General features: G+C 35.5%; 1 protein-coding gene and 1 long non-coding RNA gene across 2 annotated transcripts; one reads left to right on the top strand and one right to left on the bottom strand.

The window, feature by feature from the left end:
- Positions 1–4,361: 4,361 nt before the first annotated feature.
- On the bottom strand, positions 4,362–10,839 carry LOC145674568 (uncharacterized). The gene is made up of 2 exons (XR_014128981.1): positions 10,343–10,839; positions 4,362–4,869 (listed from the first exon to the last, which is right to left on the bottom strand). It is a non-coding gene; the product is annotated as an uncharacterized LOC145674568 (long non-coding RNA).
- Positions 10,840–14,894: 4,055 nt separating this feature from the next.
- On the top strand, positions 14,895–27,595 carry LOC145674569 (uncharacterized). The gene is made up of 2 exons (XM_081744756.1): positions 14,895–15,489; positions 25,330–27,595. The coding sequence occupies exons 1-2, from the start codon at positions 15,125–15,127 to the stop codon at positions 26,240–26,242; spliced, it is 1,278 nt and encodes a 425-aa protein (XP_081600882.1). The 5' UTR covers positions 14,895–15,124; the 3' UTR covers positions 26,243–27,595.
- The last annotated feature ends 44,494 nt before the right edge of the window (positions 27,596–72,089 follow it).

Genomic DNA, 72,089 nt, shown 5'->3' on the forward strand with positions numbered 1-72,089 from the left:
TACTAAAATTCTCAATAGTGGGGGGAGACTCGTAATTCAGAGGTAGAGCTTGTACTGGAAATCGAAACCCAGGTAACATATGAAGACTGTGAGCTGAATCTAGATAGGGAGGGATAGCTTGACTAAATTAAAGAGACCATTCTATTGAACGGTTTATTTATAAAAATAAAAAAAAATAAAAATGAGAATACAGATGAAACTCACAAATCGGTTACTTGGAATTACAACTTGAACTCATCATTACATCACATTTATGGGCACAACCCCTTCATTACTAAATGGGTGCTAGAAGGTTTTATGCTAAGCCGCGATTTATTGAAAATAGTGAATTTGATAATCCGTACTCGCAACTTGCATTGGCCCAAACGGAAAAAAAGTGATAATTCTTGAAGAGGGGATTTTGTCTCGTGTTGGAAATAAACTTCATATTTATCACTAAACAATCTCAAGGTGCTCATCCCGAATTGAGGGGGGACTTAGAAAAAATAATCACATACCTGATTTTACGATGAGCGTCCGTGTCAAAGGAGCGAAACACACTGGATGACTGCTGGGAAGAGAATCACCCGAGCCGGGCGACAGGCCTCGCTTATAAAGGCGGATTCGTCCCACGCATTTCTGCCAGTTCTGATGTCGCTCGAAAGCTACGTCACGAGCCTCGACGAGCTTGGAGAAGCTTCTTCACGCGCATGCTCAATAGTGGCTAAGACTTCTAGTTTTTCTATGATTTTCCCCCATCACGCCGGGGTTGAAATATCTATTTTACATTTACATTTACATTTTTATTTCACGCATAGCTCCAAATACATAATGTTTTTCATGTACTTATTGCTTGCGTGGTATTAACTAAATTTACATCCGCGACCCGGCACTGTGATTTGAGTAAATCAAAGCCAGGGTCACACCACTATTACATGCGTGTGGGTTGGTGTCAATGAGGCATCAGATTGCTAGTACAATCAAAGCCTCACCTGACTCCGTTCTCCCTTTCTCTCTTTTCCTTGCAACACACACAATTTGAAAAGCGCGGGCGTCTCGCCCCATAATTTGAGTCCGGCCTAGGACTTCGAGGCATAACTGTGTAACAAAACTTTAAAACGTCGTTTTTGATCATATCTTTAATATTAAAGAATAGGCGTTTTGCCTAACATCAGGTCTCCCGTGATAAGATTAATTTAGCTATATTAAAGGAAATACAAACCACATTTGTTCTATTCATTTTCTTTTTGCATCTCTTTTTTTTTACTTCTTTCGTCACTATTTTATACCAAAAAAACACAAATACACCCAGTCAACAATGTGTGCTAATTATGCTACTTTAAACAAGCACACACACATACACAAACTATTGCTATTATGTTGGTTCATTTCCAAAGAAGAAAGAAAAATTGAAGCATTTATGTTGGTCAATCAGCGAACGCGAGAGTTTCCCTGGATTTTCACGTTTTATCGCAAAAATTCCCTTTTTCCCTTCTTTCTAAATTTACTTATGAAATTTCCCTAGATTAATTTCCCTCAAACTACGAACACTGCTCCAAATCCTTCTCTCTACAAATAGCATCGATCATTGTCAAGGATCTTGTCATTTTCCACATGAGTCAGCCTCATACCTATCACACAGCTTGGACTTACTTCACGATGTTAATTCCAATACAAATACGAGGTGATGAACTTTGGCTAGTTTCGGTACTCGATAGTTTAATAACAACACCGCCATTTACACCTAGACCTTGACTTTAACAGTTTTTGGTGCTACTGAACGCATACACAACAATGTACCTTTACAATATGAGGTAACTCAAACTAGCGGTCTCTCAAAAATTAAAATACTCAAGAGCTAGTTTTAACAACTGTCCAAGTTCTTTTAACCAAAATTACAAACTTTATTTTTTTAATTACATGAACTAAAATCAAGGGAGTTAAGATATTTTAAAATTTTCAAACGGCTTCCGTTTTGAAACAGTATGACGGATTGGATTCGGTATTTGTAATATGAATCAATAGAATTCTGAGATCTCTGAAGCTTCAAACGGGGACATCTTTAATGCCAATATTTCATCAGAAATCCTCAACGTAACAAGACACATGCACAATGAAAATTCATAATGCACGTTTTCAAAATTTCTAATATAAGATTCTTGAACTCTTCGTGGATAAGCGATTAGCGTACGGACCTCTGGCGTGGGAGACCCGAGTTCGATTACCGGCGGGAGCTCATATGATTCTGATTCCACTTAATCAGTAGCTCCCGTCTCATATAGCCTCGTTCTTGAACGGGACCTTAAACTTAAAATAAACTCAACTCATATCCCACACAGCAATGAAATATTTTCAAAACGTTTCTAAAACGTGCCATCATTTTCCTTCAGAAAATGTATCCTACTTCCCTTAAGGAAATATATTCCATATGTTGTTGAAAACATTTTCCACATAATACTGAAAATATTCTCTAAATACACTCAAAAACGTTGTAGAAATATTTTATACGCCGTTAGAAAAGTTTTCCTAAAAATGTTTTCTGTACGATTTCCAAACATTACTGAAAAAGTATTTGAAACGTTTTATACAATGTTAACGGAATGGTTTTTAAAATGTTTCTCATGGAATATTTTAAAATTATTTACCAATAACGCAGACAATATTTTCCTACATATGCCAAAATATTTTCTTTACATGACAAAATATATTTAGTGAATATTTTTTGTACATCACAGAAAATATTTAAAGAATAGTTTCTGTGCATGACAAAATATTTAGGGAATATTTTCTGTACATGACAAAATATTTACAGAATATTTTCTGTACATGATAGAACCCAAAGCCCATAGGCCAATTCGGTTACTACTGCAGATACGAAAACAAGATAAGATACAGAAGGAAATTTTTAAAATGCAGCAAGTTTTGTTTTTATATTAGTATACCGCCCAATAGTAACGAAAAGTACAACGCTGCCACTGTTGGACAACAACGAATGAAAGAAAGAAAGTTTGAAATTATTTGGACCAAAGGGAACGGAAAGACACAATGAAAAATATAGTGCAAGACCCAATTTCGCGTCCTTCGTATCTGCTCCCCCCCCCCTCAACACCGTGGTTGCTACGCCTCTGGCGTGGATGTTGCATTTGCATGTTTATCCTTCACTGTGTCTCCTTTCAATTCTTCTCGGTGTAGCTAATTTCAAACCACACATTCTTTCATTCGTGTAGCCCGACATGATGTATGGTAACGCATTTTCTTTATTGAGCGGTACACTAGTACAAAAACAAAAGTGTTGCTGGAATTTAAAAGAGTCCTTACATATCTTACCGTGTTTCCATACCTGCAATAGTAACCGTGTTGGCCTATGGGCTCCGGACTTTTGCGTCACTCTGCATATACGGTATAACGGCTTCTTGCTGGGAACAAATAGTAGGTTGAAAACAAGGCGGCCAGGCTGTGACATAGCAGCTGGAAGAAAACATAAGATTCTTCTGTACAATTTTACCTGCTTAGACGTCTTTGCCTCACTCTGTCTTCATGACGAGGAACCATTGCGGCCCACAGACTCAAATCAAAAAAATAAATAAATAGATAAATAACTAAAAACAAAATAAAAATAAAATACCACTACTACTACTACTACTACTACTACTACTACTACTAATAATAATAATAATAATAATAATAATAATAATAATAATAATAAACAGTGTAAATTATAACTACGTAATGTTAACTTGCTCTCATAATTTTAAGCATTTTTTTTTAAACTCAAACTCTTATTTACACACAAAATGTTTCTGGGTGTTTCACTGGTACTACTGGTATGTGGACACGCCGTGCATATATGTTGGGGTGTCTTATGTGACTTACGACATTCAAACTGCACATCAGTGTGTTCACAATCGTCGCCTGCCAGTTTTGAAAGCGGTTGTATTGGATTTTTTTTTTTTTTTTTTTTTAATACGAAAAGGATTGAAGTTTAGACATCCATTTCAAGAAACAATTGTTGGCAATCCTTTTCCTATCTTAAAAATAATAAATCCAATATAGCCGCTTTGTAAATTGGCACGCGATGATTGTGAAGGCTCTAATTTGCAGTCCGAACCTCGCAACATCACATAAGACACCCCAACGTACATAGACGGCGTGGCCACATACCAGTAGTAGCAGTGGAACACCCTGAAGCATTCTGTGTGTAAATAAGATTTTGAGTTAATAATAATAATAATAATAATAATAATAATAATAATAATAATAAAAGCAGCTTAAAATTATGAGAGCAAGCTAACATTATGTAGTTATAATTTACACTGTACACTATAATAAATATACATCTATATAAGTTTATATCGGTTAGTAGTTAAATAAAAATATAAATGTACACTATTCTGGCATTATTTATTTAAATACTCTTCAGCAGCATCTTCATGCTGCTCGTATTATTTGTTTCTATACATTAAGAACAATCTTCTCAAATATCACATTAAGAACAATCTTCAACACTTGTTCTAGAAAATTATGTCACTGACACTAATTAAAAAAAAATCAACAACAATATTTATGTAAAATATGTTGCTGAAAATATGTTCTACAAATCTACGGCGCATGGGGAATAGATCTTTTCACGAAATGTCACTTTTTGCAACTTTCAAGAAATATCACATTGTTGAATAACCAGAAAACGTATTTGCTTCTTTATAATGTCACTTTTGATTACCACAACTAACTATAAATTCGACGCTGCGAATTGTCAGTTAAAGTTCTGTGGAACTGCAGCTGAATTCTTAACTGATCTTCTTGTTCGTCTCTGTATGACATGTTGAAGCCAAATCCCAATAATCTACGCGATCTCATCGTTAGTTACGTTTCTCTTGTGTTACACAGTTTCTGAAAATAAAAATAATAGGCAGCGTTTAATAACATAATAACAGCAGGGAATGATTAAAGATCAATTATTACATCTTAAACTTACAAAAATATTTAAAATGTTTGTGTAGGACCTACAGCAGCTTGTGAAGACAATATTGTGTTACAAAAGTAACATCCTGAAGAAAATGTAAACGGCAAGGAAGACAACAGCTTCAGCTGAAAGTGACATACCTCAGACTGTAGCTTACTTACGGACGTTGTAACATGTTGAAGCGGTCACACATTTTTTTTTAAAAAGTATAGCATCTTATAAATATTAAACCTATTAAAAAAAAAATGAAAACATGTGGCAGCATTTGAGTTGATGAAGAACTAGCGTCTCATTCCGAATGCTCTGATCTCAAATCTGGACCCGATCATCCTTTTTCCCTCAGTCGTACCAGGTGAATGCCGAGGTGGTTACTAAGGCCTTGATGACCGCTACCTTGCTTGATTTCTTTCCCCACGGAGCAGGCCATACATATTATTTTGCCTTATACAAATGAATAATTTTGATACGTTGCATTGCAAAGAATACAAAAAATCGCGAATATAGGAATGAATCATGAAATGCTCAAGAAAACTACCAACATGACAGAACAATTCAGTAAAAGGATGAAATGAAAGGTAAGGGGAAAAAACAAGGAATGTCCATGTGTGTGCTTTATTGGGTACTTTGTCCTATGAGATGGTGACTTTTGGTACTATTTGCCTGTATATATATATATATGCATCCGTAGATGTAAAAATATCTATGTAAAAACAGGCAAAAGATTTGATTAAGCCTATGCCTTTTTACGAGGTTTTCAATATTAAAACACCGTTTTCTCAAAAATACAATTTTGTGACATTCCTTCTATTTTCCCCTTACCCTTCAAATATACTCTATACATGTTCAACTCTCTCTTCCACGGACACTTAAATGGAACGTGTCACTTGAAGATGGGAAAATTGCGCATTTTGCTAAAATAAGGATTTTCAAAGTGTTTTGAATGTTATAACAGCGCTTGTAGTACATGCTTTTGGGAAATAAAGTTTACAGGAAGATGATTCTGAGAAGTATTCATGGCACAATAGTATGTATTTAAAGCGAAGAAAAAATAAAAAGGGCGCCAGAAAGGTTTTTTTTTTTTTAACAAGAATTTAAACATAGTGTATCCCTCTTCAAATGACAACTTCTTTGATTCTTTCCACTCTGAATCTAAGGTACGGCTTTTTTAATCCATTCAGTGCATTCACAACTTTATAAAGGTCTTACGTTGAAAAAAATGGAATCTTTAAGTTTAACGTCCCACGGTTATGCGGTTAGGCTAAAGGAGATGGTGATAATGAGAAATGAGTGAAATGGTGGAATGAAGAAAGTGGGAGGAAACGGGAGAACCCCGAGAAAACCCACGAGCACGGTATTTGCCACCACAAAGTCCACACGGCGCGAGCTGGGATCGAACCAGGGACCCCAAGCACTGGAGGTGAACGCTCTACAACTGAGCCACCGCGCCCTCGGGTCTTACGTTGAATGTTGTATATCTTAGCGCGAAAGCAACTAATTCGCCCAAGGAAAGTCCAAAATCTAATAAGAACCACTTCCAATCACTTGATCACCTTAATTGCACCAATAATATACCAACGAAAAGCTCAAAAACCTAGGTGGGTTTTTCCGGGCTGGGCCCAATTGGGCAAACCCTGAACACAATACAATACACACACACACACATATATATATATACGCAAATCGCAAAAGAATAATTGTAATCTTTCGGCAAATCTAGTCTGATGGCCCCCTTTAATTTTATATATGCCAGGTGAAATATTTACATGTCGCCTGCCGCAAACCATTTAAGAGAAAATAAGAAAATTAGCGAAAGAATTATAATTTTTCAACAATTATTTCGAGCGGCACGCCAATAGTAAACCTGCAGGCAGAATTAGGTAATACTCAAGCAGACTGTTTTACCAAATTTTGACGCATTTCTTGCATCTTCCGGTTTCTTTTTGCAGAACATGCACTAAACGAAAAGAAATCCTTAAGTTTAATATCCCACGATCATGTTGGTTAGGCTAAAGGAGACGGTGATAATGAAAAATGAAGAAAGTGGGAGGAAACGGGAGAACCCCGAGAAAACCCACGAGAAAGTCCACACGGCACGAGCTGGGATCGAACCAGGGACCCCAATCACCGGAGGTGAACGCTCTATCACTGAGCAACCGCGCCCCCCTATGTACTAAATGAAGAGCTCTAAAAGAAAAAGCGAAACAACTTCTGTTAGGTGGCCAGTAAAAAAGCACGCATGCTATCTGAGTCAGGGCAGAAGCACAGCAGGGGGGCACGCATAAACGAGGATGGTGCAAAAACATTTACAATATTTGTAAGTATTCTTATCTTCAAAAACACTTAATTTCGATCCTAAAAAAAAAAAAAAAAAAAATACCTTTCACAGCTAATACACGAGTGTTACACCGCCTTTCTTTCTTACCTTTACGACAGAAAATAGTGTATGTAGGGCTATTCCCTCTGTTCTGAATTTTTCTTCTTGAATAAATCTTTTCCACACTTTGCGCAGTTGATTTTACGCGCTTCACCATACCATGACTGTAGAAACTTTATAATCCTTCTCTCTTTATTACACAATTCTTTTTTTTTTAAAAAAAAAAAAGTTTACATTACGGCCATCGCAGATGTTCACAACTGACGTATGAACCGGAAATTCCCGCCGCTTACTTCTACCCTATTTGCATTCAAAATCCATTTCAATAAGCTGTGCAATGATAGAAATAACTTACATTAACACTCTCATTCCTTCACGAAAAATATTTCACATCATATTTTATCTATAAATTTTGTTCTCGGCGTAAACGTCTGCTCGAGAGAACCCAAGAATTATTATAACCCACTGGTGTATTTAAGGGGGGCTTCCGGGCTTAAGCCCCTTGAAATTGTACTTACTATATTAAAGTAAATGAATTATCTTGGAGAACAAAGTTAGCCAAGCCCTTCTCCCGTGAAAAAAAAAGTCGTAAATACGTCATTAAAATGGTAATATACGCGCAATTATCCCGTCACCAAAATAGAAATGTACGTGCCTACTCCCTTCGGAAGCATCCCCTCGCCCCCCCCCCCGCCTTCACCCTCCCTGACTCGGTTAGATGGCATTCGTGCTTTTTAGTAGCCCCGTAACACAGATTGGTTTGTATTTTTTGGGCTTCTTATCCACACATCAGGAATCAGTATAAATACGCAAATCGTAAAAGAATTGTAATTTTTCGACAATTATTTCTGACGGTCGCCTTGAATTTATAAGTGAAAAATTTATACGTCGCTTGGCGAAAATCATTAAATAGACAACAAGAAGGAAAGTAGCGAAAGAATTATATTTCACTAAGTATTTCGAGCAGTGCTTCTTCCAGACTTGTCTTTGGGAGGGCAGTGGCTCCCCGGAGCAGACCAAAATAATACGTTTATAATAATAACTAGAATAGCACGAGCAATGCCCCCGGAACATTACTTTTGAATGAAACACTGCTTTCGAGTGGCACACCAGAAGTAAAACTGCACGCAGAATCATTATAACCTGTCATAAAAATGGTAATGTACGCATCTTTTTAAACTCTTTACTTTGAACAAGGCAGTGATATTATGTCAGTACATAGTATTGCCGAATGAGCATTAGCGAAAAATGAAATGAAATGAAATCTTTTAGTTTTACGTCCCACGATTATGCCGGTTAGGCTAAAGGAGACGATGATTATGAGAAATGAATGTAATGGTGAAATGAAGAAAGTGGGAGGAAACGGGAGAACCCCGAGAAAACCCACGCACACGGTGTTTGTTCACCACAAAGTTCACTTGGCGGGGGCTGGGATCGAGCCCGGGACCCCAAGCACCAGAGGTGAGCATTAGCGAGTGAAGGCGGGTTAGAGTCCCGCAGGGCACGTTGTTTTCTCTTTCCTTCTTGGGAACTGTAACTGCAGAAACCGGTTCAGATCAATTGGTCATTGTCACTGCCTTGACTAAAGTAAAGACTTGCCCGCATATTTTCCCTTTGGAAGCATCCCCTCGCTCCTGCTGACCTCCAACTTCGCAATGCTCTGACTCAGACAGTATTGGTGCGGGAAGCTTCTAGAACACAGGTCCCCCATATAGGTTAATAGATGTTTCTTTTCTGTATCAAAGTAAAATATTTAATTCACATAGTATTGCCGAGCGAGCGTTATCAAGTGAAGGCGGGTTAGAGCCCCGCAGGGCACGTTGATTTCTGTCTTTATTACAGATAAATGGGAAGAGGAACCTGTGTTCTACATCAATACACGTAGTACAGGCTGATTTATATTTTTTGCACTGTAGTTTTTACGTCATACATCCGGCAACGTATATATATACGCAAATCATAAAAGAATAACTATACTTTTTCGACAATTACTTCTGACGCTCCTTTTGAATTTTATCTATTCCATGTGACGTATTTCAAATCGCCTAGCGCAAATCTTTAGGAGACAATAAGGCTTGTGTATAGCCCGCTCCCCCCAGTTCTTTGTCACCGGAACTGGAAGAGTCAGTACTACTACTACTTATATCGAGAACAGAACCAAACCAACCCCTGCGGGGCTTCTAACCCGTTCCTACTACTATTGCTACTAACTACCACCACTACTACTACTATTGCTACTAACTACTACTACTACTGCTACTATTACTACTACCGCTACTAAAGCTACTACTACTACTTATACTAAAGCTTCCTTACCGCAAGATTTACATCTTAAATCTTTATAACATGCGATTCCGATTCATTATGAACTAGTATGAATCGTTAGAATCACTATGATTCGTTAAAAATCATTGGGGGGAGCGGGCTATACTCAATCCGACAATAAAAAGAAAATTATTAAAAGAATCTATTTTTCAGCAATTATTTCGACTGGTGAGCCAAAAGTAAACCTTCACGGTATTTTATGTATAGAGATGAAAAATAGAAATCTAGCATCCCATACCTTTATTAATTTGTAAACATAAATTTCTCGATAATACATAGTATACATGAGAACACCCTGATCTGCGTTTCTTGTGTTCTATTACCATTTCTACATGAAATACCATAAATTTTCTACGTAGTGCAATATAAGAAGTACCCATGTGCACAAGACATGCGATATGCCTTAAATCCCCCCCTCCACACACACATAGTCATAGATAAAGTACAAGGGCACTACACATGCAGATATGCAGATATAAAGTACAGGTACGTTCTTTTTTTATTTTCGTATCAGTCGATAAGTAAATAAAAGTCGCTTTGTTACCCCCTTTGTAAGTTCGTACATACTCAATGAATAATCCCTAAAAGTATGAGCGTCCTGCTTATTCGGGAACTGATGCAGCTTCATGTACACTATACAGACACTCAATCACTTATAAAGACAATAAAACTAAATTATTTTATGTAATCGTTATACTTACCGACTTTTCTTGTCTTTCTTTCTTTCTTCTTCACTATTAACAGAGTTGAGGTGTGCCTCCGACTTCGGAAAAGTCTTCTTTAATTTCAAATCACTCATTAACTAATTAAAATTGGGTATATTACCAACTTTTTAAGTAGGTAGATATTCAATGAATAATTCCTGGCTCCTTAACTATAACCCTTTTTCTATATAAAGATATCTTCTTCAACATGACTGAATATAGTGAGATTTATTTTATTTTATTTATTTATTTTTTAAATATTCCTTCTTGTCTTGACTTGTGAATTCAACATAGCGCGCAAGGAATGCTGGTACCTTTGATAAACAAATGACGGTTGATGTAGCGATGCTAATTAGCAATCTCACACACTGGATATCATAAATTTCAAATTTTTAACAAATATATTTCTTTGGTGCTGCTATAATTAGTATAATGATTGGTAATAATGCTACTACGATACTCTCGTGAGAGAATTTATTCAACATTCGATAAAATATTCTGCAAATAATTCTAAAATATTACATGAAAATATTTCATTTAAGTTACAGGACAAGATAACAAACACATTTCCATACAAAATTAATAGGAGTTTCAAAAATTTTTCTTATCTTACGAACGAATTTATTTTTAAAATATTCGAAATATTTTAAAAATTATATTTCATATGTTTTCTTGTAACAATAGAAAAGAATGTAAATGACATGTTGGAAAACATTTTATTCTGTTTATACGCCTATTCTGTTTCCTTTATCATGTATGTAAAACATTTTTTGTGTTACTTAGAAAACATTTTCTCTCTCAACTAGGGGTAAAAGTACGGGGGGACGCCACCCCCACCTCGAGAAAATATATACGGCGTCTACCCAGTTCCTAAAAAAAATTACAATGGGCAAAGATAGGCAGGGTGAACGACGTGACGTCATCCGCTACCTACCGTCCCCCAACCTTTTCAGATCCACTTTTACCCCTGCTCTCAACATTGAAAACATATTACATTACATTCAACACAATATTTCTATTACAATTTGTGAAAATTTTCCATACATTATTTTCCTACTAACGTTCTAAACATGCACATCCTGTTCAGTGGCATATTTACGATTTTGTTTTGTGGAGGGAATCTTTGCTAACTTTATTCCTGAAAATGTGAAAATTGTGCAGGATATTTCATTTACTTTAATATAGTAAAACAATTTCGGGGGAGGATTAAGCCCGGAAAGCTTATTTAACGCCAATGCTTCCCGTAGTTAATTAAATGTTCTCCAAACACATTTTAAAAAATAGTTCCGGCATATAGTTGGGATACTTCTCAGATATAACAAGGAATATGTTTTCTCCAGTAACGGAAGAGTATATTCTGAAAACATGTAAAAATGTTTCTATAATAGACCTATATCAGAAAATGTTGTTCACTAAAGACACAAAATATCTTCCAAAACACAATGGAAAACATTTTCTATTCATTTTTAATGTTTTCTTTTAACTGTTTTAAAGTTTTATATTCAAAATTCCATAAAATATTCTGGAAATAATACAAAAATATCATACGAAAATACTTAATTTAAGTTATAGGAGAAGATTACCAAAATACTTTTGTAAAAATTAAGTAAACCTTTTTAAAACATTTCTGAAAAATATTTCTTATATTACGAAATAATTTATTTTTAAAATATTCTAAATGTTTTTAAAAATATATATTTAATACGTTTTCTCGTAAAAATAGAAAATATTACAAATAACGAATTAGAAAACATTTTTTAAATATGTGGAATATATTTCGTTTGATTGCTTTCCGTATCATATATGGAAAACATTTTTAGTATCATTTCGAAAATATTTCCCTTCTCAACAGTGAAAACATATTAAATTAGATCCAAAACAATATTTCTAATATATTTTGTGAATATTTTCCTGGTTTTACTTTCCGGCAAGCATTCTCAAAATGTACTCCAGGTAATTTCTAAAATGTTTTACAAACATTTTGGGGAAAATATTTTTGGGAAATATTCGGAATACATTGGGGAAACCAGCATGGAAATCTTCAGAGAAGGAAAACCTTTTGAAAACCAAGGAAAATATTTTCTTTTGATTGAGGAAATATTCCTTGCTGTGTGGGATATATTCTTACACACCACTCAGAATGCAAACAAATTTGCACTGCATAAATATTAGCATACGCAAAGCCAGTATTAAGATTTGTAACCCCAAATAATAATATTTTTAATAATTATAATAATAATAATAATAATAATAATAATAATAATAATAATAATAATAATAATAATAATAATAATAATAATAATAACAATAATAGAGCAGAAATCAGCATGAGGCATTCTCAAAATTTGCTGTTCAGTAAGCCAAATAGTAAGTAAGTAAAGTAAGTAAAGGGATGATAGGGATGATGACCGCATTGGTCCTGACACGCTAGTGAACGTGCACGACCCTGGCCAGAAAAAAAATTTGTAAATTTGAACCATTTCCTATATGTCTTGTGGTATTGACACCACGACATATTACAGCACAATTTTTTATAGTAAGTAAAAAGATGATAGGATGATGATCGCATGGGTCCTGCCTCGATAGTGAACCTGCACGACCCTGGCCAGAAAAGTTTTTGTAAATTTGAACCATTTTTTTATGTCTTGCGGTATTGATAGCACGACATTTTACAGCACACATTTTTGTGTAGTAACTAAAAGTGATGATAGGGATGATGATTAAATCGGCCCTTCCCCTAGTGAACGTGCACGACCCTGGCCACAGAAGTTTTTTTTTTAAAATTGGAACCATTTCCTTTATGTCTTGTGTTACTGATACCACGACATTTTACAGCACAAATTTTTGTATAGTAATTAAAGGGAAGATGGGGATGATGATCGCATGGGTCCTGACACGCTAGTGAAGGTGCACGACCTAGGCCACAATTTTTTTTTGTATATTTGACCCATTTCGTTTATATACTTGTGGTATTGATACCACGACATTTTACAGTACAAATTTCTTTATAGTAGGTAAAGGGATGATAGGGATGATGATCGCATGAGTCCTGACCACCTAGTGAACGTGCACGACCCTGGGCACAAAGTTTTTGTAAATTTGAACCATATCGTTTATATCTTGTGGTATTGATACGACGACATTTTACAGCACAAATTTTTGTATAGTAAGTAAAGGGATGATAGGGATGATGATCGCATGGATCCTTACACGGTAGTGAACGTGCACGATCCTGGCCACAAAAGTTTTTGGAAATTTTAACCATTTCTTGTATGTCTTGTGCTATTGACACCACGACATTTTACAGCACAAACTTTTGTATAGAAAGTAAAAGTATGATAGGGATGATGATCGCATGGGTCCTGACCCGCTAGTGAACGTGCACGACCCTGGGCACAAAAGTTTTTTTTTTTTTAAATTTGAACCATTTCGTTTATGTCTTGTGGTATTGATACGACGACATTTTACAGCACAAATTTTTGTATAGTAAGTAAAGGGATGATAGGGATGATGATCGCATGGATCCTTACACGGTAGTGAACGTGCACGATCCTGGCCACAAAAGTTTTTGGAAATTTTAACCATTTCTTGTATGTCTTGTGGTATTGATACCACGACATTTTACAGCACAAACTTTTGTATAGAAAGTAAAAGTATGATAGAGATGATGATCGCATGGGTCCTGACCTGAACGTGCACGACCCTGGGCACAAAAGTTTTTTTTTTTTAAATTTGAACCATTTCGTTTATGTCTTGTGGTATTGATACCACGACATTTTACAGTACAAATTTTTGTATAGTAAGTAAAGGGATGATAGGGATGATGATCGCATGGGTCCTTACACGGTAGTAAACGTGCACGATCCTGGCCACAAAAGTTTGTTTTTTTTAAATTCAAACCATTTCTTTTATGTCTTGTGGTATTGACATCTCGACATTTTGCAGCACAAACTTTTGTATAGAAAGTAAAGGTATGATAGGGATGATGATCGCATGGGTCCTGGCCCGCTAGTGAACGTGCATGACCCTGGCCACAAAAGTTTTTGTAAATTTGAAGTATATACTTTATGTCTTCTGGTATTGATACCACGACAATTTACAGCACAAACTTTTGTATAGTAAGTAAAGGGATGATAGGGATGATGATCGAATGGGTCCTGACCCCCTAGTGAACGTTCACGACTCTGGTTACAAAAGTTTTTGTAAATTTGAAGTAATTACTTTATGTCTTGTGGTATTGATACCACGACAATTTACAGCACAAATTTTAGTATAGTAAGTAAAGGGATGATAGGGATGATAATCGCATGGGTCCTGACACGCTAGTGAACGTGCATGACCCTGGCCACAAAAGTTTTTGTACGTTTGAACCATTTCGTTTATGACTTGTGGTATTGATACCATGACATTTTACAGCACAAAATTTTGTATAGGGATGATTATTGCATGGGTCCTTTTGAGCGTGGACTAGGCTGGCTATAGGACTTTATATTTCTACATTTTAACTTTGTAGTGCTTGCAACCCTGTGCATTTTGTTTATGACCTTGAACGACCTTATTTATTTGTGGTTACGATGGGCGAGGTGATACTACAAACAAATAAAGAATTGCCGAGAGAGGGTTCATGGCTAAGGAAATAAGCAACTGCAGAAGAAGAAGATTGGAAATACAAAGTTGCTTTTGTGAACGTTCTTGTAAATCATTTCATTAACACTGACAACATAAAATATAAGGGAAGTATAAGAACAGTGTTATATTCTTATTACATTTCAATTCACAATGGCAGGTGAGGCGTATGTTAAGTTGGAATTGATGTGCAAAGAAGAAATTCCTTATGACTTACCTCAGGAAGATCCACTCGAAGGGAAAGGGTGCACATACGAACTGATGACTGACAACAAAGAGTTAATATTATCTACCAACGAAGGAGAGGAAGTAATGGACAAGGATACAGATATGTGTTCTTTGAATGTGAAACTAAACGTTGATAGTGTGAAATCAGAATTTGTAGTAGAAGAAGGGACTGCATCTGAAAGTAATACAGAAACTCTAAGAAAAATAGTGGTTCAAAAGGCTTGCGCGTCGTACTCTAACGACTCCCAACAATTAACAACAAAAAGTTTAAATTCAGTTCAGCCAGAAAGGTAATGTTCATTTTCTCATATACTAATTGGCTCAGATTGAAAATACGGTTACATGGGTTCGGAAACTTTGTTGGTTAAAAGCAATACTCCACGAGAAATATTTAGGTATGGGATATATCTCGAACGTAAGTTATTAACGTACAATTTGGAAATGGCATGGCACACATAGACTAGCTGTATACCAAATAAAAATATTAATAAGATTGATACCACTCATTCAAATCGTATGTACCGTAGTTCATATCTTGATAAAATAATTATTTCTGTATTATTGATTACACATTTCTCACTAATTGTTGCACATATTTAAATATGGGCTCGACGATAATGTTTTTTTTATATAGAGACTTCCGTAAAATAACAAATCGCGAGAATGGTATTTATCCTAAAATTTTCCAAATTTAAACGTGGAATGTATTATATTGGAACAAAAACTATGGACGTTTGTGATTTTACTTAGGATTTAGCTCAAATGGGTCTAGTCTAATTTTTTCGGAGGGCTTCGAATGACATTAGCAAAATAGAAGATAAATAATATTTTAACCAACAATGGATGTTCATTAATTGTAGAGGTCCATACATCAATCCATTTCATAGCTGCAGTCATTTCTTTCAAGGAAGTCGACTTTTTACACCCCCAGGAATCATTTCTTGGGTATGGACCTCGATTTCTCAATATAGGATAACTTTAGGGGCTTAGTGAACGTACATGATATATGAATTATTGTACAAACAACGCTAACCAGCATGTGCTAGATGGCCGTTAAAAATAAGATTAATATGCAGATTAGGGCATTACGAAGAATGTTGGTAAACGGGGATAGCTCAAAATACTGTATTTAAGATAAACTTACATATCTTACGTGTTGAATGTGTTCTTCTACGTTCCTAAGTACTTTATAGGTAACATCCTTAAATGCTTTCTTTGCTTGTATATTTGTGTTCCAAAGTAACACAATACATTAGGGACGTAATTTCTTAATTATATGGATTCCTTCCTTCCCAAACATTTTTATAGTTCCGTGTCATGAATTGCCACATTCAATTTTGACATTTCATTTCGCTTAGTGGTTACTAGCTACCGTAACACGGGGTTACTTTGCACATCGGGCATTACTTCCCACAAAATATGTAAAGAGTTTCACAGTCCTCTGTCGGTAAAACTATGAACTGTAAACAGGAAGAATCAACTGCCCTGTAAGATAAAACATGTAACTTTATTTTGGCTATAATGTTGGGGTTTACTATCAGTTCTAATTACCGGGAGGGTTTGTTCTTGTACTGGTACGGAAAGCAGTCACTATAAAGACCGACAAATTTTAAAAGAATTTCCGTCAAAGTTTAGTTAGTTTCGTAGAATACTAGTGTGCATAATGGGACTTCGATGTAATTGTTGAAATTGAAATGTGAAACGTTTCATAGGTACGGCTACTTTGCACAACATACACAAAAGTATGTTGAATATACGTTTCTGTGCAAGGTTTTCCCTTCAGTATTTAAACGTTTTACTTTTTTACACAAAACTGCATGCATTTTATTAATATTGATATTAGAATGTTGGTACGGGTATCAGTACTTAGTTTGAATTATCGATATTTACAAAGAAAATTATGTATTTCTGGTACGGACTCAGGAACCACATTCTAATAGTTTAGCATATGTCCCACAAAAGTGCCAACTCTCGAACAGAAAAAGTGATCGTCGTGAACTGATTTAATTTGGTTATTCCTGTTGTCCAAGAATATCATTCGAACCGTAATCAGTTTAAGATTTACGGGGTTTGTAACTTTCCGGCTGAAGCCAATCCACAATTGCATGATTTTTTTTTTGTTTTAAAAAAAGGCTAGTCCTTAATTAGGCTCAAAGAGTGAATTTAATCGGTTCTTATCGGTTCAGTCACTTGCTGAAACTGTTTCTGCCTGAGTCATTTATTGGAACTGTTCGTGCCTTTTGTTTGACGTCTTTTTTGAAAGATTGTTGGTAGTTCATATTTTTCTCACTAGTTGTCTCTGTACAGTCATATGGTAGTTTGTTACTGTGACGTCACATGTTCTGTCTGCTTGTATGTGTAAAATGAGGTGAGTGCGTACTTGAATTTTGGTTTCATGCCGACGATCGAGTTAGCAAATGCGATTGAGAAACCGTTTGATGAATTTAATACAAAGTATTTGAACTTGTCGTTTTTAAATATGTTTGTATTAGATTCGGATATTAACTCATATCGTTTCGTGTGTAGTTTAATTGAGTTAGAGAAAACCTATCGTGGTTGTGGTCGAAGGCTGAAGATATTTCCGACGTATGGTAAAAGTGGCCGTTTATTGGTTATTCTTGTTTGTAATAATAACAAGTGTTGTCGCTTTAAGAAATTGACGTCTGTGCTTAAAGGAACATTTTAGTAATGTGAACTTGAGTATTGCGCGAGTGTTCTTGCTATCTTATTTTTTCGTCAAGCAGCAATTATGAGTTCTTTATTCATGATTGTTCTGGTATTGCGAAACGGTGAGTGCTTTCGTTTTTTGATTGATATTACTTTATTCTTGATTTATTTTTTTGAATTTGAGTATTTGGCAAAGTATTTGTTTTGCTGTTGGTCGTTCCATTATGTTGGTGAGATGTAATTTATTTTTCCTCGTCATGCGGAACTGATTATAATTAGTGATGAGGTTTTTTTTTTTTTTTAATTTTTCCTTCTTACCTTAGCTTTAGAGTAGTGGTTTCACTAAATATTGTTTTTTGGGCATGTTTTATGGAAATTGAGTGGGTGTTGGGGAGCGGTAGCCCCCATTTAGATATCAATATTGATAGTGCTTCCCCTGGATTGATTAGGAATAGTGTTTAGTAACATTTTGGCCCTTGTTCTTATAGCATAAATCTTAACATTGTACATTACGTTGACTGGGACAGTAATTGTAACCGATTCATCTGATCCGGTTCCGGGAACAATTTAGGAATGATTCCTAAACTGCTCCGGTAACCGGATCAGATTAATCTGTTGCAGTCACTGTATGAGTGAAAGTAAAAATTTGTTTAAAAATCTATTGTTAGTGATTTTTACGTGTAAAAGCTTCAAGCCCACTCCTAAAAGTTTAGTGATTCCTAAAAAAAAAAAAAAAAAAAAAAAAATCAGTGAAGGCCTTGTCAAACTACTTTTCTGGATACGCCACTGTGCATAATATGTTTTCTAACAAGAAATTCCTTCCGGCATTTACCTAAATAGCAAATTTACCTAAATTTAAAACACAGGAGGCTCCAGTGGAAATAATTTCCTATCTAAGCGTTATTTTGGACCGGTGCAAAGTAACCGCGGGTAGAGCTGAAATGCCTTCTCCGAGTTTTACGTTTTTATTAGACTTTAGAGCGATACACATTTCAATTTCAACTACTGCATCAAAGTCCCACTATACATCGTAGAATTTTACGAAACTAATTTAACTTTGACGGAAATTCTTATAGATGATATCTTTCGAATTTTATCAGCCTTTACAGTGACTGCTTTCAATACGTCTACACGAACAAACTTTCCCGGTAATTGGAACTGAATTTAACCGCAAACATTATAGCCAAAATACAGTTACATTTTGTACCTTACGGTGGCTGTTGAAACTTCCTGTTTACTGTTCATGGTTTTCCCGACAGAAAACTGTGAAACTCTTTTCAAACTTTGTCCAAAGTAACGCCCATTGTTTAAAGTAATCCCGTCTTATGGTACTTCAAAGTAGTTTTATGCTAGACGTCATAGTTTTGAATAAACAGTAGGTTATATATCATTATTTGGTTAACCTTAAATGGGGAAGAGGAAGTGCTAAGATGTTATTAATTTACTCTTTCTCTCTCTGTCATCACGTTAGGAGAGTGAAGCTCGATTCGTATACCAATTTATAACAGCAAATTAATATACACTTCTAACTAACATTATGGAGAAGGATACTATAGATGTGAAAGACCCCAAAATATTAGGAAGGGTAGAGATGAGAAAATGATCAATCAGGGTCGCTATCAGTATCGAATCCATAGTCTTCTGGCGCAGTAGGTGTTGCTCATTTGTATTTATTTTGTTTATTTTTGTTAATAATAGTTATTATTACAATTATGATAAGGAATGGCAAATGTACCGTGAATAGACATTGCAGTCGCAAGAGTGTTGCTTTTTTTTATTTATTCTCATCAATTTCTTATTTCAGAGTTCTTTGTATATGCATTTTTTTCCTAAAGCTAGTGCTATTTCTCTTGGCACCTCGTAAAATACAAATTTGTACAGTATTATAATAAGAATTTTTACCTAAATGCTGCGCAAAAAATTCGTATTGTGTATCATTTATTTAACATAGCACACAAAAGTTATAACTGAAAAATATATATTAATAATCATAACATATTGAGTAATGGAAGACAATGCATAATGATTCGAATGATGTATAAAAATATTTATAACAATCATTGAAACATTCACCACTTGAAATCGAAAGTGGCATCAATAGTCGCTACAGTTGGAAACACGTCTCAAATAAAAAAAAAGAAAGAAATTGTTTGTGATTCATATCTAGTCTCATTCGTTCTGTAAGATCCTCGAAAATTTTAAGTCATTTCACTTGTCTTTTAAATGGTGTGATTTCAAATTATAACCCCTATGGTGAAAAGCTGAACGCATACCATTTTAGATCAAAATTCAAAACATGTTGCAAATAAAACGATTCGGCACATTTTTATAGCTCTTACCTAGGATATTCTCATCCTTTTCCAGATGGTAGAAAATAACCAATTATTGGACTCATCGGATAGCGATAACGTGATCTGAAGTGAAACACTTCCATCTCAGTTCCTGAGAGCGCGTAAATGAAGGTCAAAATTTAGAGTAGGTAAAGAATAGAAGAAATGGATAATTTTAATTTTAGTTTCTGTTGTGTACGGACATACTTGTATCTTTTATATTGTATCATATAGCAACAAATGTGTTTCTCTCAGTTATTACGGATAAGACAATTTCAAATTATATCCTCTGTGTTGAGAAGCGGAAAAACTGTTATTACCAACCACAAGTTTGATAATATTTCAAGAATAAGGATTGGAAATATTTTCGTAATTTGTTTCGGATTTGTACCTTTTACTTGCAACTATTCTACAACCAACTTTACGGAATAAATAATTTATTTTTTTATTTTAATTTTTTTTTTCATTTTCAGTAGTTAAATGTATAAAATTATGAGTTTGTGGTTTCTACAATTTAGAAATTTGTAAGAATATCCCTAGCTGGAAACTACAAAGAAAGTTTCAGTTCGTTCTATTTCAAGCGTTTTCCAAATTTTTTTTTTTTTTTTTTTTTTTTTTTTTTTTTTTTTTTGCGCTGCTCTGAGCCTATCGTAGTAGTATATATTTGACATCCTGCTATTCCTAGTAGAAGAGGCAAGTAACTCGTGAGTTTTTTTTTCTTTTTTTTAATGAAGAAGGAATGTCCGTACTGACAAACAGTGAAAGAAATTTTGATCGTAGCATTGAACACTTTTCAAACTTGGTGATCAAAACGGCTCCTACTCTGCGGATGGTATAATTTGAGATCGTTTCATTTGTTTTAGGCGAGTAAAATGAATGTAGATATTATTTGAGAATAGAGAAATGTAAGAATATCCCAGGTCCAAATCATAAAAAAAATTCCAACCATCTATTTGAAACATGTTTCGAACTTTAACAGCTATTGGCATTTATTTTCCTTCTAACAGCAGAGAATGTAATTTGAGATCACGTCTTTCTTATTAGGTGAGTGAAATAAATTTTGTTACTCTGCTTTTAGATTTTAGACAGAAGTGTAAATGGCCACAGATACAAGTCCCTCCCTGATTTTATATTTTTTTATTTAAGAAAAGCTTTAAAATAGAAGATTAAGAATAGATTTATCAATACAAAATAACTACGAAATATCCTTTTTGACAAAATATAATCTTAATATCTTTAAAAAATGTGCCCGACGTCGGTTTCTTCTTTTTGGGTTTCCCTTAAAGAGGTGGTCTTTGTGACTACAAATCGATTTGTAAGTAACGTTAGTTCAATTTTTGTTATGTGGCAGCAGCATTTTGTCAGATAATGTTCTCGTTGTACTTTTGAAAGGGGTATTTTATAAACGAGTTTACGTTCTTCTATATAGAACTCCTGTAGGCTGACATCATCATTATTATTTAAATTCATTTCAGAGTGATGTTAAGTCAAATTTCATTGTGGGTTAATGAGATGTACTCATAAAATGCCAGCGAAGCATTATTTATCTATTAATAAATTAGCCCTGTACAGTCCAGATTAAGAATATTATCCCAAATACGATATTATGAAGTACATCCCGCCTTTTGAACAAAATTTCTTAGTAGCATAGAAAACTACATCGTCTAAGCTGCATTTCATTCTCGAATCCAGGTTCAAATTAGGAAAGCACGATGATGGCTATGAATCCAAGGTTTTATGAGAGAAAGATATAAACTGTTTTAAGAAAAAAAATATTGTCCACTTTTATTATATTTCTTACACGGGGAATATATTCTATGATCCAATCGAAAGTGCAGGAACGTGAGAGTACAAGGAATCAAGACTGACGAAAAGGTTATGGAGCTAATGGTTTATAGTTTACTTATGTATCAATTTTTGAATGTATTTTGTGTTTCCACGTATTCTTCGCTTTCATTAATTTGCACCTTTTTGTCAATTTTCATTTTTTTTCACACTATTTTCGATTGAATACCACCAAGATATGAGTTTTCTATCATTTTGTCAGTTCTTGTGTGTATTGATAGCATTTACCATTTTTCATACTGCCTTTTTGTACAGGTCCATATTTTTGCACTTGAAGCTGTAAACACTGAGCTATTCCATATAGAAAAAGGAACTTCACGAGTGAAGCCTTAAAAATTAAAGTTAGATTTTACATTTCCATTAAAATTGACCTTCGATTAGCACTTGCTGATGGCTCAAAGCACATAGGATACAGGCTTGGGTGTCGTTTTAAATCTGATCAACAGTTGTGTGTAGAGTATTATTACAAACTATCCTCGCAGACCGTTTAAACGCTCAAAATTATAAGTATAATATAAGGCGTACAGGTGATATTCATATATGATTTTGAACGCACACGTGAGGCAAGACTTGCAAGCTTACTTTGATTTCCTACATCCCTGGTTCAATATTGCCTCACCATGCTTCCTCTTCATACTCACTACTTATATATCTAATATCATATTCACTCACAACATCTCCTTACGATGACTTGGACTAAATATCTGCATACAATTTAAGTTCTTCGATTGGTTTCCCTTTATCTATGCCACAGATTTTGTTCATTACATTTGAGGGTAGTTCGTCTTTTAAATCAGAATTCCGCCTTGGATCGAAACACACCAATTCGCAGTAAACATTTTCGTGTTTCGAAAACCGATTAGTCACATTTTCAATGATTTTGTTAAGGACATCACTGAAATCACATAGTCTGAAACTTTTCTTTTCTGTATCTCTGATTTCATGACATGCCAATTCAGATGATGCAGCGATATTGCATATACATGAATTACTTCCATTTTTTGTACCTATTTTGGGCAAAGGTGCTACTTAAAATTGCACAGGGCCGCGGTGGCTCGGTGGTAGAGCGTTCACCTCTGGTGCATGGGGTCTTGGGTTCAAACCCTGCTCCCGCCAAGTGAACTTTGTGGTGGACAAACACCGTGTGCGTGGGTTTTCTCGGGGTTCTCCCGTTTCCTCCTACTTTCTTCATTCCACCATTTCATTCATTTCTCATAATCACCGTCTCCTTTAGCCTAACCGGCATAACCGTGGGACGTAAAACTCAAAGATTTAAAATTGCACAATCTGTTGTTAAAAAGAAGAAAAAATATATAGAAGATATGTTGATTTTAGATAGATAATCTGTAATTGTGGTTACAGTAATACCATTAGATTTTTTGCTTCGGTTTGCTATGGCAACTGGTAGTTATTAATGGAGATTACAGAATAAAAAGTTGTTGTGAATGTGATGCGTCTAATTTGAAAGTTATGCAATCACTAGTTATTGCAAATATACCTATAAATGGAGAGTGCCTGATAGTGGTGACTTATCTTAGTATTCGAACTGATTTAATGGGACAAAAATTCGTTATTTTAATTATAACGTTACAATCACACGATTACATTTTATAGAAAGAAAAATTTTACACTATCGCAGGGAAAGGTAGGCACATTTTATATGATTTGATCACAACAAAACGCTTGTCCCCTCCTGGATTCTTCGGCACCTACCCCTTTCCAACTCCCTACTACCCCTACAACCTCCCGCTTCCCGCTACACCCAACTTGTTACGCTCCTTGTGGCTACTGCTTTGAAGCAAATGCAGAGTATGAGAATTAATTCTGTCATACCTGTAGTTTCGTGTGCAGAAGATACATAATTCTGGGTCATGGTGAGTGGTGGTTCGTAGTGGGTCATGGTGGTGTTGGGTCGTGTGCTGTTGACCCGCGATCGACTGACTCAATGACCTACTCCAACTGTGGCTCTCCAGTAACTCAAATTTAAACGTAAGTTTTCCGCTAATATTTTGTGTTGAAAATATTCTACTGTACGTTTTCAGAACAATAAGTGTAATAAAAAGAACTGAATATAATTGACAACTTATGCTTATAATAAACTAACTTGTGGAGTTTGCAGATGTAATTATGAAAGCTTTGCTACAAAAATATTTACAAAGAGCATAATTCAGTAACCTCTGAAATAAAAAGTAACAAAATGATGCATAAGATTCAGTCTACAGAGCATTTGTTACTTAAAGAGTGGCATATACTATTTCGAGAATGGAGATAAGACGAGAAATGTTTACAATACTTTTTGTCTTCTCTCGATTCTCATCTCCAAATCATGACGATAGCCTGAGTTAGGCTTGTCCCGTCTCGAATGAAAATGTTAAGTCTCATCCCGATTTTGTTTGGTTTGTTTTAGAATCGAGATGAGAAATTCATCTTTTCATGGGCAAGATTACACAAAGCCGAAATATTTTTTTTTTGCCTAATATCACGTTTCTGCTATTAATGGTATGTCCTGAGCGATAATAAGTTTTTAATTTTTAAATATTCTTCGAGATAATTATTCTTATCACTAGTATTATTCCTGAAAATTTGATGGTTCAAGTGTTGAAACAAACGAGTATTCAGATATTTGAATGTAATAGAGCCGGTGTTATCGCCGATCAATCACCATCAAAATTTCTAAAGCAAAAAAAAAAAGTTCTCAACGTGTATTCGATCGAAGAACCTCCAGATTACTGGTCAAGCGCGTAGACCGCTGAACCACGATCGCTACGCTTTAAATGATTCATCTTTAGTCTGTTTACGTTAAGTTTCTCTGCCTGAGCTTGGAAAGTGGTATTTTTTTTCTTCGTTTCAAAGAGCCTTTCGTGTTCCTTTTATGATGATATAAGTGAATGATTTTCGGAAGAGTTTATATTGATAAGTTTAGTTGTTCTTAAACCTTTGGTTCGCAAGTTTGTTTTTTCTCCACACGTAACTACAGATAAGACAGATTTAATTCTCATACTGTGCATTTGTTTCAAATCAGCCACCATTGCCTTGTCAAAGACTTATGGCCGCCACGATATAAATGATTGTTCAATTTGATATAATGAAACAAACTACAGCCTCTTATTTTGAGAATAGAGAGATATGGAGACTTCTCTTTGGTACTCCATTTCATATTTCTACAATAGTTCATGTAATAAAACAAATTAATCGTAATTTTATCATGAGAGATAGCGAATGATCACTTTTTTTGCTACTTAATCATTATCTCCATTCACATTTCCTTGTTTGTTGAATTTGTTACAGGGGCGATAACGTATTATCTTTCCACGGAGAAGAGAATAAGTTTATTGCATTAAAGGAAGCAATTTCTCATTCAGATGAGGAATCTCATACTTCGATGCAGTTTGGCAAAGGTTTTCATCCATCACGTTTGTCAAGACATATGCTGACACAGGCAAGTAAAGAGCGTAATACGTTTCAAAAGAGTGATAAACGCTTTACTCCAAGTTCAACTTTGTCAAGCGGTAGGTTAGTTCATACTGGTGAGAAAACCCACATTTGCAGAGTATGTGGAGAGGAATTTAGTGTATGTTCAAGTTTGGCCAGGCACATGTTAATTCATACAGTAGCAAAGTTACATACATGCGAAGAGTGTGGTAAGGCATTTAATCGACGTTCACATTTGGTTAGCCACATGTTAATCCACACCGGAGAAAAACCTCACTTATGCCAAGTGTGTGGTAAGGCTTTTAATCGACGTTCAAATTGGGCTACACACATGTTAATCCACACAGGAGAGAAACCTCACAAATGCCAAGAGTGTGGTGAGGCATTTTATGAACGTTCCAGTTTAGCAACACACATGTTAATCCACACAGGAGAAAAGCGTCACAGATGCCTAGAGTGTGATAAGGCATTTAGTCGACGCTCAGCTTTGGTTAAACACATGTTAATCCACACCGGAGATAAGCCAAACACATGCCAAGAGTGTGGTAAGGGATTTAGTCAACGTTCACATTTGGTTAGCCACATGTTAATCCACACCGGAGAAAAACCTCACTTATGCCAAGAGTGTGGTAAGGCTTTTAATCGACGTTCAAATTTGGCTACACACATGTTAATCCACACAGGAGAAAAAGCTCTCATTTGCGGAGAGTGTGGTAAGGCATTTAATCGACGTTCAAGTTTAGCTAGACACATGTCAATCCACACATGAGAATAACCTCACAAATGCCAAGTGTGTAGTAAGGCATTGAAACAACGTTCCAGTTGAGCAACACACATTATTACTATTATTGCGAAAGTAGCAGCGATTAAGTCACCAAACTACAATTTTTACCTCATGGTTTTATGTAAAGGAAATAATATTTTTAAAGAATTCTACATTCTTCTGTAACTGTTGTATCTGAATCCAATAAGTTACCTACTGTTCTTATAAATTCAATTAAGTGATGGTAAACTAATATCTGATCTCCAGACATTTATATAGTGTATATTGAACAAAGAATCCGATTGTTTGTATTCTCTCTGATTTTGAACTTAGAACGAAAATGCTCTGTACTAGTTGAAGGTACCTCCCCTATATTCGCCTTATATGACTAAGGAAACGAGAAGTCAAAATCAGTCCACGGACTTACAGATTTGATGCCAGTAGCGTCAGCCTTTGTTAAGTTCTTAGGCTGACCGCACATTGACTAGAGAACGGGACAGCCGAACCGAGGCACAATAATATGAGCGATGCAAGAACAACATCTCGTATCACATATTCACTCTAGAACCAGTTAGACAAAGGCCTATTCGACGTTGTGGTTGAGATATCCATGCTTCTCTCTCTTAATTCTTTCCTGCCTCTCTCTATCTTGGTATGGCTGTCTTGCCTCTGGGAAATGTGTGGCCGGCCTTAGATTATGTTTGTACCTAGGTATCCACAAACATCGGAAGTGTGTCATAGGGATATTGCGAGCCCCGTTATGGATCATATAACGGGGCTTACGTAATTTCGAAATTTTGATTTCAAAAATGGTTAATCAGGCTGCAACTAAGACGGAATATGCTGTTAATGTTTGATGAAACAAGTGTATTATCAATCCACAATAAGGTTATATAATGAAAAAGCACTAAGAAATGTGAACTGAAAGAATCTGATATGCTGTATTTCTTTTTGTCAAAAATGGTTGAAGATTTACTACATTTTTTTACAAAATATTTTAATCTGCATGAAAATTAGCATAGTAATATGTATCATTACTCTAGTCAATAATGTGTTATATGTCGCATTATGTACGCAGGTAGATATATAGCATAGTGTGTGTCAAATTACCAATAGAAGATTAATATTTCCTTTTGTGCTCAAAATAGTCTAATCGGTGGTAAACGTTGTCGATACTGTTACTGTGTCATTTCATTTTGTAGTTCTCATCCACGACTTGGAGCCGGCAATGGCGGAGTTAAAAGGTTTTTTACAACCAGTGTTTTTAAAAAATAACACAATTTAACAAGTCTGGTTTACGTAGAACTTAATCTCAGGCAAGTGACCATCATCATCATTATACTCTCATAAATGAATAAAGCATAATATTATTAGCATCAATAGCGGTGAGTGAGAATTTGTTTAAGAAATCGCGTAGTGAATAACCAGATGCGCGACATGCTAGATATAGAAAAGAGTAATGTCCACAAAATTGAGATAAATCACCTTGAATACGTCTATTATTCCATGTATAATACAGACAGTTACGTTTTAAAAACCTTATATAATGTTGTATATAGGGAGGTATACCATAGCTATCGAAATACCCTCCCACACATATATTAGATATATAAACAGCAACCCAATGTTCTCCAGGCTTATCACTAGAATCAGTGGTTATAATGATGGCGGCTGGAAATGTATGAATAAACAGCGGTAGCTCATCTACAGCATACACACAAATAAAATGATCTTTTGGCAAATTATGCTGTAGTGCCTCATAAAGTTCAATCGTAATTAATATTTTTTTAAAAATTAATTAATATATATTGTTCTCTGGAAATCAATTTCTAATTCTGAAGAGAATTCACCATAAATAATTGCTGTTACAGGAGATGGCAGTGCTTCTTTAAAATGAACCTCTAAACGTACACTTTCTTGCCGTTGTGGACGAGTATGAAATGCAGCAGTAGCGCTAGAATCGGGAGTTAAATCGAAAACCAGAGAGTATAACCATTAGGATATTCGGCAAGTGAAATATCATTACCTTGATTAGAATAATAAATACCTGAACCTGTAAATAACGTAGAATATGCTTGTATTATAGCTTATTATCAAAATCAGGTTGTTGTGCTTTGGATGGTACAGGCGTTCCATCAACATACAGTGTAAAAAGCAACATACTAAAATGTTGAAAATGGGATGGATTTGTTTGATAAGTACCATTGAAAGCAGCATTAGTAACAAAACCAATAATAATACATTAAGGCACTATGCCTGAAAACAGATCTGGAAATGTACTATCCATAATTCCTTGTGGTAAAGTTTCTGTCTTCACCTGCACTTTTGTTAGAGGATATTTTATTCTAAATTTAGGATTTTCAAATTCTTTATTTTGTGCTCTTTTAACTGCTGGTGATACATCAACCTTTTTCACAAGCAATGTTGCATCTGTAATTACAACCTTTCCATCAGCATCTGCGTCACCCATTAGACAAAATGTAGGTTTAGCTGGAATTTGTTTAATACGCAATTGTACACCATTCAGAAAAAAATTCTCCTGATTAAATATAAATTAGAACCATCTGATTTAGTAATTTTACTTTTAATATGCAACACTGTGTGCGGTAAGACCATATAGTTATCTCCATGACCGGGGACATCAAATTCTATTGGTGCATTATCAGATATTGAAGCCAGAGCCTTATATGGAAGTATTTTATTACCTATAATACTAGTTTGAGTGGGTAAACAAGCAAATAAATCAAATTCTGATTTCATACGCTCACACTGCATTTTTGTCTTTTTTCTTACTATTAATATTGACACAAGTTAAGATTTACAATACCGCATTACGTCTACGAAAATGTAATTTTACACATACACTGCCATATTGGAAAGAAGTGGAATACCTGTACTATCTCCTAAATCAATAATAATTCGATCAAATTGTTTACGTTGCACGGTGACATAATGAGGATTGTCAAAAATATGTACATTATCAATACCATACTCTGTAATATTTGTATGTATAATACGTAACAATGAAGCTATAATATAACCTACCATTTGTGGTTCTGCAATATCACTGTAAATATACATAATTGTAGGTAGCGATTTTTGTAAATCAAAAAATCTTTGAGTTTTTTACGTACCACGGTTATGCCGGTTAGGCTAAAGGAGACGGTGATGATGAGTAATGAATGAAATGGTGGAATGAAGGAAGTGGGAGAAAACGGAAAAAACCCCGAGAAAACCCACGCACACGGTGTTTGTCCACGACAAAGTTCACTTGGTGGGGGCTGGGATCGAACCCGGGACCCCAAGCACCAGAGGTGAACGCTCTACCACTGAGCCACCGCGGCCCTAATTTTTTTTTTTTTTTTTTTTGTAAATCAGGTGGATGACGAGCATGATGCACAACTGCAATATCTTCCTGTTTTATATGATCAAACCCTAGTATTCTGGCTAGTTCAGGAGATAGACGTACTTCTATATGCTTCTCTTGATCTTTTCTTACTCTATTAATCTCAATTCGTTTTACTGATGCTATAACTTTTAATTGTAAATTTAATATATCACTTTTATGATTAAATTGAGATAGAATATCTTCAACATGATAATAGTGTCCTGGTAAGATTTTAGTTATGTTCCAGGTTTTTGTATTCATGATACGGTAATAAATATTATTAGGATATTTGAAAACATTCTGAAATGAACTTGTATAATGTACTTCAACAACAGCTGTTTCCCACATTCCCTTCTCCAGTACAATAGGATGATATAATTTAATAGTATAACAAGCAAGAGTATTTTGAGGATAATATTCCATAGAACTATTGCTAGGAAGTGTGAGATAAAAATATCACTTTGCTTCATAATCAATCAATCAAAAATATCTTTGGATCTTTTTATCCGCTTTACACCACAACCTGTTGATGTAAAATGAACTTTCTTTTTCTTCCAGATCCTACCAACACCTGATTTAATTTATTTTGAACTTTGTTTCTTAAATTTGTTTTAGCTTCTTGCCACCGATTTTGTAAAGACTTCAATAGGTCTATTATTATCTAGTACATCTCCTGCTACATTAATTCCTGTACGTATCAACACTTTACCAACAGTTTTTGCACCATGTTTTAATAAAGGAAATACAGTGCGGAATAAACCTCCTAGAAAACTACCAATGCCATAACCTTCTTGATATGCTGTACCTTTATATACATTGTAACCACCTCCTGCTTGATTGTTGTAATAACGAAAATACGGGTTATTCATATTTCTTTCTATATACTCAAATATATCAACAGATTACAATAGAATATTAGTATTATTGCTTATAAGTACGCCATTTGTTGATAGCTTTACGTTTACGTGTTGGAGGACCATTCTCTTCGTTCTCATCATCATCGTCCTTTTCCCCACCTTCTACTTGTGTGAGTTTTCTAATACATTCTATTCGTTGAGGATTACCGATGTACTCTAAGGGTATATTTGATTTTGCTAATAATGTAGGAAAAGGTTTCCAAGCGGCAACTGAAACATTTTTCTTACGACATCTAACAAAATCGGATACCAAATCCACTATATTTGCACCTGGAATTAATTTATTATTAATACTCACATTTCCATTATCATCCCATTGAATATTAGGATTTTATTTCAATTTACGTAATAAAGGTCTTGCTTTACGTTTACAAATTGCGGAGAGAGTAGATTATTTCATCCTCCTCCTCCTCGTCTTCCTCCACCTCTTTATCAATAGTAGTAGTTGCTGTTGTACCTGCTGCCGGTTTTTGAATTACATTTAAATATTTTTGTAAGGCCTGTATATATCGTACCCATTTTTCTTCTGCATTTAAACTTTTATTATTTAAAATTTCTTTCATTTCATCATCAAGATTAGATATCGTTTGATAATGATGTAATTTTTCTGGTGATATTAATATAAGTTTTTGTGTGTTTTGCATAATTACTTAATTAAACTTGATAATATATCTCCTAAAATAGGCGCCGGCAATGCAGTAAGAAAACCACCTTTTGTATAATTATTCGTTTTTTCTTTTGTTTTGATAACGGACCTTTTTCACCAAATATCTCAGTTCCATTTTATATTTTTTTAAAATTTATTTATCTCTGTTTTATTTAATGGAACATTTCCCTGTAATACGTTATAGAAACATTCGCAAATAGAGCAAATTAAATCAGGATCTGCATTTTGTAAAATTGCCTTACGTGCTTTCGGTTTTCACTTTGCTAAAAGTTTTAACAAATGTGCATTTTCCTTACTAATCATTTTTACGGTTATTATAGCACAAATAGTTGTTAGAATATAAACCATATTGCAATTATTTTTTTACAGGCACATAAACATAATTAAAAGAATCTGTTGGAAAGATATTTGTTCCAACTCGCTGCTCATCAGGAGTATTTTGTTTTAAGTCAAAAAGTAAATAACCATGTGCAATTCGAGTTGCATCTTAATATGCTTCTTGAATAAATTTTGTATTACCTGGATACAATTGTCGTGCCAGATAATTAATTTGAGCTTGGTCTCAAGGTTTTTTTAAGACAAACAATATAATGACAATTTAACTTAATATCCCGCATTCCCTTTTGTTGATGAAAAATATTTTGTGTTATACATATTACACTTATATTTCTATGATGACTACCATTAGTAAAAATATGTACAATCCGATGGTCACACTCACGCATTAAATCATCAATAATTACAAGATGTGGACTCTCGTGTGCTTGAAATTCATTATTTTAAGGTAAACCTTCTTTAAACGTGCAGCCTGAAAGAGTATCATACAACGGCTGCCATTCACCATAACACCATACAAAATTTTTAGATAACTTACTGTAATGTTCAAGAAATGTTTTAACAAAATATGATTTTCCACAGCCTGTAGGACCTGCTACCATACATGTAAAAGGAATATTCCATTCCATGTTCTTTTTCTCTCTATAACAGATATATCACATTTATTTTAAATAACGTTTTTAACCATTTTGCTTTATTTTGTCCTTTACATAAAAACACAGCGTTTGAAGAACAAATTTGATTTAATATACCTCGTGATGATGATGACAATTTAACTAAGCAACGAAAATTTACAATGTTGCTAGAATTCACCTTTTGAAATTATAAAATTTACTAGAAATACTCGTGACGACATGCTTCACCTATAAATTCTTGACCTTTCTTTTACAATAGAGTATGCTTTAAATCAATCCAAGAATTTTCACTTTTTGGCAGACCTAACCATTTAACATAGGCCTTATTATTTTTCTTTCGCAAAACTTTTTCAATTAAATATGTTTTTGGAAATTTCGTAATTGTAATTCGTATCCGTAAAATCTTCCTTCAATAGGTTTATTATTTGAGACTACTAAGTGATATGTTGGAGGATTAGTGAAGAAAACTTTAGCAATTCGAAAAATGTCTGTACTCCAATTGCGTGTAAAACCTCTATCAAAACTAGGACGCTTAAGTTTACTAATTCTTACATATACACCTACTATATATATACACAGTATTTCGGCTCGTACACATTTCCACGGTTAGCTGCTATGTTACGCTTCAATTGAGAGTCATACTAACACTGAGAAATGGAAGCACTTGTATGGTACGCGTCAAATGAACGTTCGTAGAACATTCATTCGCACGTGAATGACAGAACAACACTTTGTTCAACAGCTGTGTTTTGACTTCCACGCATCGCAAGCTGTGTGATTGCAATAATATGCACCAGTTTTGGTTAAAACAGCAAAGTTAAAAGTACAAGACATTTGTTTGTTCGTTCGTTATTTAGTGATCTTCGTTCTTAGTGAAAGGTTGGATACAGTGTTCGAAAAAGAAAGTGTATTCTTAAAAATCTGAGTCCTTTATTTCAATGTAATTGTTTTCTATTTTAAAATTAGAATAAAAAGTAAGCATAATGAATTAGCATAGGGGAAAACCAGTGATCGAGCTTTCATCTCTGTGAGAAGAAGATCAGTAATGACAGAAAAAAATACCATGATATTTTATATTTGCAAATAATAATAATAATAATATCTATGAGTGTGCCGCGAGAATTCAACTTACACCCGTAGTGTGCCGCAAGTTGAAAAAGGTTGGGAAACACTGATGTATGAATTAACGAATGCCTGCGATATTTTAATTTCAGAACCGCAATTTAGTAAAGAGCAGAAGATATCAGCCTTCAAAAATTAGTCTGTAAGTAGCCAACCGACATAAGGGTAGTTCACCGAGTGAGGACATACTAGAGAAACCTGCTCCAAAATTTAGTACTCGATATGATCGTCTATTCTCACATAAAACTAAAAAGCTTCTATCAATACTTTCTCAAACATCGATTGATTGATTGGGACAGTGGATCCCATTGACTTCAGAGTTGGGGACACCCTTTTTATTTTTAAAGCAAGTTACGGACTCACTTTTAAATTTTGGTATTACGTAGTAGTAGCAATAGTAGTTGAAAGGTAGGTAGCTATATCTATAACTAAAAATAAAATAACACACACACACATATATATATATATGTATATATATATATATATATATATATATATATATATATATATATATATAGGGCGGATCCTGGATATGAAAAAGGGAGGGGATGAACCATATTTTGCCGTTTTATCCAGTGTATACCTGAATCTGAAGGTGGGATGTAGCCCCTATAGCCCCCCTTGGATCCGCCACTGTACATGTACAACCTACGTACAAGCGTAAAGGAGATCGGTGACATTTTAATATATTTTATAAACTATTAGTTGTAAGTAATCCACGAACCACCTAAAGTTGTTCCACGGACCTCTATGGGTCCGCGGACTACCAAATGGGAGAGACTGGATTAATGGATTAATGAGGACGTCGTCTGAGATACCGACTTTCAAAGACTAGCGTATTTATAGGCAACTAACATACACAGTCCATTTAGTGAAATCATGTTATTCAGATCTACTTGGGAATTTCCTGGGAAAAAAATGTTCATTCAGGATTCAGATTGCGTAAAACTTGCAGATACATTGAAACACACACACACACACATATATATATATATATTGGCGTACGCACAAGTTCATGAAGGGAGAGTTCTAGCTGTCAGGTTTATATAATTTCGGGTGTTTGTACATATATACTAACACGGTAAATGCTTATATTTGCATAATATATTGGTCACGGGAGGGGAGTTAAAGCCCCGTTAAACATGTAAGCACGTAAATGCTTTTTTACATATTGACTTCCAAATAATAGCATCAAATAGGCAACTCACATGATATAACTCAAGTCCAAAACATGGAGAAATATCCTTTTGACACATATGGGCGACTGGAAAATGTTTACAAGATGTGTCGTTTTAATAATAGAGATATGGTAGGAATGATCTAGATCAGCGTTTCTCAAAGTGTGTTCTGCAGAACCCATGATTTCATCAAAGAGTTTCTAGGTTTTCCATGTATACCAACCTCAAAGAAGCAAATAAAAAATTCGCAAAGCTCTATCTCATCTACAAGTTGGTTAGAAGTTTGAGTTCTTCGGAATTTGTTTTTGGAAGTTTGAACCGAAATAATTAAAAAGAATATATGAACTTATGAAAAAATGACCATCTCCTTTCCGACACCTTTTTCGAACCGTGACGAAAAAGGTTTCGAAATTCGAAAAAAAATCTTCTGGAAGAGTTTTCTCCCTTTTTCGACTGGGTAATTTCAACTGTTTGGACGTTTTTGGATGTACAAACCAATATCAAGGAAGCGAATATAAAAACGGAAGTCTCTATCTCATCTAGAAGTGAGTAAGAATTTAAATGAGGCACTTAGTATTACCATCAAAAGATTGACATTACCCCAAAATATTTAGGCACTTCCGTCAGGAGGAGTATGATTATAGCCTTCCGGGACTAACCCACAGAAAAATTGCCCAAAGTGAATATTTTTAATTTTTTAGAGGTCTAAAGGAGGATGAACAAATTCCCATGCTATTTAAATGGGCGTTTTCTTGGGATACAAAATCTTATCTTTTAGATAGTTGCAAATTGGAAAAGAAACGATATAATTGTGGGTTCAAGAGGTGGGAGGCCGTAGGCCGAGCAAAGACAGTGTGTAGGGGCGAAGTCCTCGGATAGGCAAATTCAGGAAATATGAAGAGCAAGTTCACGAAATTCAATGCTGATGCAAGGGCCGATATATAAGAAATGCAAGGCCGTAGGCCGAGCAAGCTCGGGGATCTGGGGGCGGAACTCCCAGCTAGCCAAAGGCTAGTCTATATTATAAAATTGAAAGTGACTATGTTTGTGACTCCTAATCTCTTGAACCACTGGATCGATCTCGATCAAATTTAGAACATTAATAAGGTTTGGACCTGGAAGTCTTTTTGTCTGCTCAGTTAGATGGTGTATCTTAGGGGAGGGGTGGAGGGGGAGTTATAAAAATAAAAATTAAACTTAATCAGCCTTATGCAGAGTCATTTTGAAGTATGATTAGCATCATACTAAAGGCTTGACTACTGCAGGAAACATATGTTAGTCGAACTCTTTAGTATAGCACTAATCAAGCGTCAGAACGATTCTGCGTAAGGCCCAATAACTCTAGAAGCAAACCACCAATCTCGATCAAATTTTCAACATAAATGAGGTTCGTGACTGGAATGCATTTTATCATTTCACTTTGACGGAGCAACGTTGGGTGGGAGAGGAGGGAGAAATATACGAAAATCAATAGTATATGTAAAAATAAAAGTGGCTATGTTCGTGAGTTAACAATTCTTGAACCACTCGATAGATCTCAATCAAATTTTTAGCATAGATGAGATTCGAACCTGGAAAGTTTTTCATCATTTCGCTTCGACGGTAGATTTAGGGTTGGTGTAGAGGTGGAGGGAAAATATATGAAAATGAATAAAATTCATGGTCGGCGATTAGGGGGGCAAGAGGGGGCAGTTGCGCCCCACTTTTTTGAAGTGACCATTTAACTCTTTTAAATTATATCATCTATTTTTCGGTGATAGGCTAGAATCTTCATTATTCGATTTATAAAAAAGTACCAAAAAAGCTTTTTACTTCTTTTTTTCTCAAGTCTGGAGGCATTGTAGAATACGTTACATATGCCTTCACGCCTTTCTGCGTCTAGACGTAGAGTGTGATGACATCATAACTAAAAAATACTTTTTGTTATGACTTTTAATTACATTTTGCAGGACTTACTTTTGTACCTAGAAGATTGAAATTTTGCACACACATTCAGTGCACTCCTTAATATTTTCCAGATTCTTTTCGGATTTCTGCTATAAAACAGGGTGGTCCAGAGGAGCAAAAAAATTTTAAAAAATGGGTATCTTTTTAACTAAGATCCCTTTTATCGCGATTTTCCCTCCTCAGATACATCATGGAGACATGTGAGTGGTACCGTTTAAAAGGCAGTTCTATTCTAAAAAGAATGATATACGAACCATGATTTTAGTATAAATAGGGATATCTCAGAGAATTTTTACCTGCGATCCTTTTTTTACGGGAATCTGGAGTATTGTAGAGATACTATTTTTGGCGGGCTTACTTTTGCACCTAGAAGATTGAAATTTTGCATACACATTTAGTACACTCCTTAGTATTTTTCGGATTTGTTTCAGATTTCTGCGTTAAAACAGGGGGTACAGAGGGGCAAAAAGGTACAAAGAAGGAATATTTTTTAAAGAAATAATTAATTTTTTCATGATTTTCCCACCTCAGGTACACGATGGAGACATGTGAGTGGTACCGTTTGAAAGTATTTTCTATTCTAAAGGGAATGATGTACGAACAATGATCATAGGGTAAGTAGGGTTGTTTCAGAAAAAAATATATTACATCCGGGTCATCTGGGGCATTGTAAGAATGTTCTTAGCTCATTGGTAAACATTTTCCCGCACTTAGTTTTCAAGATGGAAGCTTGAAATTTTTATACACATTTAGTGCACCCCTTTAATGGCGCCCATCAGGGGGGCAAGGTGGGGCGCTCGCCCCCTCTTAAAGGAAATTGTACTTCAGAATATCGAAAATCCAATAGAGTTTTACATTAGTTACACCAAAATTTGGAACTATTTTTGAAACGTCGCTTATACTTGCCCCCTTGGAAACCACCACATGGGCGCCCTTGCACCCCTTCGTATTTTTTAGTTGATTTTAAAATATGTGGGTTAACAAAGGGAGTCCAGAGGGGATCAAAGTTTGAAAAAAATCCAAATTTCTCTCAAAATTTTCCCTTCTTAGAGACATGATAGGAAACCGTAAATGAAACCGTTTGAAAGTTGTTCTATTCTGAAGAAAGTGAAGTACTAACCATGATCCTAGGATAAATACGGATGATGCTGTAGCTGATTGACTGAAATTCAATAATTTAGCTTTAAAAAGCCATAATTTAAAAGGTTAATGTATATAGTTTCATTTGAAAATGTAAAGTTTTATCATATATTACTGGTTCATAGAAAAAAAAATTGTACCAAATAATATTTGTCGTTGCGTAAGTGTGCATTGGTTATTTGTCTTCCCGTGGAGTTAAGCCAGCTACAGGAATTGCGTTTTAATTGCAATTCAAAGGAATTAATATTGCAATTGCGTCGTAGCATATGCTTGTAGTATTTACTGTCTTTCATTTTCTAAGAGTAACAACATACATTTAATGGCAAGTGTGGAATTAAAAATGCAAGTTGTTCATTAATCCCCAGTTTCAATATAACTTCTACAAAACAAGCCTGATTATTCATTAGTATGATTAATACTATTCTTTCTATTTATTTGTTTAACAAATCGTTGACAGCGTCACAAACTGTCGTATCTCAGTTTTATAAGCTTTTCAGGAGAGCGATTTTTAGGTTTTCATACAAATTTGAACAGCCATAACTCAAAATCTATTTTACCGAAAGGAGAGAAAATTTACCAAGTTATAACTTAAATCATAAGAAATCAGTGTAGAAAGTTTTATGGAATTTGCTTGTAAAATGTTGTGGAAAATTTGGCGGGAAAATGATACGACAGTTTGTGACGATGGTAATCCTCTCTTGTATGAAAGATATGACGCATATTTTTTTTTATACTGAGAACTACATTAATAGATGAACAATCGAAATATATTGCACTTTTATTGAAAAACTTCGTGTTTATTACACAAAATAATTTAACAAATGCTTCCTGAGATTCTTGAGGGTCAAACGAAATTCCTGAGAACACACAAGAAACACAATATTAAGAGCATACTAACCATAACATAAAATAATGCTATCAAGTTGTCATTGTCAGAATATAAAATCTTACAAAGTAATTTGCAAATTGCATGCTTTGATATTGCACTTGAGAAGGATGGCTAATGTGGTAAGTTTCTGTAAAATTGAACATGTTCAGGGTTTCGAATGATTGGAGTTGGGCCCGGGCACAATGATAGCGAGTCCTCGTAGGCGTGGGAGACCCGGGTTCGATTCCCGGCGGGAGCTCATGTGGTTCGGATTCCACGTTAATCAGTAGGTCCACGTTTCATATAGCCTTGCTGCTGAAAGGGACGCTAAAAATTAATCAAAACGAGTCCCCGTACTTCTCTGGAGCGATAATTTTTGACAAGTCTGCAAAGTAGGAACTTCTATCTGGTGGATTAAATTTGCGTTCTTTTCAGGGGAATAGTTATGTAAGTGTCCTCAAAATGACTTGTCTTAAACTGAATGCAGTTTGGATAGTCTTTGTTCACTTTCACTTCGCGCATTTCCGTCCAATAGATTGGATCTCCATTTTCGTCACGTCTAACTGACAGAATACAAAGACATTCGGACAGAGATCTAGTCTCATACACCGCTTCTGTCAACACAATGAACGGTACATGAGTTCTTTTTCCATGCCACTTTAACAATCGATTCAAGTTGCGAGGGCACAAAATTACTGCCACAGTGCTTAATAGATGTGCTTATAGCACTGTAGACTGAATCTCCCTCATTTTATCCATGCCTAGATTCAAAGAATCGGAGAGAAATGTCTCTGATGTACCCCATCATAGCAACCAACCTGAACTCCTACTAGATCCATCCTGTATTTCTCTCCGATTCTTTTGCTGATGTCGTGCCAAGTTATCAGTCTTGGTCCGAGCCTTCTGTGATTGTTTCTGAAAAAGTGTCTTTTTTTCTATTACAGGATGAGTTTGTTAGGTTCACCCAAACCCCCAAGCTGGAGGGCCACTCCTTGTCTGCCCGCCACTGCTTATTCAATATCTTCGCAGCTAACCTCTATATCTAAAGGCCTTTTCCTCGATCCGCTACCTGAGGCCGCGGTGGCTGTGGTAAGAGCGTTCACCTCTGGTTCATGGGGTCGCGGGTTCCAACCCTACTCCCGCCAAGTGAACTTTGTGGTGGACAAACAGCGTGTGCATGGGTTTCCTCGCGGTTGTCCCGTTTCCTCCCACTTTCTTCATTCCATCATTTCATTCATTTCTCATAATCACCGTCTCCTTTAGCCTAACCGGCATAACCGTGGGACGTAAAACTAAAAAATGTCATGTCATGTCTATCCGCAACCTGAGGACGCCCCATGCCGTGTAAATATATATGTATACAGCCCCGCATTAATCAAGTATAACATTCTAGCTTATAAGTTTATTTGCTTCGGCTGTTCTGAGCTTAAGATAGAAGTAAAAATACATTAGGAACAAATGATAAAGAAACTAAGTCTACCTGATTGATAACAACAAGAAATGATATAAAAAGCAATGAGTTTATCAGTACGGGACTGTATACTTACTTTTGGGCCACTTTGTATATATAAACAAATTGCTTTGAATATAGGCGTATCTGTCCAGTTGCGAAAGATCTGTTGCTCACAAACTGTCGTAACTCAAGATACGACTGTTTGTGAAAATGGTTTAAATGCTTCATCTTAAGATACGACACAGTGACGTCATCACCACCGTCAAAACAACGCACATTACAGATGTGTCGTTTTGGGAAATTGTAGAAGTCAGTGTATGCAACCACATAGTAAAATATCTCAATTTTGGATTTTTTTGAAATACGACACTTTGTGACGCTGTCGACGAAATATATTATTAAATAATTTGATCACACAATTCTCCTCACAGAATTTTAAGATGTTCATGAGAAAGGAATCAAGGGTTAGTACCTATGTGCGTTACTCTTGTCAATTTACCTAATTAAATATGAAACACGATATACGGTATTTTAACTGAAAAAGATAGTATCCTATTAGTTATACAACCTTTCGTCAAACAAAGTGTTAGAAACAACCAGGAACAGTAACATTGATATACATATATTTAGATGATATCTTACCCCCTCCACTTTTAACGCCCAAACGCCGCCACTGATAAAATTTAATAACTCTTGAGCCAGCCTACCGATCTTGATCAAATTTTCAATATTAATAAGATTTGGGCCAGGGATGTTTTCTCATTTCATATTTACGATGCAACGCAGGGGAGGGGGAGGCGAGAGATATATGTAAAAAATAAAAATAAAAATGACTATCTTTGTGACTTCGTCACGCTTAAACCACCCGACCGATCTTAATCAAAGTTTCAACATAGGTGAGATTTGACGTGGGGTGGTTTTTGTCATATCACTTTGACGGTAGAACTTAGGGGAGGCAGAGGGGAGGGAAAATATATAAAAATAGAAAAACTTAATAACTCTTGAACCACCCGACCGATTGCAATCAAATTTTCAACATACATGAGGTGGAAAGTTTATATACCGGGTGAGGCACTTAAAATTGTTTTTGGAAATATCTGGAAAACCACAAATCTGATTTTAAAAAAAGTTGTAACAAAAGTTGTTCGCTTCGAAGGGGGACATCCAATGATACCACACTCGACCCCCTACCCCCAACCCCGGGGGCGGGAGGAGGGTCAACTTTGAAATCTTAAATAGGAACTACCATTTTTTTATTGCATATTCTGATTTTCCGTGAAAAAATACGTAACTTTTGTTTCGAACATTTTTTTCGTTGCGTGATAGATGGCGCTGTAATTGACAAAAATCAAAATAGCTTACAAACGAAAAATGAGGCATTTAAAACTGTTTTTCAGTATATCAGCAAAACTACAAATCGGATTTTAAAAAAGTTGTAATAAAAGTTGTTCGCCTTAAAGGGGGACATCCAATGATACCACACTCAACCCCCTACCCCCACCCCCGGGGGCGGGAGGGGGGTAAACTTTGAAATCTTAAATACGAACCACCATTTTTTTATTACATATTTCGATTATTCGTGAAAAAATAATTAAGTTTTGTTTCGAACATTTTGTTCGTTGCGTGATAGATGGCGCTGTAATCGACGAAAATCTAAATGGCTTACAAACACGAAAAATGAGGCATTTAAAACTGTTTTTCAGTATATCAGGAAAACTACAAATCGGATTTTAAAAAAGTTGTAATAAAAGTTGTTCGTCCCAAAGGGGGACATCCAATGATACCACACTCGATCCCCTACCCCCGGGGGCGGGAGGGGGTCAACTTTGATATCTTAAATAGGAACCACCATTTTTATTGCATATTCTGATTATCCGTGAAAAAATACGTAACTTTTGTTTCGAACATTTTTTTCGAACATTCGTGATAGATGACGCTGTAATCAACAAAAATCAAAATGGCTTACAAACACGAAAAATGAAGCATTTAAAACTGTTGTTCAGAATATCAGGAAAACCACAAATCGAATTTTGAAAAAGTTGAAATAAAAGTTGTTCGTCTCAAAGGGGGACATCCAATGATACCACACTCGACCCCCTACCCCAAGCCCTGGGGGCGGGAGGGGGTCAACTTTGAAATGTTAAATAATAACTCCGTTTTTTATTCCTGATTCCCATTCTCCATGTAAAAAAACATAACTTTTGTTTTAAAAAATTCTTTTCCTTGCGTGATAGATAGCGCAGTGATCTTCAAAACATCAAAATGGGTAAAAACTGTTAGGGATGGGCCAATTCCAACTATGAGTTCTGAGCCGATGTTAACTCGTTTTAAAATGATGGTCATATGAGACTGCAAAGTGAAAGTCATGTAAGATGTAACTCAACTGAGCCGATGTCTCGAGCCAGCTCGCTTGAGGTGAGCCATCGGCTCGGTTGGGATGAGCCATTTCCTCTGTATTGTTGAATTGAGTCTAGAACTCGAGCAGGGTCGGTTGGGTGAACTGTTAGCTCGGCTTATTGTTCGGTTCGGCTCGTTAGTGAATGAGATGTGAGGCGAGCTGTTTGAGCGGTTGATAGGCCTAAGCCCGGTCCGAGCAGTTTTGAACTTGTTTAGAAGACGCCTTATAACTTTTAAGTTTTTGGCTCGAGCCGGAATACTTCCTCCTCTGGATCTCAAACCCCGATGTCCTTGCTTAATAAGCTTCACGACTACCGAGGTCGGAAGACAACTAGTTTCTAGTATTGAGACACAAACCGCCTATCTTTCATATTTATATACGGTGTATTATTATTATTATTATTATTATTATTATTATTATATGCAATAGTATCATTGATAATAATTATATTGTCTATGTAGGATACTTGAAGAGAGTACTTGAAACTAAACACAGGATTTGGCTCGTTTTGTGTCGACGCGACTCGAAACTTGACCCGAATTCGAGTCGAATTGGAAGGAATTTTTCTAGTCGAGCTCAAATATATTTGTTTCGAGTAGAGCTCAAATAAATCTATTTCTAGTCGAGTTGAGTTTCACAGAAAACCCTCTCGAACTTGCTCATGCCCATCCCTAAACGCCGTTGACAAGTGAGAAGAAAATGTTCGAAATGGTGACTATTTTCTGCAATATATTCTTTATCATTCAAGTTATAGTCTATGAAGCAAAGACTGCGATCGTGCGTCGCAATCCATGATCAGACTCTCGCTGTACATGTAACACTTGCAATGTGTGTTGCAGAAAACGGGCACCATTTCGAACATTTGTTTCAGTAAACAATGGAGATGTGTGAGAAACAAGGAGACTCTCCTAAAACAAGCACCACGATGGTGAGAGGCAAGAGGACCGCCTTGAAACAAGCACCTCGATGGTCAGGGTCCATGACATTTGGGGGCGAGACGTTTAAGTGCAGCCGCTTGGGCGCGAAATGTTTGGACACATAACCTTTTATATAAATAGGTTTCCTACCTTCATATACTGTATTTCATAACTAGAATCCGGATGTTTAGGAACTAAAATATGAAAATAGGCACTGAAAATTTCAAAAACCTTCCACAACAATTTTGCAAAAACTAAAAATAACATCTTGAACACAGCAAAGTTCCTGCACGTCATGCACAACGTATCTGTACCAGCAGCAGATTCTCAACTATCCGCATCTCTAGTATCAGATCTCCGTACCAGGCCCGTATTCAGGGGGTCTAGGGGGCTGGTTCCCCTGTAAATTTTTCCTGCCCCACTAAAATTTTCACGGTAGGCTTGCAAATGAACTATAATATGGTTGGATCGGGTCCCTCCGAACTTCAGCCGGGTCCCCCTACATTTTTGGGCTGGCTACCGGCCTGCTCCGTACTATGCGATTTAGTTTTGGAAGAAATAAATTAAGATATATGTAAGAAGGACATGTAATTTGTGTAAAAAAAACGTTTTTTTTTAACGTTTAGTTATTTTAAAAATGTGACTTAAAATGTATACAACACGGCACATATTTTCATTTTTGCATTTTCTTTTTTTTATAATAAATTATTAAAACGAATGTTACAAAACATAGGAAATGTTTATTAAATAATGAATAAGAGCTGTTTTTATAATAAAAATTAAGTTTTTAATGCTATGGGTGGGTGTTTCAGGAAGTGAGTATTTATTGAATGCTTTTTTGTTATTCGATCTGCCCATTAGGCCGGATAGTTGAGACTATTGTATTAACAGAAAGTTATTTCAGATTTCATAACAATAGGCACTAGCTATTTATTGAAATAGGAGGAGTGGTCGAAATAAAATTTACTGTAGGCAGCCTGTGACACCCCAAACTAAACTTCTGTCGTTTATAATATATCTAACATTAAGGAACGATATTGATCGAGTTGGCAGTTTATTGATGCACTTCGAAGGACAGAAAAAAAGCAAAACTTAGTGTACGAGGCAATGCTTCGAGAAGAAACCCTCCCATGGAAAGAAGAAAATATATTCGGGCAGATGAAAAATTCGTACTGTTGTACAGAAATTTTGAAACTGTTGATATTGTAGAATATTGTAAGACACTTAGCACATCAGGGGTTACTTTGCACAAAATATGAAGAGTTTCACAGTTATCTGTCTACAAAAAAATGAACAGAAAACAGAAAGTTTCAACTGGTACCGAAAGATAGAACATCTAACTGTATTTTGGCTATAATGTTGGCGGTTAACATCAGTTCCAATTACCGAGAGGGTTTATTGTTGTAGAGGCATGGAAAGCAGCCGCCAAAATTTGAAAGATACACTGAGAAAAAAAAATGTAGGTGGCATACTTAAAAACGTAGGTTACATTCGTAATTCCTGTAGTTTCTGGACTTAACGTACAACCGTATATAACATCCTGCAGCAAACGTATAGCTGAAAAAGTATGTATTATACGCACTTTCTGCATAAGTGCAATGACGTCATTCGTGTGACGTTATCTGCAGTAACAAATATATACGGATGTGATATCTAGCTTTGTGACGTCAGGATCGTATGTAGCATGTGGGTTAATAATGACGACACACACTGACTATCAGGACGGAGCATAATTTCAAGAAGTATGCAATATACGTTCTGTACGTATGTTTCTTTCGTTCAACCCCAAGACAGCATCTATATTGTACTTGTGCCCCGTACGTACGACTAGATACAGTATACGTATTGTACGTATGTATTATACAGATTTTCCTTATGTCGCACACAGCTTGTCCAGATACAGCATACAGAATATCCATAAGCACCATACAGATTGCACATATGTAGCTTACAGACTGTATTCATGCAGCATATAGATTATACGTATGTCGCGTACAGGTTGGCCATATGTAATGTATGGATTGGATGTATATAGCTAATAGGTTGTCCATATGAAATATACGGATTTTACCTGTATCGCATACGTATTGCCTTCTTGTAATATATGGATTGGACATATGCAGGATCTAGATTGTACGTATAGTGCACCATTATTAAAGTGCTGCAACATACTGTAAAATGCATGATACATTCTTACTGTAATGTTGTCAAATATTGTTTTACTCTGTATGAAAACAAAATAGCTTAAAATATGTTTGATCTCCTTTGTGCCAATAATAATAAAATTAACAATACTACACTTTTCAAATCTTAGTTTGGAGCAGTGAAAGTGTCCAAAGAAATGTATATACCTGCAGGGTGTCCTGTAAGTTTGGATTTCCTGCTAATTCATTGGGAAGCTACTGCAAAGCCAAGTGTTGAAAAGTGGCACAAGCGTTAATTTTAAAATTATGGGCACAAAGGAGGTTAACCATATGTTAAATTATTTTCGTTTTCATACAGAGTAAATCAATATGTGATATATTACTGTAAGAATTTATCATATGCTTTGTTGTTAGTTAGTTCCAGCACTTTAATAATAATGCAAAATGCACAGCCATATACAATCCTATATTCAAACTCAAACAACTTCTCTGTACATTTTAATTAACAGGTAAGTTATGTTTTTTTTTTTTATGTCGCAACAATTGAAAGTATGGTGTCAGCTGAAAACGTGTTCGCTCACAAGATGATTTCTACTCAGTACTCGCCTTTAAAAATGCAACACCAAGAAGGAGACTGGGTAGCTGCGCCAAAGTTCCCAGGCCGATACCTAATAGTAAGTGCAGAATACTCTTAAACGTCCACCGTATTCGCTGTGCGACAACGTGGTGACAGCGGAGGCGTTGTGCAGCCATCGACTAAACATATTTATCCTTCCCTGCTCTAGACATTCTGCAAATTTGGATTTTCCTGGGTGCATCCATCTTAGTGGAACATTTTAAGCAACGAGCGGTTTAACAGTCTCATACATTGCTTAAAGAAAGAGCAATGATTCTCAGAATTACTCGGAAGATATATTCAATAATATCTACAATAATTTAAAACTGTTATTTCAAACTTTGCAATTCAGAGCACGAAAAGAACTATAGCTAAAGGAACACTGATTTTAGCCAGATAGTAACTAGTAAACTCAATCACACTCAGTACCATTAGTTCATGGTGTTATCCGTAAGTCAGAGATCATGGTATCTCATTTCGTGTAGACTTTTGCATTTGTTTAATGCTAAAAATGTATTTTATCGCTAATTGAACCCAGTACCATATATATATACCGACAAGACGTACCTTAGTCACAAGGTGACATGAGTGAAACACTAAACTATTCGACTGACACCTGCGCCCTTGTCAACACTAGAGAAAGTTACAAAGTGATTAAGTAAATACGGAACATAGTTCATACAAAGTATAGCGATGTATGATGTCTCCGTTTCATACGACTTGGATAAAGGATACATCTGAAATTGCAACAAAAAATATATATAATGATTTCTCTGGATAATTTGGATTAGTCCAGAATTCGAACACATATACGTTGGTAAGTCCAACTTTTTTTTTTTAACTTCTTTCTTCGGATTCCCAATAAAGTTGACTACTGAAAAGCTGAGTTACAGATTCTATATTCAAACAACACCTTGCTAGACATGTTCAGTATACACATTGTCTTACATACAGAACAATACATTAGTTATTAATGCATGTCTGAAATAATAGTGCTTCGTATAGAATTTTACTTCATTCAAACGTAATAGCACAAAGATAAAAAGAAAAATATTGCGAGGGATAATGTTCTTATTACAGAGAAAAAGAGTTGAAATGACTTAACACTAACTAACATTTTCTTTAAACAGAGACAATATTTTATTCTAATTTATGGAAGAAAGAAATAATTTGTAGTACAGTATCTATATTAGGGTTATATATTCGTACAAAAGAATGTAAGTACAAATGGGTCTGTCTTCAGAAAGGACGTACTTTTAGCCACAACCTACACTGCTTCTTTTGACTGTCTTTCAAGCAGAGTCCTGGTTTGATGCACGAATTACCTGAAACAAAAATCAGAAAACATTTAAAATGTTACATTCGGTGTGCTCAACTTGGTTGTACTTAACAATACAAAGTATCTTAACATTTTTGAGATTAAATGGACAAAATCTGTTCGGTCAGGTATGGACTTTTAGGTTGCACGTAGAAAAACTATGAAGTGTTTATTGATGCTGAACAACAACTCAAAATGTATTACTATTCAAAAGTAAGTGGGTACCCCAATGGTGTTCGGGGTACCATGGGGTATCTAATGTCTGTATTTTTTAGATATATGGAAATGTATGTCTCTAAAATGTAAGGAACTGACATCTGTTTACCGAAAACCTCAACTCGGTAACCTTATGGATATTGAGATATGGGAAAATAAAGAGCGACACCATAGAAGTGTGGGGTTTGCGTACTAGATGGTGCAGTTTCGGAAATGTAATTACGAGGGCTTACAACAACCTCAAAAGTAATTTCAATTAAATACACTACACACACGCCCTGATGGGGCTTTTCGGGTACCATGATATTCGCAGAACTCTCATTTCTAAATATTCTAAAATATGTCTTAATAACGTTTTAAAGAACGTTAGAGGTGTGTGTTTACCGAAACTGCAAGTCGGTACGCCTAACAGTTACCGAAATATGGTGAAATAAAAAGCGACACCATAGGTACGTGGAGCTTGCATATTAGACAGTACAATTTAGAAAATTAATTAAAATATGACTATCAAGATATTGTCAAATAAAGGGAGGATCCATACAGTTATGGGGTTTTCGTGTTAGGTGGTAAAATTTCCGAAACCGGTCATGGAAAGTTAATAAGCATCAGTAGCAATTTCATCTTAAAGTAATTAGGTATTTCCATGGAGTTTAAGAACATCATGGGGTCTACCAAGATTAAATTTTAAAAGCTTTGGAAAATATATTTTGACATTTGTAAAGAGTATTAGAAATATGTATTTACCTAAAACTTCCAGCTAGTACATCTAGCTGCTAGAGAGAAAAATGAAATGAAATCTTTAAGTTTTACGTCCCACGGTTATGCCGGTTAGGCTAAAGGAGACGGTGATGATGAGTAATGAATGAAATGGTGGAATGAAGAAAGTGGGAGGAAACGGGAGTACCCCGAGAAAACCCACGCACACGGTGTTTGTCCACCACAAAGTTCACTTGGCGGGGGCTGGGATCGAACCCGGGACCCCAAGCACCAGAGGTGAACGCTCTACCACTGAGCCACCGCGGCCCCCTGCTAGAGAGACACCATACAATAAAAGCGTATTAGATCTTGAAATTTCAGAAAACAATTATTGATCCTAACAAAAGTTAAATAAGATGGACTTCTATGGGTTAGGGGGGCGCGGTGGCTCAGTGGTAGAGCGTTCACCTCCGGTGCTTGGGGTCCCTGGTTCGATCCCAGCTCGCGCCGTGTGGACTTTGTGGTGGACAAACACCGTGCTCGTGGGTTTTCTCGGGGTTCTCCCGTTTCCTCCCACTTTCTTCATTTCACCATTTCACTCATCTCTCATTATCACCGTCTCCTTTAGCCTGACTGGCATAACCGTGGGACGTTAAACTTAAAGATTTCATTTCATTTTTCATTTTTACTTCTATGGGTTAAGTGACTACCTCAGACTCGTCAGTACAATTTCGATCGAAAGATTAATTCAGCTCTAAATTTTCTTTGGACAATTCCAAGCGTTCATCGGGCTCTGAAATAAAGTGAACATTTTTTGTCAATATCTAATATAGCAAGCGAGATATAAGAAATTATTTTATGACGTCGTAAAAATAGAGACCCACATCGATTTGTACTTTTGAGTCTTTGCTGTAAGAAGAAATTTCAGAAAACAACCGTATATACCTTAATAGAAAATTAAATGAGCGGGGGCACGGTGGCTTAGTGGTAGAGTGCTTACCTCTGGTGTATTGGGTTCTTGGTTCGATCCGCGGCCGTCAGTTTGTAGTGGACATCGTATTCGTGGGTTTTCTAGGGGTACTACCTCTCCTCCCACCTTTGCATTCCATCAATTCTGTCAACAGCATTCACTTGCTTTAATCATAATCTCCCTGAGACTAAAATGCATAATCGTGGGTCGCTACACTGAAATATTTCCTTTTATTTAATTGTAAAATTAAATAGGGAGTTAAGTATGATCGTATCTCTATGGGATAAGTGAAAACTCCAATAGTTTCTGCAAAAAAAAGACTAGTTAAACACCCTACCACTAAGCTACTGTGTCCCCGTCCATTGAATTGTCTATTAAGGTATATACAGTAGTTTCCTGAATTTTTTTCTTATAGGAAAGACCCAAAAGTACAAATCCATAAAGATCTATTTTTACGTCATAAAATATATAATTCCTTATATCTTGGTTACTATCTTGGCGACTTTTCATTCTTTTGCACAGCTCGATGAACCCTTGGAATTGCCTGAAGAAAACCTAGGACTGAACTAAATTTTCGATCGAAATTGTACTGAGGTACTCATTTAACCCATAGAAGTACCCATCTGATTTAATTTTGTTGCGACCAATAATTGTTTCCGAAATTTCAAGATCCCATACGCTTTTATTTCAGTGTTTCTTCAGATGTTAGATGTACTAGCTGGAAGTTTTGGGTAAACACATATTTCAAATATTGTTTACAAATGTCAGATTATATTTTCAAAAGCTTTTAAAATTTAATTTTGGTAGACTCCATGATGTTCTAACACCTCCTGAAGATATCTAATTACTTTAAGATGAAATTGCTACTGGTGTTTATTAACTTTCTATGACCGATTTCGGAAATTTTAGCATCTAACACGAAAACCCCTTAACTGTGTTGGTCCTCCCTTTATTTGACAACATCTTGATAGCCGTTAATCATATTTTAATTCAATTTCCGAATTGTAGCGTCAAGTATGCAAGCCCCACATACCTATAGTATCGCTCTTTATTTTCCCATATATCGGTATCCATAAGGCTTACCGAGTTGCAGTTTTCAATTTTTTTTAAAAAAATCAGTTCTTTACATTTTAGAGACATGTATTTCCAAATATCTAAAATGCAGAAATTAGGTACCGCATTGGAACCCCATTTGGAGTACTCACTTACTTTTGCATAGCAGTGTAAAAACGCCAATGGTTCTCACTTTAAGGTTGAAAACATACTATTTTGTCTCTTCTCTGAGCATCGTGAATCTGTCGGAGCTGTACCATAGTTGGAAAGACTCACTGATCCTTCCTATAATGACCATATAGTCAGAATTCAAAAAGGAGTAGCCGTTGAAGGAAAAACAATATTTTAAAATCCTTGCACCAGTAGTCGTCACCTTAAAATCAAAATGTTCCAGTAGTAGTCAGGATTTTCTACCAGTATTCGTCACTCAAATAACTTGATATAATTTATTCAAAAACGCACTGTGTATCAGTTTAGGGTTAAGAATACAATATAAAGTAGTAAGCTTAATAACTTTGCATCACTTTTAGCACTCAAGAAAGAAAATAGAAACGTTTTTACATACTTTTTAAAGCAATTTCAGAAAGAAGAATGTTAACTGAATTCAAAAGTTAACTGTATATCACTTTCACGTTAAGAGTACAATATTAAATACTATGTTTAATAACTATACATCACTTTAAACACTCAAGAATGAAAATAAACGTTTGTACATTCATTTTAAAAACAATCTGAGAAATAAAATAAGTTAACTGAATTCAAAATTTAATTATACATCACCTTAAGCTTAAGAATACACTATAAAATACTGAGATTAATAAAAAATGAAATCTTTAAGTTTAACGTCCCACGGTTATGCTAAAGGAGACGGTGATAATGAGAAATGACTAAAATGGTGGAATAAAGAAAGTGGCAGGAAACGGAAGAACCCCGAGAAAACCCATGAGCATGGTGTTTGTCAACCACAAAGTCCACACGGCGCGAGCTGGGATCGAACCAGGGACCCCATGCATCGGAGGTGAACGCTCTACCACTGAGCCACCGAAGAGTAGACGACTGAAGGCGCAAGTAGCATACAAATTTATGATGCTGAAGGCGTTACTTTTCACAGCTATGGAGGAAAGAGATAGAATTTCAGTTCAATTTTTGCCTCTTTGTTATTATTAATTACTAGCAGCGTTCACCCCGCTTCGCTGCGGTCACCCCGGAACGCAATAAACTTTGTTACTTAGATAATTTTTACTTTTTCGCTTTCAAGTGATATGATAAAAACCATAGAAGATTGCAGTAAATGTTAACATTATATCGCCTGTCATTTATGTTAACCCGCCCCGCTTCGCTGCGGTCACCCCGGAACGCAATAAACTTTGTTACTTAGATAATTTTTACTTTTTCGCTTTCAAATTGCAGTAAATGTTAACATTATAGCGCCTGTCATTTATGTTAACCCGCCGAGTGACACGGTCATGCGGGTTGCATATAAATACGTTTATTTTTATACCTATGATGAACTAACAAAGGATTTGTACGTTATGGACACTTGAATGGTCAATTATCTCAAGACACTGGTAATTAAAAATTAAAATGATATGATAAAAACCATCTAGGGTCCAAATCCTAATAACCCCCCAAAAATAAAAGAAATTGGTTCAGCCGTATTAGCGTGATGAGGGAACAAAGGATTTGTACGTTCTCTTTTATAATATAGATTAATACTTTTAAAAGGAGTAAAGGTACTGGGTTTGTTATTTACTTCTTTCATTTACATAAAATGGGACGAATACTACTTTTTTCCATCTACTGACGGGAAGGCCGGGACACGCCCCTAAAACGGGACTGTCCCGGTCAAAACGGGACGTATGGTCGCCCTACGATAGCGACAAAAAATAATTTTTCCGATTGGAGACTTTTATGGGTGATTTTTTTTGCTGCAAACAAAATTTTCATCTGTAGAGAAGCATTATTAGTTCAAAACAGTTTTTGAACTAATAATGCTTCTGTTTGTTCTTTTTTCTGTTTGTTTGTTTTAATCAGCGCAAGTGATGAAGAGTTTGGAAATACAGCGTACCCACTGGCCCACAATCCTGCATTGTTATGTTGCCCTTGTCCTCTAACGAAGAAGAACTACAAACTTGATGTCCTTTAGTTCGCAGTTTCCGTTGAGAGACACACGTAATACATCTTTACCGATAGCAAAAAGATTAGCTATAGATGCGTGAATAAAGGCGAAGTGGGTGTTTGTTATATTTCTTCTTTGGGGTCTTTTAATTATTCTGCAGTTTTTCTTTTACAAAAAAATTGCTTAACGTAAGTACTGTAGTGTTAATTATTTCGGAACTATTTTGACTCCACAATATGAACAAAAGTACCCGAAACAATCTGAAATGATCCCTGAATTCAAGGATTGGTTGCGCTCTGTTTACAAAGATGTGAGTAGAACCAGCGGCGCAAATCTGTCTTCAACATTGGGGGGGAAGGATAAGACCGTCACCATACTTTTTATTTTGCGATGTCCAGAATAGTTATGAAGTTGAAAAACAATGTTGTGGAGGATCAGAGTTGTCTTCAGCATTGGGAAGCTGCAGATTTGAGGCTTATTCTGGGAGACGTCTATTTTATCTCACGTTCCTTTGTAGCAATCGGACAAAAATTATCAAATTTCTCCCAAAAAACACATTTCAAATCGGATTATTGGGGAAAACTCCCCCTCAGTTTCAAGATTGAAGGCGACATGTATCCGTCATCCCCCCCCCCGGGATTTGCGCCAGTAAGTAGAACATATTGTTTAGTTTACAACTTTAAAACAATGCTTATTGACAATGAATTTCTCGATTATTTTTTATAGCGACTTTTCACCCAAAATTGGAGTCGCCACCTCTCGTTTCGCAAACTAATTGCCAACATTTTGGCAACACTGGTTGCGGGGAGAGCGACAATGGAAATGAAAATGAAATGAAATCTTTGAGTTTTATGTCTCACGGTTATGCCGGTTAGGCTAAAGGAGACGGTGATGATGAGCAATGAATGAAATGGTGGAATGAAGAAAGTGGGAGGAAACGGGAGAATCCCGAGGAAACCCACGCACGCGGTGTTTGTTCACCACAAAGTTCATTTGGCGGGGGCTGGGATCGAACCCGGGACCCCAAGCACCAGAGGTGAACGCTCTACCATTGAGCCACCGCGGCCCTAAGAGATTGAGAGTCATAAACTTAGTCACTTTCAATTTTGTAATATATATATATATATATATATATATATATATATATATACTGTATATTATTATAGTATATATTACTGTATATATATATTACATCACTGACTGATAACTAAAATGCTTGGATTATATATATATAAAAATCGCCCCCTGCCCGTAAAAAGCTTCATTCGAACTCGGAATCGAACAATTGCATCTGTAAAGCAGTGCTGAGTTGATTTTAACGTTCCTTTCAGCAGCAAGGCTGTATGAGACGTGGACCTACAAATTAACGTGGAACCCGAATCACATAAGCTCCGGCCTGGAATCGAACCCGGGTGTCCCACGCCAAAGGCGTGTACACTAACCACTTAGCCACGAGGGAACTCATCTGTAAGGCAGTGTAAGCAAAAAAAAAAAAAAAAAAACGCACACTGGATGTTTGCGCAACTGAGGATCAAAACATCCTCAATGGAGTATGAGAAATCGTAAACGTCAATCAAAGTATGTTTTTGCTTATTCATTACTTCGTTAATAGTTAATTCCTTCTAGAAATAGTGAAACAATACTATGAAGAAACACTAATTAAACTAATAACTATTACGTTGTATTTCTTACCATACCACGAAAGTAATAAACCGTTTTTACCAGCCATAGAATTTGAACCTAGTACTATACTGCATTAGACACGCCGGAACGAAGGGTGAAATTCAAACGCCTGGCACTCGTAGCTGTTGAAGCTGTGTTGTAGTTACGCGGCCTGCGTTGGTACTCCTCAACATAAATACGTCACTGCCCAAAGCCAGGAAACATCACAGACAGAAGACAGGGGCACAAGCAGTGCCTGACACTTCACGAACTCAAACCCGCCAAGACTCAACTCAACATGACCTTCAATTACGTTCTAGAAACCAAACCAATGCTAAGGCACAAACTTACCAACTTCCTATATGAAAACACAAGAAAAAAAATCAAACTTTTTGGTTCCAAAGTGATGCCATAACAATAATACTAAAAAGGTTTTAATTCTCAGTAACCCAAACATTAATTAACTAGGGAACATAACAAGCAAAAATAAATAAATAAAAATCAAATCAAATTAAATTTAAAAAAATAAAAACCTGACAAGTAAGCTCTCCCTGACTACTTTTTTTTTTTAATTTCAGTGAGGCTGTAAAATATATCAATATCTTCGTCAAATATATATATTTCAATGTAAACAAGTTCTTTAAACAAAAGAAAGCTCTGTAGTAGAGCGCTAACCTCTAACCCGTTAGGTCCCTAGTTCGATTCCTGCTCCCGATAAATAGGCTTTTGGTGAACACTGTAGGTGTGGTTATTCTTAAGACTTTCCAGTTTCCTTACATTTTCTTGATTCCACCATTATCATGTATCTCATCGTTACCTTCTCACTTACATTTATGTACAATCATGGGGCGTTAAACTAAAAGTAAAAAAAAAAAAATCTTGCAAATATCCTAATAAAAATGAGTTTTCTAGACTACACAAGTGGCCCCGCGTAGCGTAGTTTGCTAACGCTCTCGCCTTCGGTGCGAACGGTCCCGGGTTCGATCCCGTTGGGGATCTATTTCCTCAGTCGAAAAAGTATCAAAAGATTTTAAGTCCAGCCATCCTGAATGAGGTTTCCTTGGGTTTTCCTCACTCACACCAGGCTAATGCCGGAGTGGTACCTAACATATAGGTCCCAGGTCGTTTTCTTCCTTCCCCAATCCTTTCTTCCCTTCCTTTACCCGGATAGTGTGCTCATCGAGGGACGTCATCCCTCATATGTGACGGGCTAACAATTCCATTGATGCCGAAAGCCCAGAAACCTAAAGCCTAAATCTTCACTACACAAGGGAATTTTCGCACTGAAAACGGTTTCTTAGCAATTATGTTAAGCAGTCCTGTAGTAACTCTGCACTAGGTAATAAATCGTCACATATAAAACGGAATGAATAAACACATAACATTCATTTTGCTACCTTGTAACGTAAAATGTTTCAAAACATTAATATTCAAAGATTTCTCAAAATTCAGATTCACCCATTCCATTCTCCTCAATCATTAACGAGTTGTAGTCATAAACTATATTACTTACTTAGTACTATACTAAAGCAAGTTACACTAAAAGAATATATAATTAATGGAATATTTAACTAAAGTAATAGTTAACTAGTGCACTTACTCAGGTTTTTGTTTCCTTCCTCTCTTCTTTTCCGATTGTAACAACCTCGTTTCGCAAGCAAAAGACGCTAGTTCAATGACGTCAGCCATGGCGAAAGAAAGAGTGTCTATAGGCGGTCTGGATCTCACGTACAGATGGACGTATATAACGTATAGCTGAAGTACTTAACATACGTATATGTATGTAAAATACAGAAGATTGTTAGATGTCAGACATCCTGCAGCGAAATGATGTAATATCTAAGCGGGTAAAAGGCAGTACCTGTGTAGTATATGGATAAAGTACGCTCCGTACAGATTTCCTTAGTAAACATAACGAATCCTTGTATTTGTACAATATACCGCTGTCCGGATAATGGATTTTTCTCAGTGTATCACGTACAAGATTTTCCGTCAAAGTGAAGTCAGTTTCACAGAATACTACCGTGTATAATGGAACTTCGATGCAATAGTTGAAATTGAAATGTGAAACGTTTTAAAGTCATATAAAAGGTAAAACTGGGAGAAGGGAGTTTTAGTCTGTACTCCTGGTTACTTTGCACCGGTCCAAAATACCGCTTAGATAGGAAATTATTACTACTGAAACCTCCTGCATTCTAAATTTAGGTAAATGTCCTATTTAGGAAGATGCTGGAATGAATTTCTTGTTGGAAAATAAATTATGAACAATGGCGGATCCAGAAAAGTAGTTTGAGAGAGGCTTTACTCACAAATACTTCGTTTTTTTTTTAAAAAAATACTAGGATTTCAGCTTATACGCATAGGAATGACTAACATTAGATTTTTTAAAATAAGAAATCGTGCAATTTGGGTGGGTTTCAACCTGAAAGTCCCAAATCCCATAAATCTCCCGCTAATTTTCTTTAAGATGGCTTAAATCTTGTGCAAAGTAATCTCATCTTACGGTACTTGCTGGGTTTGGCCATAATTCCGTCATGCAATGATAATGTCATGGTAAATGAAACATAAGATTTTTTTCTTTCTGCATTAGGCATATACAACAATTTACTAGAACAAAACTAGGCCTAAGCATTTAATGCAACTGAGACTGTTTACCATAGGGCATACTGTAATAACGTAACGAAAATTTAGTTTTTGAAGATTTTTTTTTTTTTTTTTTTTTTTTTAGAAAATTGATGTCAAATTTCATCTTGCTGAATTTCTTAAGTTGTGCAGTTATTTTTTGAGTATTTGTGATATTAGTTTCTATTTTCAAGGTTTTTAGTGCAAAAACATCCGGGTTCTCGTTATGAAATACATTATAATTATAAGCCATCTAAGTAGATTAACCTATTCAGATACACGGCTTTGCGCCCAAACATCTCGCGCCGAAACTAGGGATGGTACCGAGACGGACTTTTATATACCGAGACGAGACCGAGATCGAGACGGACTTTTACATACCGAGACAGACCTCTATAAATCGAGACGAGACCGAGACGAGACCATGGTCAGTCTCGAAAGTCTCGGTCTCGTCTCGAATATTGATAGTTATTTTGCCTTTACTCAAAATTTGTTTCGTTGCTGTATGAGATAATATGAGAACGGTTGAATGATGTACCTGCACAGTGGCGTATTTAGGGGGTAGGTATCGGGCTCAAGCCGCTCCCGAAATAAATTAGTAATCATTTTTCGCATTGCAAGTAAACCACAAATGTTTGTTACCCGTTCCTCAAGCCTCTCACGAAACAAAATCTCTCTCTTACTCTCTCTCTCTCTCTCTCTCTCTCTCTCTATATATATATATATATATATAGGATGGCCCATTTTAATCTTTCCACGGAAATATGTCGAAAACTGTTGAACATAAATGAACTGAACAAAAACTAAAATAAGAAATACCATGGGGCAGATCAAACGACGATGTAATGGTGCCCCAGGGCCGTTCTTCAAGGGGGCCCGGGGCCCAACTTTAAAATCTTAAATAGAAACATGGGTCGAGTGACATTTCGTTCGATAGGTCTTTAAAAACTAAAAAGCGACGTGGCAAAAGATTTTTCATATCGGTCACTGTATTCAAAATAGTCCCCAAGATATGTTACCTGCGTCAGATGAAGGTCCAGTAGCACTAATATGAAAACGGTTGAACATAAATGAACCAAACAAAAATTCAAATATTAAATCCACGAGGCAAATCGAATGATGTTGATGCGGTGTCCCCCAGGGCCGGCTTTCATGGGGGTCCAGGCCCAACTTAGAAATTTTAAACGAAAATATGTGTCAAGTGACACCTCGTTCGATAGATCTTCATACACTAAACATCGTTTTAGCAAAAGATTGTTCATATGGGTCACCGTTTTCAAAATGGCCGCCAAGACATGGTGCCTGTGCCTGTATCAGATAAAACGTCCAGTACCACTAATATGAAAACGGTTGAAGATAATAACGGATGAACAGAATAAAACTCCTATAGGAAATAACAGAGGGTATTTATCATTCAAGGACTCGAAAATGTTCAACGGAAAAGATGCCTAGAGTAAAAGTGCCATAATGCAAAGGAGGAAATCTAGTTCCTAGAAAATCATCGTTCCAACGTCATCCGTAAGTGGGTGAAGCGGGACGGGAAGAAACGGTGAAATTGCAAATGAGAACCTTAGTTTTTGCAAATTGTATCTACATAACAAAATTATCTGAAATGTGATTTTATAACAGATAGGTGTCTTAAAAAAAAAAAAAAAAAAGATAGGTAAAATTCTTGTTAAATATTACTTTCCATTTTGATTGCAGGCAATGATTTGTGCAAAAATGAATCAACTGAAATGCGAAACCAATTTGTCGAACAATGCAATTTTAGAACAACGTGTACAAATGTTGGTTTTGCTCAAAAGTCGTCTGCACAATATTGGTTCATTACTTCATTACAGTACCAGTCACTTGTACACCAATGTGTTTCAGACAAGCCATACCTATTGCAAGTAAAAGTTAGGTTCTCATTTGAGATTTTACCATTCATTTCCGCTTCACCCACTTACGGAGGGAGATCGTAAAGATAATTTTCTAAGAATTAGATTTCCTCTTTAGCATTATCTCACTTATACTTTAATAACCTTTTTCTCCGTTGGAATGATAAATACCTTCTGCGATTTCCTATACGAGTTTTATCGTGTTAATTTATCTCCAACTGTTTTCATATTAGAGGTACTGGACGTTTTAACTAATACAGGCACCATGTCTTGGCTACCATTTTGAATACGGTAACCGATATGAAAAATCTTTTACCACAGCACTTTTTAGTTTTTAAAGATCTATCGAACGAGATATCACTTGACCTATGTTTTTTCCATTGACAATTTTGAAGTTGGGCCCTGGGCCGCCATGAAAGGCGGCCCTGGGAGGTCACCATGACATCATCTGACGTGTTTTATGTCATTTTCCTGTTTCACTTTTTGTTCTGTTCATTGTCACAACTCTGTTTTGGTGCTTGAAGGCCTATCGAACGAGGCATTACTTGCCCCATGTTTCCATTTAAAATTTTAAAGTTGGGCCCTGGGCCCCCATGAAGGGCGGCCCTTGGGGACACCGCGACAACACCATTCGATGTGCCCCTATGGCTTTCCTATTTGAACTTTTGCTTGGTTCATTTATGTTCAACCGTTTTCATATTAGTGCTACTGGACAATTAACTGATACGGGTAACATAATTATCTTGGCTGCCATTTTGAAAACGGTGACCGATATTTAAAAAAAAAATCTTTTGCCACATTCCTTTTCACTTTTTAAAGATCTATCGAACGCGGTGTCACTCTCCCCATGTTTCCATTTAAAATTTTAAAGTTGGGCTCCGGGCGCCCTTGAAGAGCGGCCCTGGGGGACACCATGCAATCACCATTCGATTTGCCCCATAGTATTTCGTATTTGAGTTTTTTTCAGTTTATTTATGTTCAACCGTTTTCGAGATATTTCCATGGAAAGATTAAAATGGGCCACCTTGTATATATATATATACAGGCGCGGATCCAGGATATTCATATTCATATCGTCTTTATTGCAGAAACTTCAGAGGACATCTAAAGCATTACAATCGTCAGATCTTAAAGTTACAGATTAAAATGCATATACAATATTTACAAAAGGAAAAAATTTGGATACATAATATTTACAAATATGGATACAGAAAAGAAAGAAAGAAAAAAATATATAAAGATATAACTGTAATACATATCAATTGTAATTCCAATACAAAGAATAACGATCACTACAGAATACAATAGATAACTACTCGTACTATACATGTCTATTTATTTCTCGCATAGTTCTTCAATTTTTCACTTTAATTGCTTTGTAATTTCGTAAAACTCTTCTATATCATATATTGGATTATCTAATAAGAGTGATTTGAGTTTACTTTTAAAAGTAACCACTTCGGTATCTCTCAGTGCTTTTGGGAGAGAGTTGAATAATTTTGCGGACGTGCCAATAAAACTCTTTTGTGTTTTGGTATAATTGAAATACACTGCCATTATATTATCTTTGTATCTTGTGTTATATGAATGATACCTGGAATGTTCAGGGAAGTTATCTCTATTCTCTTTTACATACATTAAACATTGAAAAACAAAAATAGCAGGAAGAGTCATTATTTTGAGTAGCTTGAAACTAGGTTTGCAGTGACTACGAGAAGGAAGACTACATAACAATCTGACAGCTTTCTTTTGCAGCTTTAAAAGCTTATAAATGTTACTAGAGCCACCCCAAAGAATAGTACCATATGATAGAAAGCTGTGGATTTGGGCAAAGTAAACAATTCTTAAGATTTTCAAACTAACGCAACTTCTTAATTTTCTCAACATGTATATACCCTTTGTTACACTAGCTGCCGTGATTTCAATGTGATTATACCAGTTTAATTTTGAATCAAGTTCAAATCCCAAAAATTTAACTGTAGAATATTTTTCTGTGTAATCTAGATTGTTATATGTAACATTAAGATCTTGTATTTTACTCAGGTTTAAACACAAATGGTTTGCAGTACACCAATCCTCAACTACGGTTGTTATATTTTGGGTTAATTGTTCTCTTTCGATAATTGATTTAGAACTTACACAGACTCCAAAGTCATCAGCGAAAAGATAGCCTTTAGCGGGAATAGTAGCTACTTTGGGAAGGTCATTGATATAAATAAGGAATAAAATGGGACCCAGAACAGATCCCTGTGGTACCCCAGAACCCACTTGTAAGTATTTGGAGTTCGAATTATGGAATTCTACTTTTTGATATCTGTCAGATAAATATGATTTTATAAGGTTTAACGCATCATGTTGAAAACCGTAGTATTTTAATTTACTTAAAATAATCTTATGAGATACCGTGTCGAACGCTTTTGACAAGTCATAAAATCTAACTTTAGTAAAGTATTTACTTTCTAAACTGTCTAAAAGATCTTTAACTAAAGAAGTTGTTGCTTTAATTGTACCTAATCCTTCTCTATACCCAAATTGCGAGCTACTAAACAATGAATTACTCTCAAAATATTTAACTATTTGATCATTGAGTAATATTTCAACAAGCTTGGCTACTACAGGGATTATAGATATAGGTCTATAGTTGTCACATTCTGAATTATTGCCCTTTTTGTGTACTGGAATTACTTTAACATATTTTAACATATCAGGAAATATCGACTCTAATATGCAACTGTTGACAATGTGTGTTAAAGGTTCAGCAATAAAATGTATGTCACTTTTAAGTATAATAGAATTAAGACCATATACATCACAGGTACTACTATTTTTCATCTTCAAAATTGCTTTTTCAACGTCCTTAACAGTTACTAATTTGAAGCTAAAAGTACAAGATGGTTGAGGAATAGAATTCAGATAATTATAAAAATTTCTACTAGAAGTTTTTGCCTTAATCTTCTTTACTATTTCATTTATTTTATTAACAAAAAAATCATTCAAATCTGTAGCGGTAATTGAGGTAGGTTCATTTTCATTTTTCCTAGTTAAATTGCATTCCCTTCTTACAATATTCCACATGGCCTTACTTTTGTTTCCAGCATTATTTATTAGTGAGTCATTATTTTTTATCCTGGTCTCTTTCAATAACTTCCTAAATTGCTTTTTATATTTTATATGAAGTTCTTTAAATGACTTATCGCCAGTGCTTATGTAGAAATCATAATACGTGTTACATAGATCTTTAACTCGATCTAGTTCTATGCTTTTAACTTTGTTAGCTTTAGGCATCATCGATTTGTCTTTTAATGGCTTTAAGGGAAATGCAGTCTCAGCTGCGTAAATCAATGAATTTAGCAAAAACGTAATTTTAAAATCAATTGAAGGTTCTAATTACATATTGGTCCAATTAACGTTACTTAAAAGATGTCTGAAAGTAACTTTACTATCATCAGTGATGTTGTGTACCAGTTGCTTAGTATGAACTTGAGGAATAGAACTAGATTTTTTGTACCTGTCATTTTTCGTAACAATTAAATCTAAGCTACCTATTACTGGCCAATGGTCTGAAATCCAAGTTTTTATCACATAACAACCCATACTACTACTACTGTTAGTAACAATATTGTCTATGCAACTCCCTCCATTAGGTGGGTTAGGTCTAGTCACTTGTGTTGTTGATATGCTTAGGCCGAAAGAGGATATGACATTATTTAAGTCTTGGCACTCTATACTTTCTCTTTTTCTAAAATCAACGTTAAAATCAGCACACAGAAATATTCTACAGTTGTATTTACAAACATATTCTAAGATGCAGCTTAACCTATCTAAAAATAAATCAAAATTCTTATTCTCTGTATTTGGTCTGTACAAGGAAATGATAATTACTTTTAAATTTACAAGGTATATAGCTGTTACTTCAAATTCCATCTCAACTGAAAATCCCGTAACACCATCTAATCTTTTATAATCTATACCATTTTTTACATAAATTAAACAGCCACCATGTTGTCGTGAGGGTCTACAGTAATAGTTTGCAATGTTGTAGCCGTTAATATTGTGAAGTTTAATCTCGTCATAATCAAGCCAGTGTTCTACCATACATATCACATCTAAACTTATATCCAAATCTTGTATAAAACTGGCAGCTGAGTGAAATTTATTGGAGAGACCTTGTACATTCCAATGCAAGATGCTAAACTTATTATTAAGTTCTATTTCATGCTCATTTAATTTTTTCTTGTCTAGATCTAATTGTTTGAGGTTCTTACTTTTTGTGTTTACTGACCGATCAGAGTTAAAACAAGCTGAGCCTTTTTGATCGGTCATACAAGTTAGTTTTTTGTAAGTTTACTGAAGCTTGCTCATCTAAAGATTCTTTAGGCCAACCAATTGGAATAATGTTAGAAACAGTAGACATATTTGAAGTTATTGATTTGTTTACAATGTCAATGATCTTGTTAGTTACATACATTTTGCCTAATCTATTAAGATGGAGGCCATGTGAAGTATGATACCTTTTTCCTAATCTACTTATATCTACAAATGTAACATTATTGAAATATTTACAAAGTTTGCGCATTTCTTCATTCGTTTTCTGCACTTCCAAGTTAACACAAGACCAAGTGGTCAAATCATGTCGATGAGGAACAGACACAACAATAACATTTGAGCCTCGTAGGTCATTAAGTTTTCTCCGTAGTGCTGTCATTAGATCCTCTGTTCATTTCTTCCAATGTCGTTGGTACCAGCTATAAATACAGAGAAGTCATTCTTACCTGAGGGTAGCTTACAGTCTGTTTTTACATCTTGAAATTTGGCGGATGGTTTAATTAAGCTTCGTACGGAGTAAACACTTTTCTCTTCGATATACTGTCGTAAATTTCTACCGTGACTATCACAGAACAAGTTAATCTGCGTTTTTTTCATTGATTTTATGTTCACTGTGTTACAAGTACACTTATTCGTTTCCTTGTCGTTTCTGGTATGTCCAGAATTTGGGCTCTTTGAGTCTTGAATAGATGAGAACGTGTCTTCTTCAGTTAATACACTGAACCTATTACTAACTCACACTGAATATAAATCACCTTCACTAGCGGTATACGTGGTCATTCTTTTGTCTTGCACTGCAGTTTTTACAGGTTCTGTTGGACATTTAGGGGTTGAACGAGATAATGAAAGTACTTGTTTGTCATTGTTTTTTTGCATATTCTACTTTTTTCTGTCGTTTCACATTCACTTGGGGATTGAGTTTTCCACATGTTTCCTGTTGTAAACGAGGAGGAACTTTATTATTTACAACTTCACTCCACAAAAGTTGATTCGGCCTTGCACTGCTAACATTTGAAGGTGGGCTTTCGTTAAACATTGACACATGAAAGTTTCGCACTTCTGTATTTAATATTTAAATTATTTTGCGTAGTGAGGCTATTTCTTCGTAAATCTTAGACACTAGTTCAAGATTTACATCGGTACTTAGCACCATACTCCGATCTTCATTTGTTTGCTGTGTTTTGGACATGCAAAATGAGCATACCCAGTTTAGGACATTTTCACTTTTTAGAACGCCACTGCATTTTCCGAGATGAAACGCATTCTTGCATGTGCTACAGTAGATTTTATTTTTCATAACTCTGTTGCACTTATGACATTTAATTTGTTCTTCGAACATATTGTTAGTTACACTCGCAGTAGTTTCAACACTACCTGCCATTTTGAGCGATATGGCTTTCTTTCCTAGCAGAGCAGACCCGTAAGAAAATACTTAGATAGTCAGTATTCTAGCGAAAGATGAAAAACCTTTTAACACATACTTATCACTGTACTTTTACGTAACTATGACACTACAATTTACAGGTTTTCGAATATATTAAACAACTTAATTCAGTAATTATGCCGGAGCTTCTTCACATCACTACTGCAACGGCCGCCATCTTCTTTTGCAATATGATCAAGGGAGGGGCTAAACCATACTTTCTCTCTTTATCCAGCGTAAAGCAGGATTGAAGCTCATTTTATACAGTGTATACCTGAACGTTAAGGGGGGATATAGCCCCTATAGCCCTTCCCTTGGATCCGCGCTTATATATCATTGCTACTGCGTTGGTAACAAAAACAAGCAGTGTTACCAACGCAAAATAAAGTTATATTTTCTCAAATTGCAATATGTAAGGTATTACCTATTTCTAATTTAGATATTAAATAAAACCACAATACCACATATATTATTCAGTGTAACAAAGGACAATAAAGTATCACTAACATCAACATTTTGAGATCTCTGATAACTCAAATAGCATACACAGTGCAATGCGCATCATTTGTGTCTTAGCGTCAAATACTATGATCATGGTATAATGTATTTCGAATGAATGAAGGAACAAAGTTACAAGAAATGAAAAATTTAACTTTTTCTAAAGATTTTACTTCGAAAACGTGCTGATATATCACGTCTTATCATGTAGATGCTTCCAAAAGACTTAAGTGATCATAATGTCATTTACAAGAATTGTTATTTCAAACCGTTTCAGAGATACCAAACACATAGATAGTGATTGTTTTATTGCTCAAAATAACGTATTTGTGTTAAGTTTTTATAATGATTATTGTTTTAGTTTGCTTCTATAACATTACAGCAATAGTTCTTGGTTGTTTTAATTAAAACAAGTTGCAGTTCCATTATTTTAAACAGTGTTGCCACTTAAATAAATTGCTAAATATTATTCTAAATATAGTGCAAACAACGTAACTAAGCTGCAAAATATTTTAATAACACGTAATTTGCTTTATGGTGCAAGAATGGTTTTAAAAGACGACGTTTTTCATAGTCTTTGGGCTATTTATAATGTTAATGTCAAAGTTTTCGTTCCAGCAATACATGTAAATGCAAAGTGTAACTGAAATTAAATGTAACTCATAACTTTTCAGTAACACTAGTTGTTCTCCTAACCCTTACGCCTGATGTACACAAAACCATGCTTAATTAAAAGTTCTAAATACACCCTAGTTACATTTCACTTGTTTTAGTTTGACCACCGACCACCTCAAACTCGACCCATACCATTAGCTATATGCAATTATTCAAGAACTTACAGTTAGTAATACACATTGTGTTGATTTTTGGTTTAGTTTGTTTTAGTTTAACGTCCCGTGATTATGCTAGGGCGTCTAAAGGAGACGTGAAGCTAATGATTATAATGGAAACCGAAGCACTTCGGTCGTTCAATTGTACCCCCACCGGAAATCGAATTCGGGAGTACGCGAACCGAAGTCAAGCGTGCTAGCCGCTAGACCAAATGGAGGTCCTCCATTGTGTTGATTTAAATCACTGAGTCAGTGTTGCCAGATACGAAGATCAAAAAGTAGCGTGTCTGTGCTCCAAAAGTAGCGGATTTGAACTATTTGTAGGCCAAATATATACAGTAGAAATGAATTATTTGGCAACTAATGACTGGTACTAATTGAATAATTTTTAACATGGGCTGGAAAATGTGCTGGACATATTGCAAGAAATTATGATCGATGAACAAAAACAATTCAACACAGGATACCACGAGATAAAAACAGCCTAGGAAACGTCCTTATACAAGAAGATTTGACGAGATCAAGACCAACTGAATAAGAATTGCTCAAGATAGATAGTTGTGGAGAAGACTTGGAAATACCTTCATCCAGCAGTGGATTGACAATGGTTGATTATGATTATGGCTATGATTTTATTATATCTGTACCTAAGAGATAAACTAAACCAAGTCATAATTTCGTAATTTTACAAGGGAATCGAAAAACGAGTTCCTTACTGTAAGTAAGACCAATAGTGCTGTTTTCGAACTAAACTAAGGAGTTATAAAGTAATAGGATGCTTCTAGACTTACATTGTTACACCACTAGAAAGAACATAGTCTATTAAAAAAGCTATTCTTAACTCAATTTCGACCAAAAAAATGACTTTGCATAGTCTATTTATAAAGTTCATGTATACAGGGTGGTAGGTAACTCCACCGACAAACTTTGGGAGGTGATTCCTTATATGAAATGAAAGAAAAAAGTTCTAATAAACATGGGACGAAAAATGTCTCCTTTCAGAGTTATGAACCGCCGAAAATTCGAAAATTCACGTCTTCCTTAGAAACTACAGGATCGATCCCAAGCGGTTTAAGGAATTACAAAGGAACTAGTATGCGAACTATCTAAATATCCATGTTTTACCATCCTCCGTTATCGGCGAAACGAACTGTAAAAAGGAAATTGAGGTATAGGGATATTCCTTTAAGTACTAACTACGCGTTCGTTTCGCCGATAACGGAAGATGGTAAAACATGGATATTTAGATAGTTCACTTTACTAGTTCCTGTGTAATTCCTTAAACCGCTTGTTATAGGTCCTATAGTTTCTAAGACAGGGCGTTTCGAAACATGATTTTTCGAATTTTTGGCGGTTCATAACTCTGAAATGAGACGTTTCTCGACCTATGTTAATAAGAACTTTTTCTTTCATTTCATATAAGGAATCACCTCCCAAAGTTTGTCGGTGGAGTTACCTACCACCATGTATATATAACTTTTACTTGGTAAGGTAGGGCAGTGTAAAAACAGATCCAAAATTTAACGAAATTCTTAGAGCGAAAAACAAATTTGATCCTTCATATTGCAGGAAAACTACGAAAATTAATACTAAAGAAAACTAGAAAGTTAAGAATCACTTGTTTTGCCGGGACAGAGAAAATAGTTACATATAGCTCGAATTACCTATATACTTACTTAATATGTATGTCAATGTTTCGCAAATTTCAGCGCAATGAACGCATGATTAGTTTTCTCGAATAAAGATCACATACACCGCTGAGAAAAGGGAAATTAAATCATTGAGTTTTACGTCCCATGTTTATGCCGGTTAGGATAAAGGAGACGGTAATGATGAGTAATGAATGAAATGGTGGAATGAAGGAAGTCCCCCAAGAGAACCCCGAGGAAACCCACGCACACGGTTTTTGCCCACCACAAAGTTCACTTGTCGGGGATTGGGATCGAACCCGGGAGCCCAAGCACCAGAGGTAAACGCTCTATCACTGAGCCACTGCGGCCCCATGCACTGCTGAGAATTCAGGAATAAACTCAGGAGAACTCAGGAATATGTTACGGCACTGGATATATGCTTCTATAATACATTACGACCTTATAAACTTGTATAAGAAACAGAATGTACTTAAAGTAAGACGCGAACTATACGAAACATAAGACTTTGAATCTAACTTGTTTGGTGATCCAACCGAGACCACAGATAGCAAAGATAGGTGCGTAGCTCCCACTATAAGGTTAAGGAAGTGCCTGTTTTAAAGTGTCAATTAAACACTAAGATGTGAAACGGTAATAAAGCAAGTGATCAATTTGAAACAAAATATATTGTAGTAATAATACAGCCTTGCGCCCAAACGTCCTGCTCCGGATGGTGAGAGGCAAGGGAACACACATTAAAAAAGCATCCCGAAGGGAACAAACTATTACTACATCCAAATGGTTGTTCCTGAAAAACGCTAAAACTAGATTTTAATACACTGATAAAAACAAACCTTGAGTGTTTCCAAATGCTCTCTCTAAAAGTGACATCTGTGACAGTAATTACACTAACAATGTGGACATAATAATGTATTAAGTTCTAGAGGATCAAGTGTTTTTGCTATAAAACACTGGTTTATCATTACAGATTTTAGAATAACTGCCTTTCTAATATGAGATTGTACATGGAGAATCATCTATGGTGTAATTTGGTAGTATTTCCGAAAATATCACAAGTATTAACTTTTGTAATCTCATGTGTATTTTGTAACTTACTTTAATTTTACCGAGTGTTTGTAACCCATCTTTATTTTGTACATTACAGCGCCATCTATCACGCAACGAACAAAATGTTCGAAACAAAAGTTACGTATTTTTTCACGGAGAATCAGAATATGCAATAAACAATAGTGGTTTCTATTCAAGATTTCAAAGTTGACCCCCTCCCGCCCCCGGGGGTTTGGGATGGGGTTCGAGTGTCATATCACTGGATGTCCCCCTTCAAGACGAACAAATTTTACAACAACTTTTCAAAATCCGATTTGTAGTTTTCCAGACATTCCCAAAAAACAGTTTTAAATGCCTCATTTCTCGTTTATCAGCCATTTCGATTTTTGTCGATTACAACGCCATCTATCACGCAACGAAGAAAATGTTCAATGCAGAAGTTACGTATATTTTTCACGGAAAATCAGAATATGTAACAAAAATGGTGTTTCCTATTTAAGATTTCAAAGTTGACTCCCTCCCGCCCCCGGTGCCTGGAGGTAGGAGGTTGAGTGTGGTATCATTGGATGTCCCCCTTTGAGACGAACAACTTTTATTACAACTTTTTCAAAATTCGATTCGTAGTTTTCCAGATATTCCCAAAAACAGTTTTAAATGCTTCATTTTTCGTTTCTAAGCCATTTTGATTTTTGTCGATTACAGCGCCATATATCACGCATCGAAAAATCTGTTCAATACATAAGTTACGTATTTTTTCACGGAGAATCAGAATATGCAATAACAAATAGTGGTTCCTATTCAAGATTTCAAAGTTGACCCCTCTTCCGCCACCGCGGGGGGAGGGGGTTATGGGTCGGGTGTGGTATCATTGGATGTCCCCCTTTGAGACGAACAACTTTTATTACAACTTTTTCAAAATTCGATTCGTAGTTTTCCAGATATCCCCAAACAACAGTTTTAAATGCTTCATTTTTCGTGTTTGTGAGAAATTTTGATTTTTGTCGATTACAGCGCCATCTATCACGCAACGAAAAAAATGTTCGAAACAAAGGTTACGTATTTTTTCACCGAGAATCAGAATATGCAATAAAAATGGTGGTTCCTATTTAAGATTTCAAAGTTGACCCCCCTCCCGCCCCCGGGTTGGGGGTAGGGGGTCGAGTGTGGTATCATTGGATTTGCCCCTTAGAGACGAACACCTTTTACTACAACTTTTTTAAAAATCCGATTTGTAGTTTTCCTGATATTCTGGAAAACAGTTTTAAATGCCTCATTTTTCGTGTTTGTAAGCCATTTTGATTTTTGTCGATTACAGCGCCATCTATCACGCAACGAAAAAAATGTTCGAAACAAAAGTTACGTATTTTTTCACGGAGAATCAAAATATGCAATAAAAAATGGTGGTTCCTATTTAAGATTTCAAAGTTGACCCTCCTGACGCCCCCGGGGGGTGGGAAGTGGATCGAGTGTGGTATCATTGGATGTCCCCCTTTGAGTCGAACAACTTTTATTACAATTTTTAAAAAATCCGATTTGTGGTTTTCCAGATATTTCCAAAAACAGTTTTAAATGCCTCACCCGGTATATATATAATATATATAAATAATTTAACGGTAGAACCTAGGAAAAGGTAGGGAAAGGGAAATTTGTATATAAAAATAAATAAAACTTCATCACTCTTGAACCACCCAACCGATCTCGATCAAATTTTCAACATAGATGAGTTTCGGACCTGAGATGTTTTTTAGTCATATCATTTTGATGGTGCAACTTAGGAGAAGGGGAAGAGGAGAGACATTTAAAAATGACCAATATTATTGTTGAACTTATAGTTTTCGTAGTCGCTGATATGAAAAGTGATATTTCCAATGATGTTTAAATCCAAATTCAGCCTCGCTGCTTGGGGAGGTTGGGGAATACATATAAAAATGATCTAAAATGACGAACATTGGTGTCGAATCCATAGTTTTCGGGGTCGCTGAGTTGAACAGTGACACTTCCGATGCCGTTTAAAACTAAATACAGCCACGTAGCAGGGTAGGAGGAGGGGAGAGAAATATAAAAAAAAATCGAAAATGACCGATTTCAGATAGCTCTTTAGTAATAGTAAAAAGTGACTGATTAACTGAACATATTACTATTTTTGCATAATTTACCCCAGCGAAGCGGATAATTGATTATAGTTGTAAATAAATGTGGCTTAAATGAAAGAACATTTGCCAACACAACTTGCTGGTAAAAGGAGCCATGTAGTTCAATTAACATAAGAGAAGAAGACAGTTATTGTTGACGTTTAGCGACCCGTTTCAGCACAGAACCTATATGAGATTTGTACCAATAGTTTAAGATGATATTCAAACCACTATAATGCGTTTAATATTATCTCACTTGGAATCTAACCAGGAACCATTTGCACCAAAACTGTTAGACCAGCGTGCAACAGCTAGAGAGGATGACAGATCTATAATTCTTAATTTGATTAACAGATATACGTAATAGGTTCCCTAGTAAGTATAATGAAAAGAATGAGTTTTTAAACAGTTTGAAGAATGCGAAGATTGTCTCTGGAGTCAGTATTTACTCAGATCACAAACCAACTGAATTCATTAAGGTAATCCAACTGTAAAATGTAATCAGAAGGGAAAAGTAGGATACAAGGATCAGATATTGATATGTTTAAAGATTAGTAAATGAAAAATATTATTTCTAAACATCTATAAAAGCATTTAAGTTGAGAAAAAATATGCATAAATTAACTGGAAACATTTCGATTTTGGCGGGTGTGATGCTACGAACGTTACGATAGCATGGGACCTATTCTCAACGGTTTGAGAGTAACAAGTTGTAAACTATTTTTGACAAAATGTTGCTTTTTGCTCACTTTGTATTTAATCGACAGAGATAAGTCATAAATATCCCACTTGAAAGGCCATAAAATATCCTTTCCCAAATTTCCCTCAATAACTTTCCTTTCAAGAACACCACAGTCATCTGCCACATGCTGCATACGATTGGAAAGGGAATTCGATGTTCATATCAACTTTTTTTTTTTTTTTTTTTGCTTAGAATGGCTGATACTACCATTTCCTAAAGTATTGTCGTTTCTCGCTGATCCTGTGTATATGAACAGTCTTAAAAAAAGAAAAAAAACTGAAAAGTAGAAAATAATTTAACTATTATTATATATAAAAATATGAAGTCGTACCAAATCGAGCAAACTAATGACTAATATAAAATTATTTCGATGGTGATTTTATGACAATAATGTACAGGGTGGTCCATTTATAATGATAGTAGTAAATATCTCAGAAATCCGAAAAGGCAGAGAAGCGAAATTTTGCAGCAAAAAAATATAGAGAGGGGGACAACGTAATAGGTATTTTGTAACGTTACCTGATCAACAGTGTTGCCAACCCAATATAAAGTTCTTTTCTAAATAGCACTAAATCAGATTATTACATATTTCAAATCAACATGTTAAACGAAAACTTAAAATACCACATTTTAATTCAGTGTTGCAAACTAAGGATGTTATAGTATCACAGACATCCAAAGTTTGGAAACTTCTATCACACATACAGCACAATGAAGATAGACATGATTCTGCACATCCGAAGTATCTTAGCGTTGGATACCATGGTCATGGCATGACTTGTTTCGGATGAATAGAAACGAAGTTACGGGGCTTAAAAATTTTGAATTTTTTTCAAAGGTTTCATTTCGAAAAAAATGCACGTACAAATTATTTTGCCGTTTGCAGCACTTCGATATCTCAAACCGTTCCGGAGATATGATAAACAGTGCTGAAGTTTGTA

The sequence above is a fragment of the Thermobia domestica genome, chromosome 17 (genome assembly GCF_964235325.1).
Source record: "Thermobia domestica chromosome 17, izTheDome1.hap1.1, whole genome shotgun sequence".
Taxonomy (NCBI): domain Eukaryota; kingdom Metazoa; phylum Arthropoda; class Insecta; order Zygentoma; family Lepismatidae; genus Thermobia; species Thermobia domestica.

Coding starts and splice junctions, on each gene's coding strand:
- LOC145674569 (XM_081744756.1), top strand. CDS start 15,125: ATGGCAGGTGAGGCGTATGTTAAGTTGGAATTGATGTGCAAAGAAGAA. Junction 15,490..25,329: donor AATTCAGTTCAGCCAGAAAG/GTAATGTTCATT, acceptor AATTTGTTACAG/GGGCGATAACGTATTATCTT.